Below are 72,089 nucleotides of genomic sequence, written 5' to 3' on the forward strand. Positions count from 1 at the left end.
TTTTCTACAATATTTCTAATAAAAAGACTATTCGTATGTGATGTCAAAACAGGAGCAATTGCATGATCGTCAGTTGGAAAAAATACCATTCAAAGTCGAAGGATCTTTATAGCATTGAAATAGTGTTATCATAATAATATTTTAAGCTCAATTTACTGATATTGACTTTGAATAGCTTGATGAATTGCTATTCTTCATCGTGTCGTTAGGGAATAGCATTTATTGTGTTATGAGTAAAACTGAGTGGATTGCAATCTTGACATCGTTATATCAATGGAAAAAAAATTCTTCTCTCAAGATAGAATCCAAAGAAAATAACCTTCGTTATTTTCAGTTTAATATCTGCAAAAGCACACTATTATCAGATTTAATGAAACGTTTAAATGATTTAAATCTCTTAAAGGAACTAATGAGAATTGCTTAAAAATTTATTTAAAGCTGGTGTATAAGTAATATTATGCGGTAATATGCTCTGCAGTTATTCATGGAAAAGCATGGACATTCCTATTAATCAATATCGAAATTCAGCTAAAGTTTTGAAAGAATTTTTCAACGAACACTTAATAATTCCGAATCAGAAGCCTTTTGAATATGATAGACAAAACTTTAACAATATTCATTGTAAAACGTTGCATGTTATTGGCTTTGTACTTTGTTTTACGAGTTTTGATTGTTCAATTTATTGAATACATGTCAGTATGAAAACATAATGAAGATAACAATATTAAAATTGTATGGATTCTGATAGCAATGAAGAAGCTTAGTTAAAAATTTAAAACTTATTTCAGTTCTTAAAGGAAGATGTAGTAACATCCTGACAATATGGTGTAAGGTATAGAAACTGAATTAATGTTTCCATTATCATCTTATAAACAGCATGAAAATATCCTGCGATTGGTTGTCTTATATAAAGTATTGTGTAAAATGGCTTTAAATTTTAAAAGTTTGTTTGTACTTCAAAGAAAGATGTAGTAAGCCTCCCAAAAATATGTACAAAAGTATAAAAAAAATGAATTAATGTCTTCATTATTAATGCTTCATTATCAATTAATAAACGAAACAGAACAAATCAAAATTACAATGACAATATTACATCAGCAGTTATAAGCGATTGTTTAATAGGAAAGCGGATAATTAAGCAATTAACAACTTTGTTCGGAAGCTCCAGCGGAAGTTATCCGACCGTCTAACCGCAGGCACCGGCTGATGCTTCTTCCAAGACACAGTCGGATCTTCTGCCTGCACATTTAATTAAAACCTCGGAGGATGCGTCTATAAAAGTCATTGTTCCTTGACCCCGAAGACATAACTCCCGGAGAAAGAAAGCGCAAGAAACTGAAATTATCTCCATGAGTGAAACGGATGCCGTGATCTTTCTCCGAATTTTAATTAATTATCAAACTTATTTATAAGTGTTAAATTCTTTTCCTAAATCTTGAAAAGCTTCGGCTAGAAGGCAGCCACGATTGCGGTTAAATTAATTTCTAAAAGTTTATTTTCGTTTGCAATTTTTAATTTTTTTTCGATTGGAATCGATTGTTTACTAAATAGGGATTTATAAGAAAACAATATTTGACTGAATCCGAAGAGAATATAATCGATTTCATGAGTGCAGGTTTTCAATGTGTGATTCCAAAACTGACCCCTTCTGATAGAAATTGCGAGTTATTTTGTGTTTTAATACATTCTTTTATTTCATTTTTTTAAATTTTTTTATCAGAACAAGAAGAAGTTAAATGAAGTCTGTATTTCCATAGCGCTTGACGATATGACGCTTAACAGACTTGAAACAATTTCAATATATTTAAATACTTAAAAAGCAATACGCAAGATTAAATTAAGGCATATGTGGTTGTTAGATATCCCTAACCCAAGGATCATGACTCTTCATCTGCAATAACTTGAACAAAACAATTCATTTCTTCACAATTATTGAGGCTTTTTGTAAATATTGACTGATATTATAATTCGATAAAGCACAATGGTATGATATACAAGTCTGTGCTCCTCAAACTGGACAAATAGAATGTATTAAGTTTTGTTTTAATTAATTTTTGCTTATATTTATTCTGTGAAAACTAGAATTAATGTTCAGTTCTAAGTTTCTCATGATGTTCCCGTACATTCAGAGCACTGGTACACAATCAGTGTTTGCAAGGCTTATAGTATATAAATAGATATGTCTACAACATGTGAAAAAACCCAAAAAAGTGTATTGTATTAAAAAATAGAAATTTATCCATTTATGAATGTATAAAAACAAAACATTTGTGATAAGAAGGATTTTAATAATATTAATTATCTAGCTACTTTAAGTAATAACAAGTATATTAACTCAAACAAAAAGATTGACTATCAAGAGTTCGGACATAATGTTTGTTCTTTCGGCAAAACCTCCGTCGAAAATAAGATTCAATAATATAATAATTTATGCTTCAAAAGTTTCTTTTACAAAGAGGGTAGTACTTATTTTTTCAAACATAGTTTAAATTTATTTATTTAAAAAAAACCATTTTTCATATCGATGAAGGGAGCCATCTACACAATGTTCTGATGTTCTGAATTCTTGCATGTAATAAATTTATGCTGCCATTGCAATGATAAATGTTGGAATATCCGCGAAAACCCAAATACTAATCTCTTCTGCCAACTCTCCATTTGGAGATAAAGTCTTAAACTTTAAAAAAAAGTAACTCAATCCGCACGTACTCTTCTTATTTTTCTTTGTTAACTTCGTGATCCAATCTATCTATGCAGATGATTTTTATGGACCTCTGAAGAAACTACCCGAGGAAAGTAAACTAGGGGGCATTAGAGCTCTCCTTGATTATCAAAGGTTTCCCTTTTAGGTTCCTTTGAGAGTAATAAATGCTGGCATAAAATCCAAAAGGACCGAGGAACATCATCGACAGGGATCTGTTATGCTCTGATATGATGCGACTTTGATCCCCATGTCTTGAATCCTTGTGATTCTTTTTGCCTGGTGAGAATAAGCAAAAATTTAAAGAATTCTCAGCCATCCTCCAAATATTACATTAAAAACAAAAATCAAAAATTAATGGTGACAACAGTTATGGATTACACTGGAAGTCAGGATTTCTGAGGTATAAAAATAAATATGGTTTGAAAATTTAAGTTGGCAACAGTTAAAAAAATGAGAGCTGAGAGAATTACCTAAAACTTTGAAATGAGACAGAGAAACAATTTAGTAATTAAAAACAGATAAAATCCGTAAATGTTTGAAAAATTATTACAAATATATATATGCATGATTCATATAATAAAAAAAATTCACCATCGGCAATAGTGCTTACTGATAATATGATGGAATAAAATGAGGCATCAAAACAGAGTTGACTTGTGATAAAATTGAATAAAATGCTGTTTGATTAGTAAAATGAATGAAAGCGGAATGCACAAACACTTAATCAAAGTTAAACTCTATTAGAATGAAGATACTTAAAGATACAAGTACAACTGAAAAGGAAATTTATTCATTGATGATGTCTGTACTGAATGAACATGGTTCTTCCATGGTGATAGTTGTGGATACCTAATTTTAAAAAGATCTTCCTTCAACTAAGAGATGAATTAAACTTTAATTGATAAAATGGAAAATAATTAAAAATGACATAGAATTTGCTGTGAATGTGAAATGAACGTATCTGATACATGTGATATCATATTATTTTTTTTAAGTCAGATATTATACTACGACTTTTTAAATTAAAAGTAATAATTAAAAGTCAATTAGGAGTTCGCAGTATTTTATATTTAATTTTTTTTTAAAATTAAATTTAAATGTAACATTAATTAAAAACTCATTTAAAATTTGGCAATGGAGTTTGTAGAATTAAAATTTAAGAATAGAAGATCTTATTAGTTAATTAGGATGAAACTTTCAATCACATTAATCAGTTTGAGATAACACTAACAATAACTAATGGTTCAACAACAAGCAATTATTTGCAAAAAAAAAAGAAAGAAAAGAAAAGAAAGAAATGATGAATTTTATAGACTGTCCTTTCTTTCTACAAAATTTTTTGTTCCTATAAAAAAATTCTTCCATTTTTTTTTAAGAAAAAAAAATCATCCATTTTTTTTTAGAAAAAAAATCCATTTTTTTTTTTTTTTAGAAAAAAATCATCTATTTTCAGATCAGTGTTTATAATAATATTTGTCTTTTTTTACTTTGTGTAGCATGTTGTTCTGTTAATTATGCTATGACATTAAATTAGGCTTTGCTACTAAAAAAAAAAAACTGCTATTGTTTTTACATTAATTTTTTGAAAACCTGAACTCGTGTTTTGTTATGTTCATTCAGGGTTTTTTTTTTGGGGGGGGGAGTGTTCATTTTACTTCTTGATATATGAACACAGCATCACGAGTTTATTACATTTATTTATATGTCACGAAACAAAACCCTCATCATCTTGTACCAAAAAAACTATCTTTTTAGAACGCTGCTCTAATATAATAATAAAAAAGAAAATCCGAGATCTTCAAGAATTAAAATTAGGAAAAATAATGTATATATATTAAGTCTTCAAAGAGAGTAAAAACCCATTGATACATTTATTTATCCGTTCAAAAGATTTCAATGCAGTGCTCTAATAAAGAAAAATGAATTGTAAGTGAAAAAAATGACTTTCTGCTTTTCCATTCCTAACATATATATTTTATTTTTATAATCGTAATAATGAACAGGAAGATGCAGAATCGCTTAAAATGACAAGATATTTAAAATTCATGGAGTTTCACTCGCTTCACTGATCGAAGACATTTTTATTCTCTCGTCTGCATGAATTATGCAGAATGTCGGCTTCACAGTTGAACCAAGCTGCCTGCACGATCCAACAAATCTTTAAGACGATAGTTCCTCCCCTCTTGTACATGAATACTTGATCTTTGATTCATGTATTTTTACATATTTGGCAATTCAGCGGATGGTTTTGTTCTAATATTAAGGAATGCTTCTTGAATCAAATTAAGATGATGAAGTTCTTCCTTCGGAAAAGAATGAAATAAATTTCACATATTTTTCCATTTTCAAATATTTTGCAATGACAACGACTGTATGATTACTTGCAGACTGAAATGAATCGTGCATATTTACAAATTTTATTTATTCATTCGATGAAAGGAATATTTTGATTATATTTAATAAATCAAAAATAAATATCGTATGCCAACATTTTCTCTCAACTGTAATGCAAAGCTGATTGTTATATATTGCCATATTTCATTAACAATTTCAGCTATTACATCAAGACTTTGAAAATTTTGCAAAGCGTAACATTTGACATTCTGCTGTAAGAAGTCCGATTTCCTATTCTAGTTTCTTTTATGAATATCTTCTTTAGAGGAACGTAAGTCAGGATGTATAACAAAAACTTTTTTATTAGGGAATCCGCCTGGTTTTATATTAAATCTATTATATTTAATATCATTATTCTATCCAAGATACAAAATCAGTAGGAAAGAAAAAAATGTCAAATCACATTTTAAGTTGATTTTTCAAATTTTTAACATTTATTCATCATAAAATACACAATCGTCAATTTCAAAATTGTATTTCATTCTTCGATAATTCAAACATGATTTGAATAAAACTTTAAATATGCTTCATTTTTTTGAAATATTTAAAAACATTCGGTTATTTGCCGATTCAATGATTTACGTATTAATATCCATTGATTTAATGACGACTGAAACATTTTTAATAAAATATATTTAAAGGTTTTCTGTACTTTTAAAATAAAGTTTTATCTCTTTTTAATTCTATCCTTTGTTAAATTGAAAAAGTTTCATTTTTTTCATATTTTCATATTTTTCATTTACCTTACAAGCATATTAAATTAAAATTATGTTATATTCAAATTTATTCATGAGAATTTCATGCAATCATTCAACGTGCTTTTGAAACGAATTTTTAAACTTTAAAAATGCTTCAATTATTAATTAATTAAAAGTGGTAATGCTGAATACTATGAATAATTCATCACTCCAGGAAATTTTTAACGCGAAGAGACAAGCGTTTTTCACGAACAGTACGATCTAAAACCATCGCGTTATTGTAAAATACAAATGCTGAATTCATGCAGTCTTAGACCTCTTTTAGAGCTATAAATAGATCATCAAACGAGTTATAAATGAATTGATAGGCGTAATGAATCACCTTGTCAACGGTGTTTGATACCGGCCATCTATAATCATGGCATTGGCTAGAAATATCCTCACCGTTTAGATAAAAATAAAAATATGTTCGTTAAATAGTTATTGCAGTAGAATTTAGTCTTTTTGGAATTGTAGCTAATTAAGTAAATTATTTCTAATTTATAGCTTCCTTTTTGTTGTGGAATTTTTTTAGAGAGATTATTCGAATTTATTTACTTGTATTTTTTAGCACTTTTAAGACTGTCGTGTAAGGAAAAGTCGCACATAATTTAAAGTGTTTTCTTATGACACGGAAATTAAGTTGATGAAACAGGAATATTTTAAAAACCGACCCACAATAATATTAGGAGTTCAAGAATTATTTTCATTTCTTTGTATTTAATGGAGTGTCTGGTTCATTGGGTTGATTCGCAATAATTTTGTTATTTAAATATGTAATAAGTAGTTTCGAAATTAATTCAAAAATCAAAAAAAGTATTTTTACATTCTTTATTATACCTAGTACCCATTAGCTCCAATATAAATGGGAATAAAATAAAAATATCCTGATAAAGATGTGTAAACTTAAGAAAGACTTTGAAGTCGAATCTATCTTCAAAAGAATATTTTGACTTTCTAAAATTCCTATGCAACTCTTCATAAGCGAGAATAATTTTAAATTATTATACAATATTGCATTTCTTATCTTAAATTAACCATAATATATCAAATAGTGATTAAAGAAACCAAGAAGGGAATTAAATCAATTAAAAGTATAGTTTAAAAACTCCATATTAAGTTATACCGTTGAATTCCTCCTGACAGAGTAGCTCATTCTCCGTCAAAGTAATGGAATCTTCTGAAAAATTATTTTTAAAAAATGAAGGATAATTTCCTTTGGTCAAAGATATATCATTCCATAAAATTAGAATGTAAGAAATAAAATGATATATTTAGTGAAGCGAATGTTTGCATATTCCTTGTCACTTTAATTAATGACTGAAAGTTTTCTAAGTTATAAAATGAAAGAATGCAATAGTGGTTACAAGTGAATCAATTTCTGAAGATTTATTTCAAAAAAGGTCATTTTTTATGTTATTATAGCTAGAACAGGCTATAAGCTAAAATGTATTCTAAAAATAAAATATGAAAATAAAATTATAATATCTTTAATTAATTTTTTGGTGTTTCTCTTCCAATTGGCTTTCAAGTAGCTGTATTGAAAAAACTAAAAATATTTTTTTTAATTGTATAGGGTGTTATTTGTTTCTTCATATTTTTTAAAAGAAATAATTTCTCATAAATAAGTGAAATATTTGTAAAAAGGCGCAAAAATTTTATCACGAAAACAAATTTTTTTAAAAATACTAAAAACAAAAGGATTAAAATATGAAAGAAGAAGAGTAAGAAATTCATAAAAAAATCTAAATACTTTGCAAAAGGAAAATATTTATGTAGAAAGGAATAAGTTTATTAAGGCGATATTCCATGGACACTTCTGAAATTTCTTCAATAATCAAAAATGAAGATTTTTTAAATTTAAATTAATTATTTTTCTTCATCGCACTTTTTGAATAAGAAAATTTTGTAAAAAGCAAGTGCCAAATCATATAAGAAATATTCATTAAGAAAGAAAGATTTCTGATAATTCAATTTCTTAATAATTGCATCGAAAAAATTAACGGAATGATGCAAGCCTATGTTAGCGCTGTATTTTAAAATTATACTTTGCTTTAAAAATACCAAAAAATAATCTTTCAAACGTACGTTTTTCTTGTGTTTTTCCAATAGCGCCAAAATTGATCTTAAATTTTTGGAAAAACTAGCTCATTTGTGATCGTTAGATAAAATCCCCCCTCCGCATTCCTGCTCGTTTTTTAATACTTAAATCCTGCTAATTAATGATCGAATAATATTTAATTACTTTATGTCTGTACTCATTAGTCCCTTAAAAATAAGATAATGAAATTCAAATCTTTGAGACAATGATTTTTGTGAAGAAATATTTTCTTTTTTTATCCCGTCTTTTCGAATTTTATCCCGTCTTTTTTATTTAAAATATTTTATTTACAAAACGCTAAATATAATTCTGCATGTCTGTTTCAAATGAAAATTATAGAAATGTAAGCTTTAACTTTCGATATACTTAGGAATTAAAACTTATATTTGCAGACGATATTGATCTTAATTAATTAATTTCGTTTTGATGGTAATTTTAAGTAGAAACACATTAAAAAAGTCTTTTTTCCTAATTGTATTTCTGTTTTTTAGCATTTCACATTCTCTAGATAAATAATATATAATTTCTCGTTTAACATTTTTTTTCTAATCATGTAAAAAAAGGCTTTTCATAAATTTCATAAAAACTGTTGGGATTTTGAAATAATTTTTAAAAACATTAATGGATATTTCTTTAAATGTTCAATGCGCTGGGAATAATAAATTTAATATAGGAAACAAAGTTACTTATTTCATGTGATAAATCACATTTTCAGCAGTTTAAGACAACTCTCTTACTAATTAGATGTGAAAAATAAGTGTTCCTTATTACTTGATGATTATGTTAATATTTTGAGCATATTCAGAGGTATAAAAACCACATTGAAAAGAAGTGCTATTAACCAAAAGATAATGTGAATGTGTATTACTAAGGTGTCTTCTTCTCATATGCGAAATAATATGGCTCATATATATGGCAAATAGATATTTTTATCCCGGTTTGCAGCCAAAACTTCAGCAAATGAGATTCCTTAAATTCACATAACCACAAAAAGAATGCTATTTTGAACTATTATCTAATTGGCACATTTAGATAAAGGCAAGTAGGGACAACTTTGATCAAGAGATTAAGTCTCATTCATTTACACGGCATCAAATTAGATGTGTCTTATGGAATACTTCTAATAAAAAAACTATACATATGCCGTGGAGATTAAGTAGAATGACCATCGGTAGAGAATGAATACATTTACAATTGAAAGAACCTTAGACCGTATAAAATTGTTATCATAATAATATTTAAGACTCTATTTATTGATATTGTATTTGACTGGCTTAGCGAATTTTTATTCTCCATCATGGCGTTGGAAAATAACAATTTTCTGCACCACAGTTTTTACTGAGGGGTTGCAATCCGAACATTATTATATCAAGGAAAATGAAAGAAAAAAATCTTGAATGAGAATTGTTTTAAAAATTCATTTGAAATCAATTATAATATTTCTGAAAAAAATATTTAGAATTTTAAGATGGTGTAAGAAGAAATATGTTCAATGATAATATGCTCAATAATTATTTTTAAAAATAGTTAAATTTCGATTAATCGGTTTCAATACTTCGATAAAATTTTGAAAGAACGTTTCAGCTATCATTTAATATTTCAGTATTAGAAGCATGTTGAATATTGTAAATAGAGATTTAACTATGTTCCCTGTAAAACGCATTATGTTGATTTGGGCGAGTTTTTGATTCAACCAATTTACAGAAAATATTATCAGCAAGGAAATATAATGCTGTTCTAATGATATCATTGAGGAAGCTTAGTTAACAATTTAAAATTGATTTCAATCCTCAAAGGAAAATGCAGTAAACTTTCCGACAATAAAGTTAGAAATTGAAATAATATCTTAATTATTACTTTATAAATAACATTAATATAACATGAGATTGGTGATTTTATATAAAGTATTAAGGAAAATTATTTAAACTAATAAAATTATGATCATTATTTAAAGGAACACATAGAAGATATTCCGGAACTATGTAGCATACTATAAAAATTGAATTCATGTCTTCATTATCACCTAATAAACGAAACAGAACAAATCAAAATTACAATGAAGAAGTTACACCAACAGTCATGATAATTTGATAGATATGAAAGCTGATAATTAAGCAATTAACAAGTTTGTCCGGAAGCTCCGGAAGAATTATCCGGTAGTCTAACAGCAGGTACCGGCTGATGCTTCTTCCAAAAAAAAGCCGGATCTTCAGGCAGCGCATTTAATTAAACGCTGGGAGGACGCGTCTGGAAAATTCATTGTTCCTTGACCCCGAAGACATAACTTCCGGAGAAAGAAAGCGTAAGAAACTGAAATTATCTCCTGAGCGAAACGGATGCTATGATCTTTCTCCGAATTTTAATTAATTATCAAACTTATTTCGAAGCATTAAATTCTTTTCCAAAATCTTGAAAAGGATGGTGTTGAAGTTAGCTGAGGATTACGTTAAAATTAATTTCTGGAAATTTATATTCGCTTGCAACTTTTCACTCTTTTTTTGGATTGGAATCGGTTGTTCGTAAATACGGATTAGTAAGAAAATAATACTTCATTGTCTAAGCTCACAATACCATAGATTTCATGCGAGAAGAATTTTTCTGCTTTCATAAAGAACTGACCATATCCGATAGAATTTGTCAGATTAGAGTGTTTTAGTTCTATTCGTTGATTTCAAAGAGTTCTTTGATTTTATATCTGAACAAGAAGAAGTTAAATTAAGCCTTAGTTTCCATGAAATACTCAACAATTTCAGTATTTTTTAAAATTATAAAAAACAACAACACGCAAATCAAAATGGTGTACATTGTTATAGATCAATGGGTGTACATTGTTATAGATCTCATCATGACTCTTTATCTCTATTAACTAGAGCAAAATAATGCATTTCTTCACTATTTTTAAGGCATTTTGTAAATATAGAATGTTATAGAATAATTTGATAAAGCAGATAAATGCAAAGATGATTTGATATACAAGTTTGTGTTCATTAAATTGGGAAATTAAATTTGATTATAATTAATTTTTACTGATATTTTACCTGTGGAAATTAGAATTAATGTTCAGTTCTCAGTTCCTCAGAAAGTTCCCTTATATTAAGAGCAATAGTACAGAATCTATGTTTGCAAAACTGAGGTATATAAAAAGACATATCTACAACAAAGGAAAAAAACACACAAAAAAGGTATGTTTCATTAAAAGTAGGAAATATATTTCATTTAGAAATGTTAGGAAACAAATCATCTGCGTTATCAGCAATGTAAATAATATTTATAATCTTGACATTTTAAGTAATAACATGTAAAATATCTTAAACATTATCAGTAGTTCGATCATGATGATTGTGGTTATCGCAAGACCTATGTCACGAATAAGTTTCACCAATATAAAGGTTAATTTTTCATAAAACTAAAATTTCCTTTCTGGTGACTTATTTTTTTGAAGCGTTTTTAAATTTATTTATTCTGAAAAACCATTGTTCATAACTATGAAAGAAGCCACCCATTCAATATTATGATTTTTCTATTCTTTTCTGTAATAAATGTGAACCAGAAGCATTCGCAATGTGGTGTCACTTCAGTGATAAATGCTTTAATATTTGCGAGCAACCAAGCACTATTCTTCTCTGTCAATAGTCCAATCAGAGATAATTTCTTCAAAGTTAAAACAATAACTCTACCCGCACGCACTCTTCTTAACATTTTTCTTTGTTAACAATCTTTCTATACAAAGAAATCTTTATGGACCTTTAAAGATACTCCCTGAGTAATGTGAACTAGGAGCATTGGAGCTATGTATCTATATCAAAGTTTCCTTGCTAGGGCAATTGGAAAGTAATAAATGCTGCCATAAAATCAAAAAACAACGAGGGACATCATCGACAGGATATGTTATGCTCTGACATGATGTGATTCTGTTTCTCTTGCCTTGAACCATTGTGCTCTTTTTAGACTTTCAAGAGTGAGCAAAAAGTTGAAGTATTCCAAGCCAGTAATTTAATTTTAAATATAAACCTACCGAAAACTCATTTAAAATGCATGAATGGAATTTTTAAAATGTAAAATACAAGAACAGAAGATGATATCCGTTAATTGGGCTGAAAGTTTTAGTCATGTTAACCAATTTGAGATAATGTCAACAATAATGAATGGTTTAAAAACGAACAATGATTTTGAGAAAGTCTATGAGCACCTATTTGAACGATCATTTCTTACTAAAATGCGTTTTCTTTTAGAGAAAAAAAAATTGCTTTCTTCTCGGCGAAGTATTTAAGCTATCACAATATTTAACTCATCTTACTTCATGCAAAATGTCATCATTTTAATCATGTTATAACATTAGAAATGACTTTGTGGCTTAAAGAAACAGCTGCTGCATTTAAAATACTTTCTTAAATGCTTTATTTTGGAAAGCCTAATCTCAAATTATACAATGTTTATAAATGTATTTTTTTTATTTGTTAGTATCCTATAATATCAGTAAGACAAATATTTAATGCAATGTTCGCTTGACAGTTGTTTTTTTTTTCTTTCGTAAAATAGAGTTTCATATTACAATGTTTTTTTCTGAAGGAAATATTTAGATACTAGTTACATACTGATTACATTTGAATATTTTTTAATATTACCGACGTATGGACTGGTCATTTAAATAAAAAATCGTGAATGCACTTAGTTTAACATGCTATTCGCAACACTATATTTATATTTTTCCACTTGCACTCAGTTTTACCCTTGTGAAATCGGGTTCGAGAAGGCGCTATATGACATTGTCCGCATGAAAGCTGATAAAAAAGGCCCAAATAGTTAGTTACGAAAAAAAAAAATTGAGCGTGTGTGTAAAATCTCGTTTTTTCATGAAAGATATCTATATAGGTAAACCTAAAAAAGCTTAATGTTAAATATAAAATACAAAAAGTACAAAAATGTTACAAAAAATACAAAAATGTTAAATACCAAAAATGTTAAATATAAATCAATAAGAAAATAAACAATGCAAGAAGTGCGCAAAAAAACCGAGAAACCGTAACACACGCGTCATTCATGTTGTTCTGACCTCTATACTGCATTGCCCACACTCTGGACCTGATGTTCAATATGTTTATCCTAATATTTAGCTATAAAAAAAAAGATTTTGTGTTTTTTTTTGTGTGCAAAATTGTGTTTTATCTATATCTATATAGATGAACTTAATAAGAAAAATCTTATCTAAATATAAAATTTGATTCAAATCGTTAGAGAAGTTTCCGAGCCACACGAAATAAATATATATATATATTTACAAAAAAAAAAAAAAAAGATAGCATATTATAATTTTGTGGTTACTTTTATTAATTTCCCATTAAACAGAAAAATCATGAACTTGTGATAAATAAAAACGATAATAAATATAAAGAAAATATTTCTAATATATTAAAAATAATTATTCTAATATATTAAAATGACTCCAAATTCATTTAGAATCAATATTAAAGAAATAATTGACATATTTTAAGTCATTAAAAACGAGAAACGCATTAATACGTTTAATTGCTCTTTTTGAGCAGATTTTTACGGTCGTACTCTGATAAAGAAAAATAAATTTTAAGGCAAAAATGGTTGTCTGCTTTTCCATTCCTTACATGTATATTTTATTTTTATAATCGTAATAATGAACAGGAAGATGCAGAATCGCTTAAAATGACAAGATATTTAAAATTCATGGAGTTTCACTCGCTTCACTGATCGAAGACATTTTTATTCTCTCGTCTGCGTGAATTATGCAGAATTATGCTCCCAGTCGAGACAGGCTGCCTGTGCGATCCAACAAATCTTTAAGACGATAGTTCTTCCTCTCTTGCACATGAATACTTGATATTTGATTCTTGTATTTTTACATATTTGGCAAATGAAATTCAAGCGGATTGATTCACTGCAGGAAAATCAGAGGATGGTCTTCCGCCAATATTGGGGGATGGCTCTTGAATCAAATTAAGATGATGGACTTCTTTCAGAAAAGAATGAAAGAAGAATTCATATATTTTGTCATTTTCAAATATTTTGCGATAAAAATGCTTTTATGATTGCCAGCAGCTGAAATAAATCGTGTATATCTACAAATCTGATTTATTCATATAATGAAAAAAAATTTCAATTATATTTTATATTTTATCAAAATATTGCACGCTAAAATATTCAAAATATTTTATTGATTAAAGGTGTCTGTATAGATAATTAGATCTGACCTTGACTTTTCGTTGGGCTGTATAATTCATATATGTTGTCATATTTAATTAACAGATGATACAATTCTGCATGTTTTGCATAACGTGATATTTAATATTTTCATATCACAAGGACGATTCGCAATTCTAAATTCTTTTGTAAACATCTCTAGTACAGGAACGCAATTCAGGAAACATAACTTTTTTATTAGGAATTCCCCACATTTTTATTTTAAATCTGTTATCATTATCATTATTCTATTGAAGAAATAAAGTAAACATGAAAGAAAAAATGTTAAATCACATTTTAAAGGAAGCTCCCATAAATTTGTCCCATAAATTTGTAAATACTTTAAAAATACATAAAAATTGAAGGAATGAGTATATTTTAATGCGGTTTGAGAAACTATTATTCTCATGAAGGTGGATTTTTTTCATATAAAAAAAAAAGAAATAGTTCAAAAATTTGTCGATAGAGGGCGTTAAACACAAGCAAAACATACAATTCTACGGGAAAAATACTTTTATTTGCATGCAAGCAATTGTTTACATGCGTATCACACCAGTACTACAAGACTTATTCTATGTGTCCGCCATCTCCACAAATAACAGTTTGGAAGCGGGAGACAACAGTGGTAACTGCATCATACAGCATATCCAGATGAATGCATGGGATTTTGTAGCGAATGGCTTCCTTTAGCTGCACTAACGAAGTTGGCCTATGGCGGTACACCCGAGACTTCAGGTAACCCCATAGCCAAAAATCAAGGGGTGTTAAATCTGGTGAGCGTGGGGGCCCTTCATGTGTAAAGTGACAGCTGATTATCCGTTCTTCAGTAAAAGTTCTTCTCAAAAATGCCTTTACGATGTCGTCACGGTGACGATGTGAGGAGGTGCCCCGTCTTGCATGAATGTCACTGTGTCAAGGACATCGTGTTCCAATAAGGACGGTATCACTTCCTTCTGTAACATTTCCAAGTAACTTGTGATCGGACCAGAATCTTTCTTCAATCTTTTCTGGGTCCTAAACTTTCGTAAGGCTTCAGCCGCCGATTCGTTGCTGTCATAAAACATCTTTACCAATAGTGCTTTATCCACCAGTGTCAAGATCTTAATACAAACCTTATGCAAACCTTTAGAAATGATTTGTCAATCGCTCACTCTGCCTTTCATAAGACTTTAATTTGCATATTTCCACTGATTTACTTGTGTGCATTGCACTCTATTGACAATTTTTTGAATTATTTTTTTCTGTATCAAAAAAAAATCCCCCTTCGTGAGAATAATAGTTTCGCAAAAAGCATTCAAATATACCCAGTCCTTCATTTTTTATGAATTTTTAAAGTATTTACAAATTTATGGGACAATCGGTACATTCAATTTCAAAATCGTATTTTATTCATCGATAATTCAAACATAATTTGAATAAAACTATAAAAACGCTTTCTTTTATTGAAATATTCAAAATCGTTTGGTCATCTGAGGATTTAATGAATTACATATAAAAATCTATTAATTTAACTGTGCTACGAAATTTTTAAATAAAATAAAATTAAATATTCCCTGTACCTTCAAGACAATGTTTTCTCTTCCTCAATTTCATCAATTGTTGAATCGAAAATATTTCCTTATTTTTCATTCTTCGAAACTATTTTCCTTACAAGCATATTAAGCTAAATTTATGTTAAATTTAATTTTATTCATGCGACTTTGATACAATAATTCAATGCAGTTTTGATACGATTTTTTAAACTTTACAAGTGCTTCGACTATCAATTAATTAAAAGATTTGAGGCTCAATTTCATGAATTATTCATCACTTCAGGAAACTTTTAAAGTGAAGAGACGTTTGTTTTCCAAGATCAATACCATTTTAAACTATCGGTTTAATGCAAGAGACAAATGTTGCCTTCATTCATGCTTGGACCACTTTCAGAGCTATAAATAGAGCATCAAACGAGCTACAAATGATTAGATACATGTAACAATTCGCGTTGTCAGCTGCGTTTGATATCAGCATCTACAAAGATGACATTGGCGAGAAATATTCTCAGAGCTTTGATAGGAATTAAAATACCTTCATTAAATAATTAATGATGTAGAATTTCGTCTTTTGGGTAATTATTTGTAATGGATTTCCTTTTTACATGTCGAAACTTTTTTGAAACGTTGTTTTAATTAATCGTCTTGTATTTTGTTGCACCTTTATGCTGTTTTGTAACGAAATGCTGAAAATAACTTAATTGGTTTTTCTTATCACATGGAAAGTCAGTTAGTGAAACAGAAATATTTTAAATATCAAAATTTAATGATTTGTATAGTTCAAAAAATATCGAAACCATTAAATTTTTATTCTTAAATTTCTTCATGTTTGAAAATGCATCTCATTCCTTGCGTTAGTTTACAATATTTTTTATATTCAGAATTTTACTAAATAAATTGGAAGTTTATTTAAAAATCAAAAAATTCTTTTGCATTCTTAATTATATTTGGTATCCTTTATTTTTAATGTCACCTGAATCGAAATAAATATGCCATAATAAAGATGTTTGAACTATTAAGGAAGCTAATAAGTTCGCAAATAAATTCATAGAGTTTATTATTGAAAGCTTCTGAAATCATATGATCCGCCTATGCTTTTCCATATATTTATTGGATTTATTGTATCTTGACTCCTTATTTCATGTCTATTGCTAATAATTTCGACATAATATATATTTTTTTTATAAAAACCTACTGATAAAGGAAATTTATTTCAATGAGAAAAAATTTTCCATGAAACTTTTGTTTTCATTCTTACACAAAAATTTACGAATACGAATTTACGCAATTCGTATTTTGCATACGTATGAGTTACGTAATCTATCTATGTATATTTATAATAAAGCTCAGTGTGTGTGTGTGTGTGTATTGGCGCTCTATAAACCATAACATTATACCCGCAGCAACCAAATTTGGCATGTGTATGTCTTGAAGGCCAGAAATACGCACCTCCGAGTGATTTTTTAATTTTTAATTAGAATTTTAATTTATTAAAAATTAAGAGAAAGTTCAGGGTTTTTTCGATATAACTTCCGAAAATTTCATAGTACAAAATGATTTTTACATCACATTGCTATTCAAAAAAATAATCTTTTCAATGATAGGTCTTTGATGTCAATGACATGATATGTCTTTCAATGTTTTAACTAACAAATAAAATTTGTATTTTTAAAGATTTAAAAAAAAATAATTGAATCATATTTTGCTATAATTTATTTCGCACAAAATAAAAGTAAAATTTAAGCTACACAAACAAGTTGCACGTCAATGGGAAAAAAATTAACTTTTATCAAAGCGTTGCCAAAATATTGACAAAAGTTGAAATTAAAAAGTAAGTTAACTATCATTGCAATTTAAACATATAAAAGTGTAATTATGAGCATATGTGTGTATAAAATGAAATAAATATGAATTATGATATTTTTTGAAAAGTAAATGAGAGGAAACGTATTCTATGATCTTTTACAATGCCTTTACTAATTTAATTAAAGCTTCATTTAAGGCAAATATGTTTTAATATGTACAAGATATCTACTCTAATCGTAGTTCAACAGCTAATTTGTGTACCTTTAGTAATGGATATATATCTGCTAACAAATGGTCTAAAAGAAATAAACAATTACATTTTATGTAAATTGATTCAATAAATGCTGTTGAATTATAAATTTTAAATTTTCGCATATATCTTCTGCCCTGTAAATCATATTTAAAAAAATATTCTTGAGACGCTAATATCTTAAATAAAAAGAATTGTATAAATCAATCATTAAAACTGACCGATTTATGAAAATTTCAATATCACTATTCTATAAAATCGGACAATTTAAGATCACTTCGTCGATCGTCTCAAAAAAGCCAAACATCTCCCAAACTGTCTCAAGAATTATAGGTCTATATTATAAAAATGTTGATTGTTTTAATATTACAATATTCAAAACTTAACAAATCTGTCAGATTTGACAGCAGAAAATAAACACGTTTATTTATTTATTTAAAAGTTGGGATGTCAAGAATATTTTGCAGAAAATTATTTCTTAGGAACCAAGGGCTGTCTAAAATGTTAACTTCATAATTTTTTGAAGTATATTTATAAACTAAAAAAATATCATATTATTATTGACAGTATTTATATCCTTTTAAAATTAAAACTAAAAACTGAATTTTAAGATGAATCCGCGAAATTTTTGTTCAATAATTCTTTGAAAAATTATAAATTATGAAAAAAATTCTGTGGTGCACGTAAGATTTTAATGCCGAACAACTTTGTTTTCAGTTCACATATTTTTTTTTTTAAATCCTTCATTGGATTAAGTAAAAAACGTCTTTATATTAATTATAGTTTCATGATTTTCAATTTAATTTAAAATTGAATTTTATGGGCGTTGATAGAGAGAAATACGTAGTACAATGAACGTAATGGCTTAAAGCTTTGAAAGTGAATTATATGACTATTAAAATTCGAAACTTAAAGATATTTTACTAAAACTCTTACTATGAGATCGAGTTACATAAAATATTAATTGAACCTTTTAGCGAGCATTAATAATGCCGAACCTGCTGGTCGCCAAAGGCACTAGTTTATAATATGTTCGATCAAATTTCTCATTGAAATTCCTATGAAGCAGATTTGTGTTAGATATGAATGTGTTCAAGCAAGCTTATTGCAATTTTTTTCAAACATGTTTATAGAAATATGACTGCGTTCAAACAAACTTCTCACTGCAATTCCTATCAAAAATATTTTTGATAAATATAACTTGCAAGGTGGCTTTATTTTCAGGTTTTGTTGATTTGATGAATGTGTGAATTTTACTAATTGTGCAAGAACACCCTTCTTGAATTTATACGTATTTGGAATTTTATTTTGTTTTCGTTATTATTGATAAATTACCAACAAAGCATCGGAATAAATATAAATATATTGCACGTTTAACGTTTGCTACTTTTTTTACAATTACAAAAATGATATTTACTCGTACAGAAGAATAATTCGAACATTCGAAAACAGAAGAATAGTTGATGTTATTATATATATTCTTATAGCGTGTAACTACTACTAATGTTATACTTAGATGTTCTAGAAATTAAGTAAATGTAGCCAGACTATAAATGAAAAATTACATTACTGATTGTTTTATTTTATAACTTAGCTTTATAAACTATCACACAAATAGCAGATTTTGCTTATAAGTGCCTCATATTTCTAAATATTCAAAGTATTCATGTGTATTTCATATATATTCAAACAAAATTCCAAAATACTTATAAAAAATTCTTTCCAATTTGATTCTTTCTCTTTATTATTAACAGATGAGCCAGAGTTATTTGTCTTTCTACTTAGTAAATAATTGTCGATAAAAAGAACTGAAATATCTATACGAATTTATACTTGATATTGCTTATTTCATATTGAATCAAATTACAATATATTTAGAATTTTTAAATTTAATTCTACTTCAGATATTTGTTTCAATTTCTTGCAAGAGCATAGATAGTCGATGGTAAATTGTTAGCTTAATTTTCCTTTAAGTTTTTAATTAATTTGAAATTAACTTTTTAATAAAATTATATTTGAAGAAAGATTATCCTTTTTACCACAAAACTAAAATGTACTTGTATCTTTATGTAATATTTTTATTGTTATATCAAATATTCAATATTTCTTCTTTTACGTCAGTATAGTAATTCTAAAACGATTAATATATTTAAGTAACTAATTAATGAATATTAAAAAAAAACATGTTTTTACCAATCAAAGCCACAGTAAACATGCTTAAGAATATATAACCTAAAACATTTCTGGCATTACATTTTCATTATATCTGTTGAATACTCAAATTATCGTATTTTGGCTTAGATAAAATCTTCAAAATTCTCAGTTACATGGATTCTACCAATTACTCTTATTCTCGAAATTATGTAGAGGTGTAAAATTATTAAGGTGGATACTCTATCACTTTGCTTTAATTAGACTTAATTGGTAATTATGAAGAGGTATTAAATGAAACTGTTTAACATTAAATTGCGATGTAAATGTAAAATTTATTATGAAGATTAATGTTATGGAATGTATAAGATCTGTTGTAAGACAAAATTATTTCTGAGTTAAAAGATATATTATGTATTAAAATCAAAGTTGTTACCATAACAATTAAAATATTACATTGTTGTAGAACATGGATGAGAGGAAGAAGGTAATGGGTACTAGATGGGTCTAGATGCAATTTAAAATTTTATTTTAAGAACTCTGCCAGATTGAAAACAATTATTTGAGATTAACATGGCTCGAGGGACGTGAGCAAGCATGCGAAGTGTTTCTCCAGGGAGAGACATTTCTCACGGCTACTTCAGGCTTCTAAATGTTTTGTACTGTTACGGTTATTTATTAACGAATTTCAACTTGTGTTCTGCCATTGAAAGTTTTTATGTACGCTTTGACTGAACTTGTTTGTATCTTCATTTGTTCAATTATACTGAATCTGTTCGACAATTTTACCATACAACAATTTTAATAAATTTGCACAAGAATGAATTTTTCAATATAGGTTATGATATTTGCAAGTGCTTAAGTCCAATTACAATTACTATGGATATGAAATAATAGAAGAAATATACAGAACATAAAATTGCATCTCAAATACTTCTTACAGTAGATAATCATATAGTCCAGTATCTATTTCAGTAAAAAAAAAAAAAAAACACTAAGCAATCAAATTTAGAAGATATCAAAATAAAAATAATATAAAAATTATTTGGTTCAGAATAAGTACAGATAGTTTATATCAAGCATTGGATGAGTTTTGCCAGAATACTAAATACTGAATGGAACATCTGTACAAAACATAAATTTTAGTTACTTTATAAGAAACTTATAATTATTTTAATATTGCTCATCATCACTTCCCCCTCCCCTTCTTCCCTCCAGGGAAAGCACTTCAAAAATGGGGATGAGAATCTTCCGGAATAGTGGATGGTTCCCGCTTACATGTTTGATACAAAATAGTTTGTGGTTGGCTTTTTCCTATCAAGGACGGAACCTGCCTCCTAATGTAGGAGTTGCACTGCGACCGATGATGACTTTTATGATTCAAACTGAATTACTGCCAATGCTATTGCAGCGGTCCAGTTATTCAGATTTTTCCATGTGCCTTAGAAGAGGGTCGGAGTAGTAATTTAGTGATTACCACCACCTGTAAAATACTGAAACAAGAACCAGAAAATAAAAGTATCTATAGAGAAACTATAGATACTTCTTATAAGATAATAAGATTAAGTTCAAAAGATAAGAATATTTTCTCATTGTTTACCTAATTTATTCAAAGCAGAAGTAATCAGATTTTAGTAACAGTATTTCTTTTAAGACAAATGTTAAAATACTTTCTAACACACAAAATAGTTTCAAATATCTTAGCGATAAAAAATTGATTTAATATTTTAATTAAATTACTTAGTTTTATCAAAATTACTCTTTTTTTAGTTAAAAATCTTGTTTATATGTTTACATGAATTAATTATTTATAAGTAATAACCATAACTTTATTTAAGGAGTTTTGTATTATTCAAGCTAAAACTTTTTCCATACTTTGGTTCAAAAATTAAACTATTCTAGTATAATTCAGTCAAAATCGTAGTTTCATTGAGGTAGCATCTGCAAAATGACTTAATGTAACGAAATGAAAAAATTCAGAACTGAAATATCTTTAGATTTAATGGGAATAGAATATTACTTAGCATATTTAATATTATTTATCATAGAATATACTTTATTTTATTTAAAAAATGTCCTCTGGGTGTCCTCTTTTGCATTTTACACGATAACTATGCAACAGGAATTCTTATGAACTTTTTGAATGACAATTCAAACATTAAAGGGAAAAAAGATTCGCTCACCTATGTAATAATACGCAAATTGTAACACGCACTTTTTAAACCACGCTTCATACTTCCCCCATTACATACATTTAACATTTCCTGAAGTCTACGGATGATTAAATTTTAGTTTTGTAAATTATTCCCATTATTTCCAGTAGCGAAAAGTTTCCATGCTGCTCTAATTCCCTTATTAAGCTTCGAAGAACAATTAAGATAGCATGTTCTGTCATTACATCTAGAGTTGGTGGGGGGAGGGAGGTGTAATCATCCATAATTGGCAATTGCTCAGGTGTTAATAAACGGCACGCTGTAATAAAACACGGGTATCATTAGGTTTCGAAACTGCCTATGAGACATAATGAAAGATTATCATTATGTAATGAAAGAGTTCTCTTTCAGTAGTAAAAGATCTCTAACATAAATGAATTAATGACTAATTCTAAGTGAGCATTTACTTTTTATGATGTATTTATTGTTCTAAAAACAATTAAAATATACAAATGTTTGAATATTTTAAAGAACAATGTATATTTATGATATATTTTAAAGAAATAAAGATACATATACTATAAAGATACATAGATATTACATACGAGTTATCAAACATTAACAATATGTAACCTTTTTATTATCATTCATTTTATAATGAATTTTTTTTCTTCTGTATTCGAAAGAAGTCACAATATATTTTCACAATACTTGTGAATTTAATTTTATCCCAACTATTCATAATAAACAATAGAATATAAATATCATACTATCTCCCATTAAATTTTTTATTAAGCAGTTAAAAGAGAGAATCGCTTGCCCATTTTAATGTATATGTTAAAGGGAGAATTAATAAATGGAATTAATTTGTATTATAAAATTTTCAGATATCTTTTTTTCATCAAACTATTCGGATTTCAGGCAATCTAAGCTAATATTTAATTAAATTAATTTATTTTTTGGTTTTTAGACTTTTGCCTCAAAATATATGCTTTTTCACTTTGGATTAGAATTTCAAATATTTTCTGATAGTTAAATAAATAGAATGCTAATGAAAAATAGAGATTTTTATTAGGTTTCTTTCAATTATTTCTGAACACGCAGGAGTTTTATCTGAAAAGAAATAAAAATTGAAATTTGTGTACATTTAGCTCAGTTACGCTTATATTACTTCTTCTAAATTAGAATGTACTATTTTTAGAACTAATATTTTTCGTGATGTAAAATGTTTGAAGAAACTATACATTTTCTGTAATTTTCATTACTGACATATGTTTTGCAAACGAATGAATCGTAGCCTTAACATGATGATTACTTAAATTGAAATAACCATTCAATAATAATAATAATAATAAATATGCCATACAGTAGAATTTAGGAGAAACACTACATTTAGAAAAAATCAGAGAGAAAAAAAGCAGGAATGAAATATTGGCGACCAAGATAAAAGCGACTTAAATTTCGTTTTAATGATGTTACATATAACTGCCAAATGTACCAAAGATATTAAAAAAAATATTTAAAAAATGTATATAGTGAACTTTATTGATATATATATATTTTTTTAATTTTTCAGATGATATGAAATTTATTTTTGTTTTATATTTAAGAATTTTATTGAAGAATTTGTATTTAAATTTTTATTAGTAAAGATTTAATTACATTTTCAAGAAAGGTGCCTTGTACAATGCCATGTGTGCTAGCTCCAAATCAAATGATCTGGATTGTAGAGTGCCGACGCACACATATTAATCTTTATTATTAGTAGATGCAGAGACAATCCTATGAATGTAAAAAAAGATGAATAGGAAACGAGTGGTTCTTCATTAAGGTGTATGTACACACTTGAAACATCGAAAATCGTTCAAAATATCGAATATTTTTTTATTGCTTAGTAATGTTTTCTGATTCTTTAGCTTTCAAACGATACCAAGATGTTGCCAATATTCCAAATATTTCTCGAGTTATAATTATTTTTCTTGAGGTGCTTTCATTGAAAACTCTAGTTACGGTGTTTTTAAAACTCATTTTATGAAGAATGATATTTTTCCACTATGTTGCTTCCTTCAAACAATTATAACTCAACAAGAAATGAACCAAATACAGTTATTTATATATCAAAATAATCTGTAGGAAATAGCGGATGTTTGGTGTCTCAATCAAATATATATTTATAGAAATAAATTTTTAATAGCTGCTTAAAAGTAAAAATCACAGAAAAAATCTCGCTTTTTCTATTCATCGTTAATGAAAAAATTGTAAAAAAAAACTATACATTTTTATAACTTGTTTGAGGCAGACAACATGAAGACTAATATTAGGCATCATTTCCAACTAGAATTGTAAGTCTGTACAAATTAGAATGTAAGATATCATGTTTCAAAAAATAGGCTAATTAGCTCATTAAATATTGTTTAATTAATTAATAATTAGTGTAATATGGCTTTTTATCACTGAAATGAGTTTAAACATATATTAATAACCTACTGTGAAAAAACTGGATTTTTAAAGTTAAAATTTTAAAAAAAGTCTTCAAGTGTGTACGTACACCTTAAATAATGCGAATTACTTATCAAGTACTTCAAGAACTTTTCAAGAGCATTGTTCCTTTATATTAATTACAGTTTTCAGCATGAATTTTCCCAATCATGTGCATTTTTATTAATAAAATGTTTTTTATTTAATTTTATTTATTTATTTATTGTTGATGAAGCTATTGCAGGAAACAAGGAATTTTCCTGTGTTTCGTTTCATTTCATATCCATATGTTCTTCTTAAATTTCTTCGTTTTTATATTTGGGCACCTTATATACAAATAGTTATATACTTTGAATCATGTTTGTCATTTATAACTTTAGTAAAAATAAATTTCTATCAAATTCTGAGTGCTGTCGGATTTAGAAACAATTTTCATTAACTAAACCGATTCTTCAATATAAAATTAATCAATGGAATGAGAACACTTGAACTCCATGCATTATGCGAGTGCACTTTTTTTTCTCAGATAATGACCCAAATAAGTCGATGCCCTCCTTCATTTCTCTCCGAATCTTTCAACGCCCCGGCTTGTTCCAGCGGTCATTTGGACAAGGGGGAATCAATCATTCGCTTATTCAATTATTCAGGGTCAATAAAGTTGTTGACGATGCATGCAGAATGCTGGATATTTATCATCGTACTTAACTGCTGCCCATGACAACCAATATCGTGATATCTTTATCTAACTTCTGATGTTTTTACCCAATAAGGATTTTTTTTTTTTTGCAGCTGCTTTTTTTTAGCTTTCGAATTGAATACTCTTTGAATGTTCTCGAATTTTTCCGAATTCATTACTAGTTATTCAATGAATGAAAAAAAATATATAATGTATCTATTCTGCCTTTATTTACTATATAATATGGAATTTTATTTTTGTATAATTGTACAGACCAAACACTTTCAATTTAAATCTAAAAAAGTAAAAAAGTATTTGAAAAATGATTGCAAATATTGTATTGATCAATATTTAAATGATCAAATTTCAAGAAAACATCAGCAACGTATTATTCAAATAGTTTATCAATTTCATAAAAGACTTATCATCAACATTCATCAGAAAAAACAGTCGTGATAAAACTATTACGTTAAATTCATAATATTTGATGGCAACAGTATGACTTCCCATTATCCCATCTAAGATATAAGGAACCAAATAAAAATGATTGCAAATTTGATTCTATGAAGGAATTCAGTTCAATCAAATAAAGGGTGATCAAGAAATAATAGGAGGTTTATAATAGGAAATAATAGGAGGATCAAGAAATAATAGGAGGTTAGAACCATACACATAAAAGTATGCGGTTTCGATTTGTCAAGAAAAATAAAAAAACAAAAATTAGTGCCATATAAACGTCGATAGGGGAAATCCTGGTACTGCAAACACATAATGTGTGGTAAAATAATACATAACTGTCAATGGAAACAGTAAATAGCAACACACTATAACCAATGAAAAACGTTTATTATAGAAACTTACAAATTTGGCTCAAGGTGACTATACACTAGATGTTCCAATAATTGCATGCGGTACACGAGGCTTTCGACTGTGGCTCGTAGCATATCGGCATTTATTCGTCTGACATGACACATTATTTGATCTTTTAAAGTAGGAATGTCAGGAGCATGTCCTTGATACACAACGCCTTTCAAATGAACCAGGGCTGCCTCACAACCAAATTGGCAATGTTCAGAATAGTGCCATCAGTAAACGGGTGTTAACTTATACAGATAACATTTTAGGATCTTGTGATATCTTCTGCATCATAAAGAACTGCATATCTGTCGTGATATTGAACGTGCACTGCTAGTACCTTGCGTATTAGCTATCGCCTGTTTCATAACGGCATTTGCAACTTCTACCTGCTTGATAACTTTATGTCCTCGGCCTGGTTGCACACCAAGAATTCCTGTTGTTTCGAATTTTTCAACCATTTTTCGTAAGTTAGTTATGGTCATCGGTGCTCTACGTAACTATTTTAACCGTCGATATTCACGAAGAGCAGCATTGGCATTTTCATTCCGCTGATAAAACAGCTTGAATAATAAGGCACGTTCACGTAGGGACAAAGCCATTGACTGACAAATTCTTGTAGAATTACTTGAATTCCCGTAATCCTTCCTTTTATCCTTGATATCGAGTCACAAATATGCAAAATATATTATAAAGTTTTCGATCGCAGTGGCAGGATTTCCCCTATTGGCGTTTATGGTACTATTTTTTTCCTTGATAAATTGAAACCGCATACATTAATGTGTATGGTGGTCAAATTTTGTTATATTTCGTCCAGTTCATAACGCGCCACGGGGCTCCGAACACATCCTGTTATTTCTTGGCCACCCTGTATGTGGCAATCTACAGAAAATTATTTTTTTAAACCTCTTGTTTACTGATATCTATTTTATTTGTTACGTTATGAAATAGGACCCATTTGATTCTTCAGTACCAAGGATTTAGTAATAAGCTAAAAGGCGATCTTAAATAATAAATACTAAGATGAAGCCTTTCGAGATGACTGAGTACTGGTCAAGAGTCAAATACAAATATAAAGCCTCATCCGAATCGTCGTAGGTTCCTTGCAAAATTATGCCACAACCATGCTTGTGTTATGTTCTTCGAAACTAAAAATATTTCCAATTTGTTCTTTTAATTCCAATAATATGGTGTGTAATGTTCTCAATTTCCTTCAGCTTGATAGCTTAAAACTTACAATATTGCATTATATTCGTTCTAAACACAAGTGGTTAAATTCAACTATAGTTTCAGATTTAAGAAGTAAAAGAATTGCTTTCGTATGGGAATTATCGTCTTTGCGCCTACGAATAGTCTTGCGCCTAGATTATTTGAAATTATCATTATCCACGACTTCATTTCCCATCATCTTCGGAAAATATAGCAACATTTACATTGATAAGTTCTCTTAATACTTATTATATCTCTTAATTATTTTGCATTAATTTGTATAATCTTGATATAGACATCGTTTTGAAATTCTTGATCCGAATTAATACTTTTATTGGATTATAATGAAAACTATCAGTAAAGCTAGATTGTTTTAAAAATAATATGGATTTAATAACCAGACTGTTTATCAACGTTTACGTTGTTAACCCTTAACTGGAGAGGTGAAATTTTAGGACTTAAAGGGGGTGGTGCGGTCTACGAGACCGTATTTCATTTACACTCAAATGAAATCTTCTAGTGAATGTATTAGTATGAAAAACTGCCAATATATTTTGCAGATATTTTTCTTGATATATAGATATGTTTTAGAAGTTTTCAAAATATATTGTCATTGAAAAATGTAAATGCATTGGAACATACATTTTCTTCTCAAATTACATGTTACAATAAATAATATTCTTGAAAAAGGGTATTACTTTTTACTTTTTAAATCATATTTAGTTTTACAGTATATGAAGGTGTATAGAAGACAATATAATCTAAAATTCAAAAATTATATGAAAAATAAAAAAAAAATGACAGTAGGTAAAATTGGCCTTTTTTATATCGGCTTGTGTGACTTTCATAGCAAGATTTACTATGGCATTTTAAACATACAGGTTAAGAACTAGTGTAAAAATTAACCTATAAATTTTGTACATATATCTCTTAGTATATTAATACTTTTTTATAAATTTTTCAAAATACATTATCACTAGAAAAATCGATTATGTTTGAAAATATATATCAAAATCATTTCAATGCGAACTTTCATCGAAAAACTCTTCTGTACAATTATACTTATCATTAAAATCACTTTCTGCTTCATTTAAAAGTATCTGGAGCACTGCTTCATAATGGGATCAGTAAAATGGATGATATTTCGGGCCCCAAGTTTTAACGAAATTTGCTAAGCCTTGTTCATCACTGGGACACTAATAGAGAGATGCGGTCTTAGAGACCGCTCTCGAAGGAATAACTGAATTATTTAAAAAAATATCAGCTGAAATCGGTTGGAAAAGTGCACGTGTATTTAAGATCAAAAAACCGGAAGCTACAGGATCAATCCATTCAATTGAGCTTAAAAATAGAATAGGGATGATAGAAAATCCATCGCCAGCTGTCTCACAGACCGCACGTCCTCAGTTACGGGTTAGATGCTTTGCTAAATGAAGAGGAATGAATTTAACTTAACTTAACCTTGGTAAACTTAACATGGTATCTTTAACATTGCCGTATAATTCCTAAAAAATTATCAAACCCATTTTTTTCAGTGGTGGTGCGTTTCAATTTAACGATCATGACATAAAGCATGGAAAATCATCAAAATTAGTCAAAGAGTAGTTCAAAAATGGTCAAAAATACCTTTAGAGACATTTTTTTAAATTCTATTTAACCCAAAATAAAATAACAGGAGCAATTTTTAAATGTTGTAAGATTTCTTTTTATTACTTTTCTCATGCATCTGGCGGCTTCATTTAATATAATTTTTTCTGTGAAACTCAGACAGATATTTATTAAAATGTCCATTGCAGCATGATAAAGTATAAGAGCTTTAATGTAATTAAGTAATACACGAATGGTCAAAGAAAATTCCTAATTTGTTCATGAAGGATCTGGAAATATTTTAGATCTAAGAATCTTATAAATAATTTATTAAATTATTAAATAAATCTGAAAATAGAAATTTAGTTTCTAAAGAAAGGTATCAGTCTCTAAATTATTATTAATGAGTTTTGAAACTGAAAAATTACTTGTATGAATAATTACTGAATATTTTAAATGCCCTAAATTGTTCTATATTACCAAAATAAAAACAAGTACCAACAATAGAATGTTCGTGCATTTTCTAAATAACACTTTAGGATAATAAAAGGGAAGAAAAAAAGATTCGTCTTAATATTCACATTTTCAATGTTAATTTCTCAGAAATTAAACAGTTTTAGAAGAAGCATTATTTATTAAGCGATCTTGTATCACGAATTAGGGAATGATGCATTCGTCAATGAAATGAAATCTCTTAAATGAACTGTAAAACTATTGTCCTGACAAATGAGTTCTTATATGATACAATTAGGCATTTTTTATTATATAGTGAAGATCATAAATCAATAACAGAATTCACTTCCCACCATATAATTTATCCGCACCTCTATTCAATGCTGAGGCCATCATAAACAGTCCACTCCGAGAGGGTAAATCAATCATACTGTTATTCAATTATGCTGGGCCAATAAGGTTGTTGGCGATGCATATAGAACTCATTAGAAGTATTTATCATTTAATCGTACAAACACTTGGTGAAGACAACTTATCACTTCACGTCATTTCTCGTTTGCTTGTTCATGATCGTTTTCCTGATGTTTTTACTAGTATCCAATCCTAGAATTTGTAAAGCAAATTAAAATGAATTTATTAAAATCCCTTTTATATATTTATTCTTGTATTTTGAAGACTATGAGGTAATTAACTTAGGAAAAATCTGAAAATAAACCACCATTTTAAGAAAAGAGATTATAATACGTATTTTTCAGATTTATCAGTAATTTTCTGATTAAAACGTGTTTCTAAGAATTAAAGAGAAAACTTGTAGAAATGCTGAAATTAACAAAATAAAAATTTAAAAGGAGTCATTAAATTTTTTTTGAGTCTGGAACTTATTTTCCTATCATGTTCTATTCTTATTTTCTAATTTTGGACATTTCCTCATTCCAGGTACATTTTTTATACACATTCTAAATACAGTTTCTCTTTTTCATTTTTTTATTCCTTTTTACTACTTTTTTACCACCTCCTGGCTTTTGCGAAATTTTATGTACTTGTCATGTGAAAATACGCCAGGCATTAATGACATTTATTTACCAACTTTTCAACATCATATGATATTGAAAATTGTTTTTTTTTAAATTTTTTTGTATTTATTTTTTTAAAAGTTTTATATTTAGTATGTTTTTATAAGTTTTATTTCTTCCACTTAAAAACTTCGATAGAAGTTTACTTCCATTAGTAGGTTGAGAATCATTGTTTTTATAGATTAATGTGAATATGTATAAGGTTAACTCGAATATGACCAATAGTGTATTGAATCATTCTAAAGTCCTCATGAATCGACAATCATACGAAGGTGAGTCATTTCTACTTAAGAAATGTGTTGGTAAATTAAAAATAAGACTATTATAGGAGTACTATAATAATGCAATGGTAAACGAAAACCATCGTTTACTGTGTATTCTAAATCTTGAATGCAATAAAGTTTTATATATAAAAAAATGTATGTGAAAGACCAACTACAATAAATCGAATATCTTCATATTGCATATTCTTCATCACCATACATGTATAAATTTCGAATAAGAGATTTTTACTGAATTTCCATTCCTATTTGGTCCAATATAAGAATCATCAACCTAAATATAAGCTTTTCAATGCTTTTGAGTGAATTGTTGTTTAATGTAAACAGAAACTGTCTCCCAATAATGTGTTACAATAATTTCTACAAAACTTGCTAGAATGACCCTCCAGAAACGTCTTAGAATATTCTCCAATAAAGATCTTATTCTCCACCTGCGTCTTACAAAGTGTTGTGATGGACATTGTATGGCCGCAAACACCTTACAAGGAATGATGAAAAAGATATATAGATTTTTGGCATGTAACTAGCATTTTCGCTGAATCTATCGCTAGAATATGTGTTTTGGAAGCATTTTTAACAGCCAATTGACACCATAATTTGACAGGACATTCAGTTGCAGCTACAAAATAGCATACTGAAATCCAATGATTTAAGTCATTCCTTTTATGAGTGATTACGTTTACATGTATGCGAAAGTACAGAACTATAAACAGTCAATCCTTTGATAAATTTGTTTCAAAATTTGATATGACACTATTTTGGAGATACTAAACTTGCTTACCAAATTTTATGCACCTAATTCATTATGTTTTGCAGTTATCGAGTTCACTTGTAATCGTATAGTCAGACAGCCATACTTCGTATAGAGATGTTTGGTATGTAACTAGCATTTTTGCTGAATCTATCGCTAGAATATGTGTTTTGGAAGCATTCTTCACAGCCAATGACACCATAATTTGACAGGACATGCAGTTGTAGCTGCAATATAGAATACTGAAATCCAATGATTTAAGTCATTTCTTTTATGAGTGATTACGTTTACATGCATGCGAAAGTACATAACTATAAACAGTCACTCCTTTGATAAATTTCCTCAAAATTTGATATGACACTTTTTGGAGATGCTAAACTTGCTTACCAAATTTCATTCACCTAGTTCATTATGTTTTGCAGCTATTGAGTTCACTTGTAATCGTACAGTCAGACAGCCATACTTCGTGTGGAACAATTTGGTTCGAATAGAAATCTGAAAATCTAAACGTTATTCCATACGCCAAATTTCAACAGTTTAACACAACCGTTTTTCAATTCATGCTCTCACAGAAAGGCAGGGAGACAGATTCACTGATAGACAGATATTAATAATGACAAAAAAAAAATGTTTTTCGTGCTTATCGAGGTCTGAAATATGGAAATTTCGTTAAAATTTGGCGTTCTAATATTTTGACGATTTTTGACAATTTTATTTTCATTACATGAGCGGGAAAAAAAGAGCTTTTTTTTACATGTCTTTCAAATACATTTCTTCACGAATTATCAAAGTTGTAGCGGATGGTATGCGCGAGGATATAATCTGGGACCTTGTGGTTCGCAGTCCAGTAACATGACCATGATACAAAACCAATTGCTCGGGTAGCGTAGTTGTTAACTCGCTTATATGCTATTCACCACAGACTCGCCCTCTAGTGAGTTAGAGGTGAGACGAACGATATGGCTGTTGAGTGGTGATGTATTAGCTGCTGATTCTAATGCGCCTGTACCCATTTGAGTAGCGCCAAGCGTTATGGCGAGCATGTGAGGATGAGTAATTGCTGATGCTATGTCAAGTGAGTTTGACGACTTTTGGGTTGATGTGGGTAGATGGCGCCACAACAGCTGTATGAAGGTTCATCGTCCGAGGTCACCAATGTGGCGAATTGAATTGAGCGAGGATAGAACCTGGGAGCTTGTGGTTCGCAGTGCAGTAACATGACCAGGATACAAAACCAATTGCTCGGGTAGCGTAGTTGTTAACTCGCTTATATGCTATTCACCACAGACTCGCCCTCCAGTGAGTTAGAGGTGAGACGAACGATATGGCTGTTGAGTGGTGATGTATTAGCTGCTGATTCTAATGCGCCTGTACCCATTTGAGTAGCGCCAAGCGTTATGGCGAGCATGTGAGGATGAGTAATTGCTGATGCTATGTCAAGTGAGTTTGACGACTTTTGGGTTGATGTGGGTAGATGGCGCCACAACAGCTGTATGAAGGTTCATCGTCCGAGGTCACCAATGTGGCGAATTGAATTGAGCGAGGATAGAACCTGGGAGCTTGTGGTTCGTAGTGCAGTAACATGACCAGGATACAAAACCAATTGCTCGGGTAGCGTAGTTGTTAACTCGCTTATATGCTATTCACCACAGACTCGCCCTCCAGTGAGTTAGAGGTGAGACGAACGATATGGCTGTTGAGTGGTGATGTATTAGCTGCTGATTCTAATGCGCCTGTACCCATTTGAGTAGCGCCAAGCGTTATGGCGAGCATGTGAGGATGAGTAATTGCTGATGCTATGTCAAGTGAGTTTGACGACTTTTGGGTTGATGTGGGTAGATGGCGCCACAACAGCTGTATGAAGGTTCATCGTCCGAGGTCACCAATGTGGCGAATTGAATTGAGCGAGGATAGAACCTGGGAGCTTGTGGTTCGCAGTGCAGTAACATGACCAGGATACAAAATCAATTGCTAGGGTAGCGTAGTTGTTAACTGGCTTATATGCTATTCACCACAAAGTAAAAATTCCAGAGAAAATGTTGAAGTACATTGATAGGCATAATTCACCATTGCATATGATCTCAAGGTGACAAACACCAAATAGTATTTTTATTATCTCTTATCTATTTTAGTATCTGTATTATTTTTAATCAACAATTGATTTATCTTGAAAAAAAATAGAAACTTTTATGGTAGAACCAATATCGGACATTAAAAGTTAATTTGCTGTCACAAAATATGTGGCAATCTTATCGTCGAAAGACGTTAAACTTAACAAAGTTTAAGTTACTTTTACTAATTAGAAGCGGGCGAAGCGTATTTTTCAAAATCATGAATTATCTGACACTAATCCATTAAATCATTTAAACAGAAAAAGAATAAATCTTTTGTTGAAGACTTTTGAATAAGTCTTTTGTATAGACCTTTGTTTTAAGTGATGAGAATATTTGTAAAACTATCATCTTTGAAGGTAACTGGAAGTCTGTCACACTGAGAAAATTATTAGTTAGCTTTATCTATTTAAAAGTAATATTTATTTTGCATTATTAGTTTCATATAAGGTTTTATCTAATAAAATAGACAGTTACAAACTCATTATTCTCAGCTGCTTAGCGAAGAATAATTTAAGTAAAGTTGTTTGTCCCAAAATAATAGTTTATTACTTTTTGGGACATATTCACTCATGAGTAATTCATAATATTGAATTTCAGAAATTTAAATTTATTATGAATGATATCAGTTTTGGAAATTGAAAAATGTTCTGTAAATAGCATCAAAATCAGTTTTGAAATTGAGAATGCTTTTCCATGCATTACCTACAGTCTGTATTGCCTTGTTACATTAAAAGCTCTATAATCTCTGAACTTAAAGCACCCAAGATCTAAATTAATTGTATTTATTGTCAGAAAAATGTAGTACAACATAACAAAAGGTATCATTTTTAATTTATAATGTAGCAAAACTGTGTTAATTAAATTCTCATTTAATCAAATGCCCTTCAGTGTATTTGACTAATTAAAGTTTTATATCGCATCTAAGAAGAATCTGCTCCAATAATTCTCCGAGTTTTAAAATTATTATGCTGTAATACCTGTATTAGTTTTAAATATGTATGAAGATCGTGAATGAGATACCTTACACAACGAATTATGGTATGAATGGCCTGACTGTTGAACATACGACTGAAGAAAAAGCTCAAAACCTGACATATTCTAAAATTGGCAGATTATTATCACTTTGGTGAAGAAATATTCATATTTCTGAGTGTCAATATAATTTGAGATGTTTAAGATGATACATTCCTGATTCAACAAATCGAGAAAGCAAACGACATCTATATAAAGGGAATGTTTAAGGTGTTAAAATTGTGAAAAAAGCCCCCTTTGTCTTAAAATAGAAAGAAAAATATCTTTTAATAAAAAACGTACATAAGAAACGACTTATTGCACTGAAATATTCAATATATTTTTTTCAATATATTGTAAAAAAATACTGAAAAATATCAATTGTAGATTACATGGCCATTATTATTTGTGATATGTATAAATACTTAATTATCATATATATATATATATATATGTGTGTGTGTGTGTGTGTGTGTGTGTGTGTGTGTGTGTATGTGTGTGTAATGATATTTTAATTCTAATTTCAATTGAATTAATTTCAAATATTTTACCTTAATATAGCATATAGTAACTTCATTCTACAAATATTCACTTATTTCGTGATACAATTCCACTTTCTGTTTAATTAATTCTTCTGTAAAACTAATGCGCCATACTACGTATCATATGAAAGTGATACCTTCGGTGCCCTTTAAAAGGTGTCAAAGGTCACCACGTGTATTAAATTGGCTCGTGGCCGGAAATCCTATATTATATAATGATAGTGATTATTTGTTTCGAGCTCTTTTTTCTGACTTCTGCTTTTGTGCCGGCTGTGGCGGACGTGCTTTGCCTGCATATCTGCTTGTAAATAATTATGCTTTCATGAAATGGATATTAAAATTAATTAAAAAATATAACATGTCTCTTCGACGTCTTCTTCTTCTCTCTCTCTCTGTATATATGTATATATATATATATATATATATATATATATATATATTACACGTAAACTCGAAGCAGGATTTATTACTATAATTGATTTTCCTTTTTACAATACTATAAGGAAATAATTAAGAAAGAAATGAAGGAGAAAAAAATTACTCGATCTCAGTATTCGAAAGAGATTCCACATCTGTAAACCTTTTGATTCGTAATGCGCAATATGGACATGTATAATTATAATTATATTTGTCTGGCTCTATCTTTGCACACGTTGACTCAATAAGGCTTAAAACCAGAAGAATGAAATTTAGTAAGTAGTTTTATAATAAATTTATAGTTTCTTTTTTGCTAAATTTTAAATAAAATTTTCTCAAACAGACGCTTATCTATCTGTCTGAGACGTATAAACACAATACCTTAGAAACATTGAGAGTTAAATGCATAATATCTACTAAATACTTTATCATCAGTAAATATGCATCGAATTTCGAGCCGAATCCTTCAACCTTTTTGACTTTTATCATCTTCAATTCTTAATATTCAAGTAAATATAAAAATGATAATTTTCACGATTTATTTAAATAAAACCATATATACGAATCTATCTTTTAATTAGAATTATAGTTCCGCAATTTCAACATGTTTGAATGGTAATGCCTTTATTAGGAAGCAAATTGAAAATTTTATTTATTATTGAAAATTTTGGGAAACAATTTCCTCCGATTTTTTTTTTCCAATTTTATTTTCTCTTTCATAAATTAGGAAAAAATAAGGAAATTGGAAAAGTGCATCTTTCTAAATATTATAAGTCTGGATATTCAGTATATTTAATTAATTACAGAACTATGACAATTATTCAAATTTAAACTGATTATTATTTCCAGTAAAACAATAAATAGTTTTATATATCTCAAATAGTTGTTAACTGTCTATAGTTCATTGAAAAGAAAAAAAATAATACGTCCTAGATTATTGGAATAACTACAAGCAAAATCAATAAAGACATCAACTCTGAGGGTGAAAGCAATCTATCACACTTTGTCCTCAAATGAGTCATGCAAATATCCTGACTTTCAACAAAATAAGGAATTACTTCTTATACACCAAATTATTTAAAAGATATAAATAAATATTATAAGGACAAATCTCTATGTCCGATAATGTAAAGAGAATCTTCCTCAGTCTTGCCATCTTTGTAAATTGCTACTATTAAACTACACTGACTAGCGATCAGTTACCGCATACTCTATTCATTTATAATGCATATTGATGCGTTATTTATATCTCAAAGAATATCTTATCCTGAATGAAAGTAGAATTTCACCTTCGCAACAGTCAACTTATGTATTCAGAATGCTGGTTGAAGGCAGTATTGTGCTTCACGGAATTCCTAGCTTTCACCTTTAAAGTTCCCTTAAATGATGAATTATTCATGATGTTGAGCTTTAAATCTTTAAATTAATTGATAGCGGTGTCACTTTTAAAGCTCAAAAATAGTTCTTTCCCAAACTGTATTAAGTTCGCTTTTGAAAGTTCTGGGGACAAAATGTCAGTTTTCAGAGCTAAGATTGAACTGAATCGAGATGCTGTTTGACATTGCTTTATTCAAACAATTTTCTGTATTATAGGTATTTGTTCACAAGTCTCTACTATTGCATGATTTCCAATTATATAATTTATAAATTATCGTTTTGATTTGAAAATTAAATAACTAAATTATTGACATTTTGTTATTTATTTTCTAATGATTTTATTAGTTTAATAATAGTGGGATATTTATGATTTATTCATCAAAAATCACTAGCCATTTTGGAATGTCAGAAAACATATGTTTTCAATATCAAAAGAAATATTAAAATATGCTTTATTACAAGGAATAATTCATTTTTATTTCAATTATTTTCTGCTTTTCAGTCATTAATTTTAATTATAAATAATATTAATATTGGAAATAAATTTTCCCTCACATTTACTGTCAAAAGAAACTAATTGGATGGATGGAATTGTTATTTTATTAAATGAATCAATTAGCCGATAGCTAAATCCTAAAAATGTTAAGATATTTTAGTATCCTCGAGAGTACACTGATATTCAAATTCTCACACTTTTAGCACATCAAAAAGTGGATTAAAACTTTCCATTTTTAAAGAAGAATAAATAATAAGAAGAAGCTAAATAAAAGTGTCTATTAATAATAAACTAATTGAATGAGTTTATGGTGAAATATTGATTTTAATGAAATGATGCCTCTGAACTGACAAAAATTAATATTGAAAAGGTGAAGGAATAATAAAATGAAGATATAGGATGCTTTAACAATCTTATGGATAAAACAAATACAGCTTTTTCTTCGCTCAGATTTCCTACGTTAAACATACAAATAAAAAAATGGATAATTCAGACATTTTTGATTTACTTGTTTAGAATTGAATTTAATGAAAGAATATATAATAAGAAATACTGGGAAAATGTTTTTACTATTATTTACGGCATTATAGTCAAATGAAAAGATTTTAATAATAAAAATAACCATGCATCTTTTCTTCTTTCATTTAACTTTAATTTTTGCTGTAAAATATATGATATAAAACAAAGACAGACCATAAAAGAGAAATTCAGGAATATTCGCTCATAAATTTATTTGTTATATTATTATAAAACTATATCACTTATTACGTATGATCATAAATTATTATAAAGTGCATTATACAAACAAATATTCCTAATGGACACTCGTATATTCTAACTAGAAATATCGGTAGCAACTAAGGGAACATTTACTGCTTTTCAAACTCGAGAGATTTAAGTTTTCTGGTAATCTTCACGAAACCTTTCATCTGGGTAATCCAGTTTTATCCCATCCTTAAACAACCAAATGAAGAAATACCTTAATTGCTGTTTCTCTAATATATAAACTTTCTTACTGATTTTAGTTCATGGACATGTTTCTAGTTGTTGTAGCAAAATTCTGACTTTTTATATTGATTTGTAAATTTTAATTGAGCAATTTTTTTCTTCTCTTAACAATGAACCATACTTTTTAATCTTGACAATATTAAAAAATAATATATTTAAGCAAGCAACACATAAATAAGTAATGTTGGCAGTACAATTATATAGATGTTCTGTTCGCGTATGCATTCCCAATGATACTACATAAATACCAGTGCATGGCTCAAAAACATATAAAATTACGGATAGACACTCTAGGCTGTTACAGTATAATGGCATACTACTCATTCTCCGAGTCTTACTCATGATGCTTAAGTTTGGACCGATGTTTTTTTTACACACTAATGGGAATTATGATCATTGACTCCACGAGATGTCTCATGGAAACGAAAAAAAAAAAAAAAAAAAAAAAAAAAAACTGGATCAAAATTATTAGTTAGAGACAGATTCGTCAATGAATGGAAAGGGCTGAAATTTGTAACTTAAGTTTATCTTACTCTTCTTACACCTTAAGAGTCATAAAGAAATTAATATAGAAGTAGGCGACGAAAATGTTTTGCTACCCAGATTAATTTCAAAACGTTTCGATCTGTGATAAAAATAATAAAAAAAATTATATTACCCAATAAGTGGTATTTAAGCCTTCTCTTAAAAGAAAAAAAATGTTTTGTTCTACTTCAGAGAAACATTTCAATAACAATGGAGCCTTTGGCATTTTTATAGTGCTTTAACTAGTATAATTGTTTCTTGCGTTTATGCAAAATTTCTATTTACATAAAAGGTTATGATTTTATTTTTGCTTGTTTTTTTGGTAAAACACAAAAATCTATTATCATTATTAAAATTAGGTAATAAGAAGCTACTGACTTTAGATTCGAATCAATATATTCTCTCTTATATATAAGATGGACACTCGGTTTGCTAAAATTTGATATTAGGAAAAGGAAATTCAATTTTGAGACCATAGATTTCAAATACTTTCAATAATGTTTACAATATTATCACTTATGTGTGTATAGAAAAAGCTAACTTTTTCATCAAAAATTTCGGATTTTTTTTTTTTTTTTTCCATAACAAGAACCATATTATCCTGTTACATGTCACCAGTTTAAACAAAAGATAAATACTTTCTAATTATCTGGACTCTTCTTTATCTTCATTATTATATATAAAAATTCGTATTCGTAATTACGTATTCGTAAATTACAACTCAAAGAATTTTATTAATGATATTAAAGTGTAAAGCTTGCACAATTTGCACTTTGTAGGCATTCAGCTGAAGGCAATTATGTATTCGTAAATTACAACTCAAAGAATTTTATTAATGATATTAAAAAGATTAATGAATTTGCACATAGCTGCCCTTCGTGGCTCGTAACACATCGAGACGAAATTCGATTTCCCTCCAAGTGTTCTCCAGCATTTGTGGAGTAACATTTTGGATCGCAGTAACAATTCTGCGCTTCAGTTCAGCAAGAGAGGACACAGGGATCTTGTACACAATGTTCTTGACAAACCCCCATAGAAGAAGTCCAGCGGTGTTATATCAGGTGATCTCGGAGGCCATGGAATTGCTCCACCTCTTCCACACCATATGTCGGGAAAGTTCTCGTCTAAAAAGTCACGCACAATTATAACTCAATGTGGGGGTGCACCGCCCTGTTGAAATATCACATCTGGCTGATGTTGCTGAATCTGAGGAAATTCATACATCTCCAGCATGTCAAGGTATGTCACGGAGTTTATTGTTGTTTCAGCAAAGAAGAAAGGTCTAGTAACTTCAGCATGTGATAAAGCGCACTAAACATTCACCTTTGGGCTATCTCTTTCCAATTTTCGATAATCGTGCGGGTTCTCCGAGCCCCATATTCTACAGATATGTTTATTCACTTTTTCTGGCACATGAAAACTGGATTCGTCACTGAAGAACCATTTCCGAAGGTAATTTTCATCATTCTCAATTCTAGTCAAAATTTGTTCAGCAAACTGAAAACGGCGCGGTTTATCACTCGGGTGTAAAGCTTGCACAATTTGCAATTTGTAGGCATTCAGATGAATGTGGTTATGGATAACTTTCCATATCGTCGTATGCGGCATATGTAACTACACAGCTGCTTGTCTCGTTGATTTTCGTGGACTGCGAATAAACGTTTCTAGGATGCGATCAACATTTTCCTGCGAAGTGCTCGGTCTTCCCGCTCCCTTTCGGTGTACAACGCTACCAGTTTCCTGAAATTGTGTTAACCAGCTTCTGATAGAATTATCCGAAGGAGGATCTTTCTTGTATGTGGTCCTGAAGCGACGTTGAGTAGTTATGACTGATTTAGTTTCGAAAAACCACAATATACACATTGCTTTTTCTTGCACGATCGCCATTTTTATTTATGACGTCATAATTACCCAGACTGCAAATGCGCTAAGATCGCATTGTTGCCACGTAAAATTCTTTGAGTTGTAATTTACGAATACGTAATCGGTTTTTGCGTAATATTTTTTATTCGAAAGTTATGAGTTACGGAAAGCCCGACAATAATTAATGAACACCCTGTATTACATTAGGGCATATTATGTAAGTTAAATATTTTGAAATATACATCTACCTCTAACAGCATTCCATTATTCTTTTTAATCTTAGAGATTAACTATGAATAAACGAAACTTCAGAACTAAGTTTGAATATAAACGATAACTTATATATTTGAAAGTCAATTATGATTTAAAAACATAATAGAGATGAATATTTGTCTTCATATGACTTAATCAAGAAATAAAAGTTGTCAGTGAATTCATGAAAAAATATATATGATGGTATTTAGAAGACACGACTTAATTCTATTGGATCAGTTAAAAGACTGATATATTTTAAAAGTTGAATAACTAGAATATATTTTAAGAATTATTTTTTTAAAAGATTGATAGATTTTAAAAGTTGAATAACTGGGATATTTTTTAAGAATTATTTTTTTTAATTAAAAGGAACACTCCTGCCACGAGAAATCGATACATTTCCTGAAAGAGAGAAAAAATAGAAAATAAATAAACAATGGAGAATACTTTTTTTGCATTTCCACATTCGACACTTTTTTACAGGATGACTTAAACTCAATGAAGATCTCAAGCAATATATTTATATTATCTCTATCAATTACAAAAAAAATGAATACCTTTAAAACAATAATTGAATCAGGAAAATTCGATTTGCTGTAACAACAAAGTTGTCGTTATCGATAACTACAAAGATTTCAATAATACTACATTTTCTCACTTAGACTTCTAAGTGATAACATTGCCTCTCAAATGAAGCTTATTATTGATAAGATGATACTAAGACCAAGTAAAAGTTAACAGAACCCCTTTATTGTCAGAGGAAGTTAAGCAGATATTAAGAATCGTTATTTATAGACTTATTTAAATATTTTTAAACATTTCGTTCCTGCTTCCATAAAAGTTATATATTGTCACAAATTATATTTTTATAAGAGTGTTTGTATTAGTACAGTACGAATAAGCTTTTTAGAAGGAAATAATATTCGAAGAATAATTACAGTCCTTTAAATATGTTGATATCTAAATATCTTTTTAAAATTGATTAGGTTTTCTGTAAATATGTTTAAGAATATTCATATATAAAAATAGAAAATTCAGATATTCATTTATAAAAATGAAAATCACAGAAAAATTTCGGCAAAACTTAACTTTCTAAAATAGCTAAAAGGTGTACCTAAATCAACGCAAGATTTTAATTTGACACCATTCTTACAATAAAGTATTGGCAACTCTATTAATAAACTATTTGGCAACTCTTAAATTAAGGTTAGTAAAACTGAAGTGTGACACGGTATAACAACGTGTTTACCTAAAATTTGATTTAAATAAAAAACACAGTTTTTTCTTTAAATTACAATATTTTTATTGAATCTTAAAGTACAAAGTTATATATGGAATAACAGATAGGGCAATTGGCCTCCATGGCTTTATGGCACATAAGCAATCTTTTGTCTAATTTTAACAAGACCATTTTCCATAAATGTGACTGAATTTCATTGATGCAGCATTGAATTTCCTTCCTCAATGCACGTGTGCTCGTGAGCGTGTTGGCGGAGTCCTTTGACTAACCTCATGAAAAGAAACCCAATGGTGTTAAATCACACGATCTGGGGGGAGGGTTGATTCTCAAATTTTTGAACTATGGTTGCCAGCTTTTTATTATTTTTGAAATATTGTTCAACAATGAAAACAGTTTGTTCTATCAAGTAACGATCCATTTTTTACCAACCCTAAACTATCATATGTCAGATGGTTTTTTAATTGGGTTGCCAACACTTTGCTGCACGAATAGTTTTCAAACTCAAATTTTGCGTTAACTTTGTGACACTTTTTAATTTCTTTCAATAAGTTAAGTTAAATCAAAAATTTTTCTGTGATTTTTCTTTTTATAAATGAATATTTGAATTTTCAATTCTTATGCAGGGATATTCTTTAACATACTTGCAGAAGTTAATATTGGGATTCAATTCCAAGTTTTTAAACTTTTACAAATTGTCTTCTTTTAATCATAGGAAATTCTAGTTTCTACATATTCCTGAAACTTAGCTCTTATTTGATACAATTTCATTGTTGATATCTTTTATTGAGAATCTAACTTTAAAATAAACACAAATTAAATTATTGATTGGTATGTCATACAATTATAAAGATATAAAACTTATAAGATAAGCATAATCTTATAAAGCATAAAGATTATAAAGCTGTATCATCCAAAAAACTCAGACAATAGAAAAAATGCAATCCATCACTCTTAATTCCTAATTAGTACCCCAATTGATCTGCTGAAATATACCTAATTATTTAAAGGATATTCAGAAATATTAAAAAGAAAGATTTCCATTTCCTTTTAGGTGATGAAAATAATTTTGGGCCATGTCATCTTTGTAGATAACCAGCGTTAAACTGAAATGACAAGGCAATTAATTTCCTCTCATTCTACTCGTACGCAACTTATTGAGACGCTATTTATATCTTATGAAAGATTCTGGTCTGTTCGAAGGGCGAATTTTGCGTTTTCTGCCTTTGGATGGTAAGTTTAGATGGCGGAATTTATTGTTTATGTATTTAGGTGAATGTGTACTTTTCAAATCTGTAGTTTTCTTTAGAGATGAATTATTTATGAGGTTGAATTGTAAGTCTTTAACTTAATTGATGAGGTTAAAATTATTTATATTATGTATTTTGTATTTATTTGTAATTATTTGTATATATGTATTTCGATGAATGTGTACTCTTCAAATATATAACCTTTGGTGAGGTGAATTATTCATGAGGCTGAATTGTAAATTTTTAAATTAATTGATGATGTCAAAGTTATTTGTATTATGTATTTTTTTATTTGTTTGCAATTATTTGTATTTATGCATTTTGATGAATGTGTACCCTTCAAACATATAGTTGCCTATAAAGATGAATTATTTATGTGGTTGAATTGTAAGTCTTTAACTTAATTGATGAGGTCAAAATTATTTGTATTATGTATTTTGTATTTATTTGTAATTATTTGCATTTCTGCATTTTGATGAATGTGTACTCTTCAAATATATAGTTGCCTTTAGAGATGAATTATTTATGAGGTTGAATTGTAAGTCTTTAAATTAATTGATGAGGTCAAAGTTATTTGTATTATGTATTTTTTAATTTGTTTGCAATTATTTGTATTTATGCATTTTGATGAATGTGTACCCTTCAAATATATAGTTGCCTTTAAAGATGAATTATTCATGAGGCTGAATTGTAAGTCTTTTAATCAGTTATTGGGGCCAAAATTTGAAGGTGATAGATTCTTTCCTGAAATATGTAACCTCTTTTTTATAAAATTCTATTCAATTAAATGCAAACACAGGCATTGAAGACCGATTTGCAAAATCGCATATTAAATTTCTTTGCTTAAAAAAAATTTGCTTAGTTCTAAATTGTTTGTAATGAAATATTAATCGTCATTTCCTTTCATGTAAGTTTTTGGATAGCTATATTGGATAATAATTATTATACTATTGTTGAATATAATCCAGTTTAATATAATCCAGCAATTAGAACTACTTTTTGAAAACATGTAAAACTTCTGAAACGATGGCTGTCAAAAGTCATAAAATTAAAAGTAAATGCGATCAAAACAGTGGGAAAAAATCCTCAATTTTCTTTGTAATAGAGCGCATTAAACCTCTCTTTCACCACCGGAAAATTATCTTTTAACTATTATAAAAAATCATTGTTTCAACTAGAAAACTTGAACTTAACAATAAAGTCCTTCCCTTTTTTACTGTTCTTTAACTAGCATAATTGTTTCTCCTTTTATTAAGATCTCTCTTGTTTCACAAATTTTCTATTAGCCAGAGAGTTCATGGAGGGATTTTGTTAACCTTTTATGTGCAGTTTCAAAACAAAATAACTGCTCATTATTTTCAAGGATGAAAAAAGTTATTGAAGTGATTGCAGAATAATGCATTCACTCTTTGAAAAGAAGAGTATTCACTCTTTGAAAAGAAGAGTGATCTCTTTGATGATATTTGCTTTAAATAAAGATTAGGACTCTTTTTATGTGCTCTTAAAATTAAAAATACTCAGAGGTTGCTATTGAGTTTTATTCTTCATGTGCATATTTAGAAAGCTAACGATTACTTGATTTAAAAATAACTGAAAATAAACTTATTAAAAGAAAAGTAAGTTTATTAATTATGGATTAAGAAGTTTTATAATGGGTTCATATTGCTTTGACTTTTTTTCCCAATTAGTATGTTTTTGATAATCATTATAAATTCCTTTTAATTATTGATTTTTATTGGTTTTTTTTTTGGATAATTTCGTTTAATCGCATACCAAAAAAAAAAAAAAAAAAAAACACCCGAAAGTGATTTATTTTAAAGAACCTATTGCTTTTTATCCCCAATTTTGCATCATTTTTTAAAAAACGATTTAATTTGTAAATCATGACTAAATGCAGTGCCTAAAGCAAGTCGTTCAGACATTATTTTTTTGCAGAGGAATAAAAATCTAATCTGGTGAAAGTCAGCAAATTTAAAGCTGTGTTCCCTTCTCATTGCATTACCGTTCATTATCTAGTTATTTTGAGTTTCATTATTAAATTCACTGATTTAGAGAACAAATTTTTTTTTCATTTGTGCAGGAGGCTCTGAAATCTTGAAGGATTAAAAAACTGATTAACAAATAATTCTGAAAAATAAAATGTAGAGATTATTTTAAATTTTAAAAAAAATGTTTTTGAAATCGTACTTTTATAAATGCGAATTGAGTCCGTTTCACATTTATTATTTTTTATCTATTTTATATATTGTATGATTCATCGTCTTAAATAATTTATTCCCTTATTCAAGTAATTTGTTTCCCTAAATTCTGTAAACTTTTCCTAATTTCTTTTTTAAATTAATTAGATTAATTGATAAAAAATTATAAAAAAATTAACTTAATGATATCCAGAATATCAAAAGTGTAGGAAATATTAAAACATCATCATATCGAGAAGCAAGTAAACATTCTTATACAAAATTTAATTTTTTTAAAAAAATGAGTCAAGTCAATTTAAATAAAATCTTATTTCCAAAAATCAGATTAAATTTATAAGTTTAAAAAAAAATTTCTAAAATTTCAAAATTATCTCTGATATTGAATATTAAATTTCGCATAATAAATGTGAGCACTGAATATAATACATGCTTTTAAATACATTGTTTTAAAGCTGTATGCTGTTGTTTCTTCAATATTATGTTTTTTTTTTTTTTTTTTTTTTTTTTTTTTTTTTTGCTATGAGAGAAATTGTTATACTTTGGCTAATTATTTGATTTAAAATTTTATATCTAAGACGTTGCATTTCTCTGTATTAAGATTCAAAATAATATGAATACAATCCGAAATTTTTTAACATACTCTGGAAATTTAGGAGATATCGGACTTTATTATGTACCGATTAAGGTATATTATATGAAGCATGGAATATGAAATTTGCATATAGGATTAGATTCCTATATTATAAAATATATATATATACATATAGTAAATTGAATCATAAAACATTTTGAAAAAATGAAAAAGAAATGCAAGAAATTAATATTTACACGCAAATATCAAAATTCCGGACAATTCTCTTAACTCAAAGAAACAATTAAAAAAAAGAAAACAATTTCTGGGTTTTTGTTGTTTCTCTTGCACTTGTCATAGACAAGCCTGCTGACTAAGTCAACGATTTTAAGACGATATTTTTAGGCCTCTTGTTTTAATAGCGCCATCTAGGGCCGATGACGACTTAGCTACTCATGCGTCAGAACCCTTTTTAAGGGGCGGACTTCATTCATACATTTCATTGTTGGATTGTAATTTAGACCTGAATCAGAGAACGATCACTTCTGAACCAGTACCCTCAGGGGTATTGTGTCGAATTGGAGGACTTTGTGACCAGGAAAGATTTATAATTCGTCCCGTGGAGTTCGGACTCAGTACTCAAGGGATGCGAGTTCAAATCCCTACCAAGAAGTCTATCCAGGCCTAAGCCATTTCTTTCTTTTTATTACCTTCAATATCATTAAAAACGTACATCCCTTTCGAGTTTTGCAAAGTTCTATTTATTTTTCTAGTCAGTTTCCAATACTTGCACTATAAAGTAAACGTTTATCACTGTTCTATTGGTTTTTTTAAATTTATTCATTATATTTGAAGAAGAAATCGGTTAAAATTTGAAACTGAAAATTCTGGGTCACTTTATTGGGTCATCTATCTGAGTGAACGTATTTCTTCCAATCAGAGACTAAAATATATTTAAAAAAATTGACAAGTATGAAATCCAAATAAATCAGATTGGAATTCTAATAACTATATTATTATAGTACATAATATATGAAAGTAGATATCGTATAATAGTAGATATCTATATAATCTATACTTATAATAAAGCTCAATGTGTGTGTGTGTGTGTTGGCGCTCTACAGGCCAGGTCATTTGACATGCAGCTATTAAATTTGGTACATGTATACCTTAGAGGTCGAGAATGTGCACCTGGGGTCCCTTTTTTTGAAATTTTAATTAGAATTTTAATTATTAATTAAAAACTAACTTTAACGCCAAAAAAATCTTCAATTTTCCCCACCGCCAAATGAGTAAGGCTTCAGTTTTTTTTTCTCCCAACAGTAATGAGGCTAGGGTTAACGTTTTTCGGCGGATTATTTCAAACGATTATGTTTATTTTCTTAATGTTTGATGCATTTAAAATTAAACATTGTTAATTAATCCATGTTTCAGATTCATTCTGAAGTACTTTTGAATTAAAATAACACAGAATAAAGGAAATTAAAAATTTCTAATCTACATAGCGTTACCCCAACTGGCGTAGAAAAATTCACGCATTTGCGTTACCTAACTAGCGAAGAAAATTCACGCATGCGCATTGTTCTGATTGTTGTCATGACAACCACTTTCAACGGATGATTTAAATTCTTTTTAGGTTAGTTGCATGCTTTTGTAAGTAAATTGTATTTATGTTATATATTTTTTGTATATGCTTATAGTTTTAAGTACATCGTTTTTTAAGTAGTTTTTTTTAACCTGTTTTCAATGATTTAAATTATTTTTAGGTTAGTTGCATGCTTTTGTAATTAAATTGTATTTATGTTAGTTATATATTTTTTTGTATATGCTTATAGTTTTAAGTACATCGTTTTTTAAATAATTTTTTTAAACCTGTTTTAGACCGATTATTTTAAACGATTCATTTTATTTTCTTAGTGTTTGATGCATTTAAAATGAAACATTGTTAATGAATCGATCTGTTCATGATGAATCTGAGAAAATTTTGTTGACAAATTCTTGAGATATTACATAAATTAAGAAATATATTCTTTAGTGCCCATAAAGTTTAAAAGCTCAGTGACTATATTATCAGTAATCATATTATTAAAAAAATGCTTTGTTTCAGTAAAAAATATTATTATATTAATTGCAGATTAATCATTTACACTTTAATTTAAAGCATAAATTCTACGAGGGGTAATAGAAAATTAGAGAGATACATATCACGTTATGACTGAAGGCCTTCATAATATTATGAGTGAATTATATGACTATCGAAATTTGAAGTTTTAAAATATTTTGCTGAAGTATCTATTAAAGCTTTAAATGCATAAAATATTTAATTATTAAAATTTTAACGAACATTAAGATTGGCGGACCGGCTGGTCGCCAAAGGCGGCTAGTAGTAAATAATTTTAATAATGACCTCTGAAAAGACATTATAGATTTTGACAAATAATAATATATGAAAGAAGGTAATATTTAGCTATTAGCAGTAGAAACGTATGCATTCTCCGTATCAGCTGTTGTGATATCCCCAGCTCTTGTGATATCGTTTTAATAAATGCGTCAGCCTCGTAAATGAGTTATCGCAAAATACATACAATATTTTGAGATATTAATATATGCTGTATTTTACGATATAGTATAATGTACTTTCACGGAAGTCTCATTTCCTAGACGTCCACTAAAATATAATGTTGTATTTACGATGGTAGTTTAAACAGGTTATATTCTCAAATAAGATGTTATTCGAATAAATTACAGATTTCATTAACATTTGGACAGCTCAAAAGCAAATGCAATTATGTCAGGAAGACAAAAATTTAGAGAAATAATGTTTTTAATATATTTATAACAATTACTGATCTATAATAATTATAAATAAAACCTATAGTCGTCGAAAAAATGATAGAACTTCTGAATATATTTATAATTAAAAGGAATATTATTTATACACTAAAAATTAAAAACCATACAGAAAGGATAAAAATTTGGATTTGTTCGCACTGAATTCTAAATGATTAATTTCGCAAAAAAAAAAAATTATATAAATTTGACAGCAATTATATTTTTTCTGCTTTACCTTTTTTTACTTTATATTGTTACAAAAATTTTTCTACAGCAAAATACCGTCGATCAATCGTAATGACGCAGAACATTTAATTGCTAGTTGAGCAGCTTGCTTGCTGTCTAATCCTCCAGTTTCTTTACTCCGACTCCTCTCACACACTTCCGACGATCCACACAAATTTTTTGCAGCTTCAGAGTGCCTGTCTTTTATAGTTACGGAAGGCGGGGCTAGAATCTTCCAGACCAATCAGGACGTATCTGTGTGTATCTCGGTTCTTACTGGATGGATCGTGAAACTTCTCGAACTTTCCAGTATGATCCATTTAGTCGCCAAACTCACCAAATTCGTCACCAAATGGTCGCCAAGCTCAGCACGCACAGGACAGATCTTACAACGGTTTTACCGGTTTTTCCAGGATGACACTATTCGTGCCGGGTAGCAAAATTACAGATTTGTAACAATATGTTCTTATTTTCCCAGAAATCGGAAGCCTTTATATGTTATTATATCAATTTAAATACCTACAATAATTTTTTAATTAAATTTTTTTAACTCCCAATTAACATTTAAACATTTAAACATTTTTAACATTTTTACAGTTTAAAACATTTTTTTATTAAATGGTGGTTATATACGTAAATTTCCATACTTCCTAATGATTTAATTTATTTATATTGCCCAGAGAAAATCTTAAATCTGATTTTGCTTCAACTAATTGCGATTATACAATTTTTATTTCTTCTTTGCATCCCTGCAGAATTTCTTTTAATGCTTTGCATCCATAAAAATCTGCATCAAGGATGTTTAAAACCGAAAGTTTGAAAGTGTGTTGCTCCTAAAACTCTAAACCAAAATGATAGGCGTTGCTTTATTAATTAAAAATTAATTCAACACATTAGCTGTTATTATGCGAAGATAGCATTTTTATTGGAATTTCTTCATTTCAAAAGTTTTCTTAAGAAGTTTTTTTCATCAACGCATTTCGCCTAACTTCATTTCGCATGCATTTAAGCTTTTTCAACATTTAGACATACATGAGCAATTGATAGTTAAATAACTGAAAATAAAGCATTCTCCTTTTCATTAAATAAAGCTGGTTAACGCATAACAATTGAAATGAAATGTACTTTAATGGAAAGACAGCACTTTTGTGCTAAAAACTCGATTCAGTTCTGAGAATCAGCAAAAGTAAAATGCAGCTTGTGCTGATTCATTGGGTTTATTACTATTCTTAACATCGATGATGTTCTTTAGTCCCGAGGTAATTTCTGCCGGATCAATCAACATTGAATGCAATTATTTCTTGCTTAGTTTCCAGGACACTTTTTCCAAAGTATGCAGTATTTGCAAACGTAGGTCAAGATATATATGTGGGCTGCAATTTTCATATATAATCTAAATTTGAATTTAATTTTATTTTTATGTATTTCATTTCTTAAGAAATACCGCTTTTAATTTTAATTCGAGTAAAACATCTAGTCTATTGAGACTGCATTATGTTACCTCAAGCTGCAAATGCAATTTCAAGCTTGAATTAAGCTAAGAAGAATGAGATTTAAGCTAACGATGGGATTTAAAGTTAAACATTAAAATTCCATTATTGGAAAAATTATTTAAATAGGTCCCGAATGCATATGTCCCAAAATATTTTTAAATCATTAATTGGCTTTCGAGAGTACATATTTTTTTGTGACAGAAAAAGGACAAATGTATTTTTTTAGTAAAAAATTAGAACTTTGTTTTTTCTTTTCTAAAATATGTGAAGGTAAAACTCACCACACAGAAGCATTTTGATGTTATTATTAATTTATAATTTTACAACATAGTCCAGCGTTTCTCAACTTTTAAGTATTCGTGGCCCAGTGTTCAATCATAGTTTTTATCTCGCCTCCCTCCCCGATTACAATAAAAATTATACAACAATAATGTATATAGAATATTTTGTACTCTGTTTTTAAATTATTTTTTACTAACTCCCAATAATAATTGGCGATAAAGCACATCTGGCATTTTGCAAAGCGGGCAGTGAATAGATGAAGCGAATGAAAGCGAGGAAAATTTAAATATTATATTTGAAATGAAAGCCAAATAGGGAGATAACGTTAAAAGAATATGGAAGTCGAAAAATTATTTAATGAAAGTTAACCTAGACGGGGTGAGCTAAATTTAGAAACTGATAATACATTTTTTCGAATAATAAAAGAAATAAAACAGAAGCATGACTAAACAAAAGTGAAAATAAGTAATGTTTGTGGAAGAGAATCCACAGGACCGATGCCGTCTCGAGCATGCGCAGATGTTTTCTCATAGGAAGAAGGAAAATGTTTGATAACGCAACAAGTTTCAATTCCAGTCAGTCTCATTCGAGTCGATCCTTCTATCGCTATCGAATATATCGTGAATGTGTATGTTATATATGTGTTCATGTTAATTGCAATTCACCATATTAAATATTTACGGCAACAGATTTATGCAGATTCATGGATAAACTTTTAAGCGGAAGTAAGCGAGCATTAGACGACAGTCAAGCATCAACAAGTACACAGACGAGCGTGGTTCCGAAAATAGAATATTCTCAAGAATGCTTAAATTTTGAGTTTACCAGTACTGAAGTAAATGAGGAAGAAATGCTCCTGTGTATCATTTGCTCAAAAATGCTGTCCTATTGGCAGCATGAAACCTAATAAACGACATTTGGAAACGCTTCATAGTGAGTACATTAACAAACCCAGATAATTCTTCGAATTAAAATTAAAATCATATAAAAACCAAAAATCATTTTTTAAAAAAAATTTGTATGTGAAAAAAAAAGCTTTAATTGAATCTTACCAAGTTTCATATAAAATAGCCAGATGTAAAAAACCTCACACCATTGGTGAAGAACTTATTTTGCCAGCAGCAGTTGAAATTGTAGAAACTATGTTTGGAGATAATTTTTCAAAATAATTGCAGTCTGCACCTGTTTCAAATGATACTGTTGCTCGTCGAATTGGTGATATAGCTGAAGATGTACAATGTCAATGTTTTTCGAAGTTGCGTGACAAATTGTTTTCAATACAGCTTGATGAAGCAACCGATAGTAATAAAGATGCTCATTTAATTGTCTATGTTCGATTTTGTGATAATATGTCAGTAGTAGAAGAACGACTTTTCTGCAAACCAATAGAACTCAAAACAACGGCCCTCGCATTATTTTCTATTTTAAATAATTTTATGAACTAGGCAAACATAGAATGGAAAAATGGCGCCGGAATATGCACCGATGGTGCTCGTTCAATGTCCGGAAGATTCCAAGGTATAAAAGCACTTGCAAAACAAAAATCGCCTCAGTGCGTCTGGACACATTGCATGATCCACAGAGAAGCTTTGGCTTCGAAAGAAATGAGTCCTGGCTTGAATATTGTGTTAACTACGGTTGTAACCGTGGTAAATTATATAAAAATGAGACCCCTGAAATCGAGAATCTTTTCCGCACTTTGTAAAGACAAGAGTTCAGTACATTCAGCCTTACTATTTTATTGTGAGGCAAGATGGTTATCAAGTGGGAAATTTTTGCAATGTGTTTATGAATTAAGAGAAGAAATCGCCATTTTCCTAGAAGAAGAAAACAGACCGAAGGTAGAAACTTTTGGCGATGGTTTATTTGTGATGAAATCTAGCTACTTGGTCGACATATTCGAGAAATTAAATAACTTGAATCTTCAACTCCGAGGAGCAAATACACATATGCTGGATACGAGTGATAAAGTTAATGCTCTTTTTGTGGAAAATTGGAATTGTGGAGCAGAAATTTAAAGCAAAGAAATATAACAATGTTTGCAAATGTGGATGATTGTACTAAAACTTACAAGGCTGATGAAGAACATGTAAAAGTTGTTTTTGTAACCATTGAAAATCCTTTAGCCATGCTGGCAAAGAATTTTAAAAAGTATTTTCTTGCTGACGACAAACTGATAGCAAGTTACGAGTGAGTTAGGGATCCATTTCATAAGGCTCTTGAAGGGCTCTCAATTGATGAGGAAGAAAAATTCATAGACTTCATGACAAGTGGCGAAACTAGAAGACAATTTAGTAATAAATCACTATTTGAATTTTGGGCGGGAGTAGAGGACGATTTTAATTGCTCTAAAAACAAGGGCATTTCGCATTCTATTACCATTTTCAACATCCTACTTTTGAGAAACTTGATTTTCTGCTGTGGCTACTTTGAAGATAAATATAGATCTCGGCAGAACTGAGAGTAGCTATTTCTAATATTAAGCCTTCCTTCGAAAAACTTTGCTCTGCAAGACAGGCCCCAGAAAGTCAGTAATAATTATTAAATTTGTTTTTAGTTTAGTATGTTTTAATTAAGTAAGTTTTGATTTAGTACGTTGATTTACTTTAATAAGTTATTAAATATGTCGAAATGTATTTTGTTTTCTATGTGCATGTGTGCTTTCCTTCCAGTCAGTAAATAATATTCTCTCTTGGATATTCCCGTGCCCCCCTTCTAATGTGCTAGCGCCCCCCTAGGGGGGCGCGCCACACAGGTTGAGAATCGCTGACATAATCAATAAAAAATATCTATTTATTTACCTATAGAGACCATTGTAAGAGTTAATATCTTTGAAGTTAATATATATATATATATATATATATATATATATATATATATATATATATATATATAACATTTTTTTTGTTTGCAGCAGAATGCAGGTTTGAAGACATAGACGAGACGCTTTATTTTTAATTACGTTTTATTCTCTTTTTAATATCCATCTTGGGAAAGAAATTTATTTACAAGAAGGCGCAGCGCGCACAAAAGCAGAAGTAAGAAAGAAGAGAAGAAGGACAAAACAAATTATCACTAGCTTTATATAATATGGGATTTCCGGCCACACGCCAATTCAATACACGTGGTGACCTTTGATAACTTTTCAAGGGCACCGAAGTGATCACTTTCATTTGATACGTAGTACTGATGGCGCATTTTTTTTACATTAATTAAACCGAAAGTGGAATTGGATCAAGGAATAATAATTTTTAGAATGAAGCTACTATGGGCTAAATTAAGATAAAATCTTGGAAATTAATTAAATTGAAATTAGAATTAAAATATCATTATATATATATATATATATATATATATATATATATATATATATATATATATATATATATATATTATTCATATTTATTTATATTTTATTATTTTCATTTAATGCTATAAAATGTGATACATCGAAGTTTAAGACTATACTTTATGAATGCCATAAATATCTTGGACGAACAATTGATTGTCGCAGGAAATAGTTATTTAAAATTTGGAATTAAATATAATATTTCGCATTGTAATAATTAATGATATTAGACAGTGAAAAGTGTTTTAAGTGTTCAAAGCGAATGGTTGTATTTTATGAATTATTATTATTAAACAATTTCTGAATAAAACTCCATGGAATCATAATTTTAATTAATATTTTCCATTCATCTGAAATGCGATTCCAAATTTCAAAACTGTAGAAACATAAAGTATAATTGTTAATCAAATGCAAATACTCAAGGAAATAAATAGTAATGCAAGACTTTATTAAAATAAGAATCCCTATGATATCGGAAAAACATAATTTTCCTGAAACTGTATGAATAGGTGCTTCAAAAAGTGTACTATTTTTATTAAGAAAACGCTAATCTAATTCCTTATACTGGAGAAATTAAAAATTAAGTAGAATATTTGTAGTAAAATTGTAGTCACTTGTATTTTGTAGTATATCTTTGAAGTTTCTAATTATTTTTTTATAGTAGAGAAAAATAGTTTCGATTACTTCAGACATTAGTGGACCATCAGCAGGATAAAATTGGATGAGTATTTGCTTGCAGTGCAAAAAAATTCCTTACATGCTGACGGTGAGAATTATTTCCAGCTCTTACTACTAGTTCTTTTACTTCTTTATTTTTTGCTTTCTGGGGTAGTATTTAATCAACAGCAAACTTCTAGAAAATTTTCACAATTCGACGATTTTCTAGAAAAGTACTATTAGGGAATTCTATTGTATTAATTTCTTATTATTTCCTCGCAATCATAGTATAAAAAGACAAAATTTCGCAATTGAATTCAAGATTTTGATATATTTACAAGTTTTAAACATTTCAGAACTCGGGAAAAAGCATTTTTGAAATTATGTCTTAAGTCATTTTGTCTATCTGTCTTCATAATCGAAACGCTTTAAGCTTGAACGGGTAAAATTTATTATATAAGTCATACTTCTGGCTCTCCGAACCACCACGGAGGCACTGGATTTAAACCATAAAAGTGAATGACGCATCAATAGCAACACTGGCGGGATGTGGTTGAATCCTAAGGGCCGTCACCGGTTAGGGTACAACCCTTCCCGAAGGAAGTAAGTCCCGTCATCGATGGGAGGAGTCAGATCCCCCACCAATTTGTGTACCCTCCAGGATGGCGAGATCCAACCACCATGCTGGAAGCATATCATCCTCATTCCGAGGTGCCCCCCGGGGGTTAAAATTTGGTATACAAATAAATGTGCAAATTTAGACCAAGATTTCAACAAATCCAATTAGTCGAAGTCTGCTTATATGACTGTCCAAATGCTTGTTAGCCCAACAACTACAAAATGATAAAAGCTAAATAAATAAAATTTAGTACAATGATTTAGTACCTATATTTAGATCTGCATCAAATGTAAAACCAAATTGATTAAAAGTTGGAAAGTCTGTAAATCTGTAATTTCACAAGCATATGAACGCAATGACTTAAATATATGAAATTTGGTATGGGATTTTGTGTTACAATTATCGTTCTGCATCAAAATTCAATTTCAGTCGCCGGGAAAAAAATCTTCAAAACTCATGCTTGATTTTCGAATAATATTAATAACATGATAGGGATTAATGGTCAAAATATCAAGGGTTCGCATTAGAGAATCAGTAAATCTCTAGTATAATTCCAAAAATCTATATTTCGAAACTAATATCTACCAAAGTCACACACGGCCTTACCCGAGACCCACAATATTTTGCAGAACAAATGAAAACAAAACGAAACAAATGAAAACAAAACGAAACAAAATGAAAACAAAACGAAACAAAATGAAAACAAAACGAAAGGGATAACATCTTTATTAGAGAGCATGCGTGAAAGATTTGGAAAAACTTATTTCTCTAACTTTTTTGTAACTCTCCTTGTATATTCGTGAAAATGCAGATTTCAGAGTTTTCATAATCGAGTTTTATTATTTTCGAGATCAATTTATTTTCTTTTATATAATTTTATTGATTTTATTGTTTCACTTAATCATATTTAATTTATTTTTGGTAGTTATGTTTGGAAATTATTTAATTATTTTATGAAGTTCAGCTTTTTATGTTCCAAGTCTGGTTTCTTTTTGTTAGTACTGCTTATTTCAAACCTATATGATAGTTAACTTGGATTTGCATGTTCATGAACATTACGAAATAAGAAGATATTACTAAAAGAAAACAAATTAAACAATTCTAAAAGGTGAAGATCTCACTATAAGTAAACGAAATATTTCTAAAAAGATAAAATGTCGTTGTAAGAAAACCAAACATTTCTTAAAAGATAACTATTTTTTTTTCACTGTAAGAAATAAAACTTTTTTTAAATATTTATATATATTTCATTTAAAGAATACTTCGAAGCTTCTTTTTCAATGACAATTGTAGACAATTTATATACTTTTTTATTGAGAATTGACACTCTGGCAATTGCTGTAGAAAATACTATGCCTGAGTGCATGGTATTTTGTACCACAACTGTCGTTAATGACTCAGTAACAATCACATATGCAATGTTGTTGAAAGGATATGAACCTGAAAATGATGACATTTCTGTAATTGTAATAACAATCTAGCTACGTACTATTATTAAATTCATTTTTTCATAATTGATTTGATTTTATATTCACAGACTTTACTCATATGCATTAATCAATATAGTACAGAAATTCGAAAATACCATACAAACATTAACCGATCAAATTTATATATTATGCATTCAGCCTTTTTTTCCCCAGCAATTGACACAATAAGTTTCCTACTTACGCCCTAAACTCGTCCATGCACCGAAATATGTGGTTTGATCAAGTGTTCCAAGAGGTTCGCTTAGAGAACGGAAATCAATCACTCAGTTATTCAATTATTCTGGGTCAATAGAGCTGTTGGCGACGCGTACAGAGGTTTGGTGTATTTATCATCGCGCCTAACTTGTGATGATGACAAGCTGCATCGCCAAGTCTCTTTGGGCTTGTTTATTTTCATTATTTCCACATTAAGAGTTAATAACAAAATATTCACTCCAAGTAAAAAGATAAATTTAAATTTCTGGTCTTTTTTTTTTACTTTTTCTTAAACAAAGTACACAAGTAGAAAATGTGGTATTTCTTTGAAAAAATTTAAAAGAGTTCAATGATTCTTCATTTTTCAATCTTCAGTAAAACTCGGAAGAAAACCCGTCTTCTTTTTTATGCCTCGTAAAAAAAAGTTAAATTTGAATATAAAAAAAAAGCACAAATAAAAATCCATGTGTTTATTACTTTCTAGTACATGGAAAAGTATGTAAACTAAGATATTTAATTTCAAGAGTTTCTACTTTTTATGTCTATATGAGTTTGTAAAACGCATTTTTGGAAATCGTGCCTGTGTATTTGTTACTCAGTGAACAAGATAAGCGATAATTGTAGATACCTTTCCGAATGAAATATGGTATACTGTTCATTTCAGTATTCTGGGACTAGAACTTTTCAGCCACTGTTCTTCGCAAAGAATTGCTATGCAGAAAGATAAGTCGTTGTTACGCCTCCTAAATCCGTAAAAAATCCAAATTCACCCTGTTTCTGTATGTAAATATATCCTCCTTTCATCTCTCCCTTTTTAAATTAAATGAAATCTTCCTGATGTCTGCTAAGGGAACATTTCACATATAAGAGTGAAAACACTAATTTTTTTTTTTTGTCTTTCATTTGATCTTATGGGAAACGATTGCTTAAAAGATGAGAACGCTAGATGCATTAAACTAATATTTATTTCTTAAAGTCGTAATTTTGATTAGAATTATAATCCAATTCGTTCGTAGTTGACTATCAGTCTGTTTTTATATTTGAGTAGAAGAAGGTACAGTAGTCGAAAAACTCAAATTCTTAAATGAATAAAATTGAGTATAAAACCTTGTTCTAACATTGCAATTTTGGATCTCATCCTTAAATATAAATAGCTACACATCTATATTTGAAAGGACTTGATTAAAATTGAATTACCAGACATCTTGATAACATAGACGGAAATAAAGGTTCAATCCAAAGGGCGATAACCGGTCAAGGCGTAACACCTCCCGCAAATGACATGTCATGTCATTGGTAGAAAGTAGTCGACCCCACATCATTTTTGCCTCCACCAGGGTAACGAGAACCTATTATCCTAATGGAAGCTGAAGTGTCCTCAAGAGGGAGAACGCCCATAATAAAAAAAGGCAATCCAGATGAATACTCAACTTTCTTCATGGTGCTTTGAAGCGCAATTCTACTAATATGTTTAGAAGAATAAAAATACAATAATCCCTTTGGTTTTATATGGAATTAGAAACATCAGTGTACATGAAAATATTTACACCATTGGGTAAAATCTTGTAGCATTTAGTTTTTTAATTAATTGCTCAATAACGCATGAATATAATTCAATTATGTTATTACTGATGAAATCACAAAAATTAAACTCAAAACTGTTTAAAACTTTGCTCAATGACTCACAGTTTTCTTACATGCATATCTTAATTTTCATGACAATTCTGTTATATTTCATTTCTACAAATTATTTTATATTCTAATAGTATTGCAATCGTTACAAACTTGGATCTCCAGTTTTTCAAAAAAAATTTCAAATTATTTTTCATTTTGTTTAATAACTGTTAGTGAAGCGATTTAATAGCAAGGAGAAGCAGAGGAATGAAATTCTTTGCCTGCTCTTTTCTCTAAAATTAAAGAATTTCGTCACATTTTGGGTAAAATCTCTCGACTCATTTTTCACGCTTATGAGCACGAAAAGTAAAATAAATGTAAATGAAAAATAATAATAATAATAATAAAACTTTCCGATCATAAATGGCAAATATGTTTGCATTTTTGAGTGAGTTAAATCCGCTAAAAAACTTATTATTTATCTATTTGTATATTTCAGAGTATATAAATGTGATTACATAAGAACAAATCTTGCTTACGGAATTGTAAATCTAAAAAGATATTAATTCAAACTAGCTTCAAATTCCCCTGAATTTTATAAAAAAAAAAGAGATGAAACATAACTATTCTATTCATGTTATTTAAATTATAATTTTAACATAAAATTTGATATGTTGAACAGTAATACTTAAAAAGCAAGTTTATTTTTTTTTCTTTTAAATCCCTGTCCGGCTATAATATTAAATTGCATTTTGCAGAATTAACTGATAACAATTGAACCTTTAAAGTTTAGTATTATGCAATATTTTCTAGCCTATATTTCAGTCTTTTCTTAAAGTACTTGAAACAATTTTTATTTTGCATGCATCATAAAAATTTAAATAGACTTAAATGATTAAATAATGTAAAAGAATGTTACTTTCTCTTATATTAATGATGCAATTATCTTCTAGCATAAGAGCAAGCTCCATAAAGTTTATAAATGCAGTTTATTGCTTAAAATAGAAAATATTATTAATTCATTTTATATTCTTAACATTTTTTTTAAAGTATTGGTGATAAAAATCTTTTTAATACAACATTAAAATAATGACTGAAATTTGAAAGCCCGAAAGTAATTTAACACATTTTATTTTCAATTCATTTATATACGCGTTTATTACCATCATTTCTGGATTAATTTTAAAAAATTCCTTAATTAAAACAAAATTACGAAGTTTGGAAAATTTACTTATACTAAAAAATCTTAATGCAATTTTTTAAAAATAAATATAATACTCATTTTTATTTACCGCGATGTTGAATTCTACATGTTTACTGAAATTTTATTTTTAAACGCTCCTGTTTCCTTGTTAACACAAATATATATAATCGTTGAATATATAATCTTAAAACAAACATAAACCCAATTCTTTGATGACATGTTTTGCAACCCATACATAAATGCTTATAAACCCATACATAACCCATACATAAATGCTTATAAACCCATACATAACCCATACATAAATGCTTATTAAAAAAAATTACGAAGTTTGGAAAATTTACTTATACTAAAAAATCTTAATGCAATTTTTTAAAAATAAATATAATACTCATTTTTATTTACCGCGATGTTGAATTCTACATATTTGCTGAAATTTTATTTTTAAACGCTCCTGTTTCCTTGTTAACTCAAATATATATAATCGTTGAATATATAATCTTAAAACAAACATAAACCCAATTCTTTGATGACATGTTTTGCAACCCATACATAAATGCTTATAAAATGAAGTTATCAAAATATATACATCAAAGAATGAAAGCAGAAGCAATCAATCACACTTATTTCCTAATTAATCTTGAAGATGATTTGCTTTCAGCAAAATAAAGATTCATCTTCCAGTGCATCAAATTATTTACAGGATAACCAAAAATATTCAAAAGAGGTTTTCATTTCCAGTTTAGTGTTGAGAATATTTCTGGATCCTGTCATCTTTATAGATAACTGGCATTAAGCTCAGATGACAAGGCTATTAGTTATCTCTTACCTTACCCATTCATAAATTATTGAGGCGCTATTTATATCTTAACGAAAATCCTGGCTTGATTGACGACAGAATTTTATCTTCAATAATCGGTTGCTATATTTAGAATACCAAAATTCAGGCATTTTGTTCTTCGCAAAATACTTACCTTTCGGTAATGAAATTCCTTTAAATGATGGATTACTCGTGATGTTGAGATTTAATTCTTTATATTAGTTGATGGCATAACCCTCTTTGTAGCTGAAATATAATTTTCTAACGTCTGAAAACTCACTTCTGCGGTTTCCTCGAATAAAATGTGAATTCGCCTAAGATTGAACGTCTAGCAAATCTCCATTGCAAGTTGTTTATTTAAAACTTCACCTTGGTAATCAAGTTTGTGACAAATAAAATATTATTTTTATTTTTTAAATTTTAATTTTAAGTTTATTTTTTAATTTAATTTTATTATTATTTCTTTAATTTTTAATTAATTTTATTACAATATTCTATTTTAAAAGAACATGAAATTAATCATACATGTTTTTTTAATATTTGTCAACTTGCATTTAATAGCGATTTTGTATCTATGATTCAAGGTTATCAAACATTCATAAATTCCATTCATATTTTTCAACTGAGCTATCTATGTTATAATTAGTTATAGCATAGATAGTCGATTGCACAATCCGAGCATTTTCAAAGTTCTCTTTAACAAAAATATAAGGAATTGTTAACTTGTAATTTCTTGATCAATATCTCTCAAGTTTTCTTAGCTCTGCTTGTTTAAGCCTTGGGTAGAACAGATAGCTATTCTGCCTTTTTTTGATTAAACATGCACAATTTCAAAAACTTTTTTTTTCGTCCTAGGAGACCTAATTCTTCAATATTATTTAAATTCACCAGGTTTGTATTCTTGTTGTCTTTATATTATTTTCTCTATATAAGCGTCGTATCAAATTTAGTGGGAAAAAAAAAACGTGATAGATTAATTTTTTTTCTTGTTCTGCTTTTTCATCCGTTTTTCAGTTGTTAAAAATAATATTCCTGAATATATCTTACAAAAGATATAAAAAGCGTCAAAGGATGACATTTACTGAAGTTAGAAAGAGAAAGAAAAACTGGCATCAAAACAATCTAAAATGTTATATTTTCTGTTATAATATGAAAACATTCTTTCAAAAAACTGGAAACTTTTCTTTGATCCATAATATAATAACTGTTATTATTTCCAAGAAGCAATTTTTGATTAACAATAGGGGCCTAGTCTTTTTATAGTTATTTAACTATCATAATTGTCCTTTGCTTTTATTCAAATTTTCTATTAGCTAGGGAGCTCATATAGTTTTTTCTTCCCTTTTGTGTGCTATTTAAAAACAAAATAATTGCTCATAACTTTGGCGTTGAAAAAAAATTCTATTGATATGAGATTCTAGACAATATATTCACTCTTGATTGAACAGAAGAATATTCTACAGAGTTCCATTTATTTTTTCAAAAATGCAAGGGCTTATATATCTTCAGAATATTAAAAAAAATAAATCCTGACACTCTCAAACGTTATTTTTTATGCGCAATTTTAAAACTCTTATAATTTATTTATTTAGAAATAATCAAATGTCAAACTATCAAATGCCACTTACGATAAACAAAATGCTAATTTTTTCTAAAATATCTTATCTTATTTTTAACATTTTTTTTTTTAATTTGGGAATTTCTTACACTATTTAAAATTATTGGAGCCCTTTCTTTTCTTTTCCTTTTTTTTTTGGTAAAATTTATTTTTGTTCTAAACATATAGAAATTAAAGAAAATAAAACGAAAAAATGCAATACTTCCAAGTACCGCTGATTCCTTTTATTTTAATTTTTAATTCAGAATAATTTTTTTTTAATTTGAAAATAACGGTGTCAGAAAAGAATGCACTGATCCATAGCATATAATTTCCTTATTTTCCGATGAATTCTTCATTTCCAAGATTCAAATTTGATTTTGGCCCCATTTTTTCAGCTTGAAGGTCTCAGATTTTTTATTAGATTATCCTTAAAAATCATTTATAAAATTTAAATATAAGTAAGACATACTGAAAGAAATACTTTTTACAATATAATCTCAAATCAGAAACAAACAAGAAAATAGTTTTTGAGTAAAAGAAAAAAATACTCTAAATATAATGTGTAAAATTATTTAATAAAATAAGAATTCAAAATATTTCGAATACAGAGAATGCTTAAAGAACAACATGCCAACCATTGAAGGCTTCCGACTGCAAGTCCTTTGAACAATTACTATTCCAATTATTTTCTGTTATTATTTCATCCTATTTGCCATGCTGTGTAAAGCAAATAATATAGTTGGCATGCAACTGAGATGCTAAGTCCAGTGTGAAATGCATGCATGCTGGTGTTCCGCTAAACATCTCAAATATGAGGATGTGAAACATCCGGAATGGTGATTGGTTCTCGCTTAATTGATGGTTAATGAAATGATGTAGGATCAGCTGCACCCTGCCGATGGTGATACGTGCCTCGTACCGGAGGTATTGTACCCTTACTGTGATATCCTTAGGATTCAACATTAGATCCCATCAATGCCTTTGCGACGTCCGATCAATCATATTTGTCCTTATCTCTCAAGCTGAGTTGGAGAAGCTATTTATGGATGAATTCTATTAAATCTGTCATATACAATTTGTTTGGTTATGGTTTTCCTTTATTTATAGCAAATTTGTTTCGTCACATTTTCTAATCCATGATAACTTATTTCCGTATGTCTTCTCTACATTTAAAACTTATGAATTATCTACCAAGGCACTCTGTATAATTTCCAGAAATAATTTGTTTAACCAAAAATGTTAATGTGAATTTAAAGTTGCCTTTGTTTAATAAAGAATTTAGAAGGGCATTTTATAATTTTTAGTTTCTGTATTGTTTGAATGAAATGAGAAATTTTTTTATGCGGTGATGTTTTTCTGGATTCTACTAAATGTTCTGAAATCCTGAAGGTTAGACATTGCTTCCGATGACAAAAATTAGGAGGAAATAATTTAGCTTTTTTACATTTAAAAACAATTCAAAGGATTTATTCTAAAATTAAATACGATAAACGCGTTTAATGTACATGCAATTTTATTAACATCATTAAAAGTATATTATTTGAAATTATTTCTCCTTGCATATATGATACTTTCACAGTGCATAATTAAGTTTTCAATGCATTTGATAAAGTTATCGAATATATTTAAGAGAAGGAAATATTGAAGTTGCGTCAAGGATGTTAATACAAAATTTATCATTAAGATCCATTTTTAAGAATAAAAAATCATGTAAATTTAATTTAAATTGTATAGAAAAGGATAAGTGTGAAGAATATGAGTGTGATAAATTTCATTTATAATTCCGAAATTTCTCCTGAGGTAGAATATTACGCTCCACATGGGTCATTTAAGTTTCACATATAATACGGTTTAATAAAAAACAGTTATTTTAAAAGAATTATACTAATTCTTATGAAATAATAAACTTTACGGAAATGACTTTTATATAAAATGCTTGCATTTCACTACATTAGAAATTCTAAAACACAGATACACACGCACACAGACACACACACACACACACACCTCAATTAAACATGCGCAATAGAAAGATAAGATTAATGTCAGATATTGGGTGAACATACAAATAATATTATGTTATGGGATAATCAAATTTCCTTGAATTTCTCAGATTTAAAGATTGTATAATATTCAGCAAAACGCACACACACACACCACACACACACACACACACACACACACACACTCACACACACACACACACGCACGCACACACACACACATATATATATATATACACGTGTTTGTGTGTGTTAACTTCAAACACTCGGATCCCGAATTGAGGAAATTAATGCGATTAGAGAAACTTCCGTAAGCATACTTCAGCCACTTCGAATCATTCGAATGCACACTATTAAAGTGAGTGATTAAAACTGTTTGATAGTATAATGGAAACTATCATTGAATCCCGATGACTATCACTGGATACGACGCAACCTCTCCCATAGGAAGCACGTCTCGTCTACGGCGATAGGTGATTCGGTCTATCACCATTACTATATACACCAGGATGATCGAAACCAATCACCATAGACGGAAACTTATCCACATTTTTAGATGTCCCCAGGTTGGAGCAGATGAATTCGGTGAGCAAAAATTAAATATTCAATATATATATATATATATATATATATCCTTTGTGCAGGAGCATGATGCGCTTGTTTGGATGGGTCATGTCAGAAATAAATACTTGATAAGATTTTCATAGGTCACTTTTCTGAAATTGTAATCAATCTTAAATATATTTTTATATTCCATTGCTCAGAAAAGGACTCTAAAGGATTAATTTTGCTCAAACAGTGGCATACTGCTCTAGTGGAATAATTTTCGACAAGCTCATGACAATCATGTTTATTTGTGGAATTTTTGTTAAAGCTTTACATTCATTTGCTTGTGCAACTAGATAGAACAATTTCAAATCATTAGGAAATGTTTGAGCATGCAGGGAGATTGATAAAACAGGATAAATGAGGTTTTCCCATTCACCCTCATTCTCTTTTGTTGTTTTTCATCACCTCTTAAGGCAAGAAAAAGTATAAAACCGATAGTTTGAAAAGTATTTAAAATTTGAAGAAAAATTTAAATTACAAAAAATTATGGCAGCATATTAGGTACAATTATCACACCATATTCGCTAAATCCAACATTTTATATTTTCAATTCAGTTTTGTTAATACCCCGTTTAAAAGTAGCACTAGGGTTATTTTGAGACGGACTTCGCAATTTTGAACCGTGGTCAGATGACGAGCATGATACCTGGAATCCTCCACCCCAAACTTCAGCACCACACCAGCAATAGGTTGTTTGGTCCCGACGGATTTAACTTGCACCAGACCCGCTTACACGAATGTTCTTCGATGGATTCGTAGTTGAGACCTAGCCACCAGGTAACCGCGATCCCACAATTTAATGGCATTTTTGTGTAACACAATAGCTCTAATAATGATAAGATAAAATTTCATAATTGTACGTTTTTTAAAATTTCACATTAAAGAAGATTATTAGTAAGTGCTGTAACCCATCATTATTTCATTAGACTTCTATCGGCAATTTTTAAACATTTTTTGCAGCATATTTAACTTATAAAATGCAAAAGTAAATGAAGTTGATGCGTTCTCTTTTGTATTAATTCTAGTGAGTTAGCGACTACTCCTGAAATTTATGGGAGCTCTAAATCAATGCAATGCACTCAAACCATAGAAAGGATTCTGGGCCAGGATCCAGATAAACGTAGCTTGTGCTGTTTCCCAGTAATTACTACCCCTATCAACATTAAGGGCGTCCTTCAGCCCCGGAGTAATTTCTGCCGGACCAATCAACATCTAATCCAATTATTTTCTGCCCAGTTGCCAGGACACGTTCTCCAAAGTATGCGATAATTGCCGATGCTGGTCTATTGGGTTTTCAAGATTTATCACTGAATTGCGATACTGAAATGGGATTTAAATCTGAATCATTTACTATTTCAGTCGCCTTACAATATAGAAAACATCACTTTTATTTTTGTATCTGAAAAAGTCTTAGAAAAAAATTAATAAGTTTTATAATTATTGAGAAATTTTATATTTTGTGGGAATCTTAGTAATGATCAAAATGGATGTATTATTTTGATATATTAGAAAATTATTTAATGCCATACATAAATTTCACTTAGTTTAATGTATTTCGGTAGTTTGTATTTCTTCAGTTTGCATATTTTATTTTAATTGATGATATTGAATGGACAGAAATTTCTTTATATTTCGTAAAAAAAGGAAATATAAAGAAAAGGATTTCATAATGACAATCTGAGAAATCAAACAGGTTTAAAATTTATTCATTTACCTGTACTATTTACATAGTTATTTTTCTGTTTTGACATGATACTCATCGCCAACAACAAGAATAATTCAATACATGTCAGAAATTGTTTCCAAATGTTTATAATTTACAAAACATATTTTGGAAATTCACAACCGGTAGATGATTTCTTATTTTTTTCTTCTGTATGTAATATGGTTCTTGATTTCCAATAGATAATATTATATTAACAATGACATAATTTTATCATCATAATATATAAAAAACCAGAAATGTCGAAGTGGCTTCTTGTTGAGGTTTCACCTGCGATGCATGAAGGCTCTAGGCTCGAAATCCGATTCCATTGAAGAAATGTCGTTCAAGGTTATCTGGTACAGGTTAAATCTGTCAGTGGCAAATAACATTTAACTGTTATAGCTTTAAAGATGGGATTGGAAGGAGCCAACCCCAATGAAGTACTCGTTATCTGACACTGTTGAAAATCACGCCCAGTCCTCATGTTGCTTCAATTTGAGACATAAAAATAAGTGAACTAACATGATTAAAAATTATTAACTTTAAAGAAGCAATCTTTTAACTCCAAAAATTAAATTATTTCTTCAAATTTAACTGTATATATATCTAAAATCGTCTTTAATCCTTTTAACTTTCTAATAAAAATAACAAAATAATTATGTGTTATGTATGAACTGGCATGTCCTTCAATGAAATCAAGTAGCATATGTTAGCAAAAATAGGATGCTCGTTTCATATTGGATTTTTCTTTCCATCCGAATGCGTGTACACAAACTGTTGATGATTCGAACCCCGTTCGCAGCGATTTATCACATGAAATGAAATGATGCTTCCAATTATTTATGCAAGATGTTATTTGACTGTTTTATGCAAATGTTTTTTCACTCTATATAAGAGCGGAAGCACTCGTGCGCGCATACTTAGACGTTAATTCAGATTTTCTTTTTTCACTTGTGTTCGTAGTCTGTGTCGGTGTGATATTTTATAATGTATTAAATGTTTGTTTGTCTCAAGAAATAAAATTCTGTTTTTAAGAAGTCTTCTCGACCTGCAACATTTTATAAACACCAGTCACATGCATTTTTCATTGCTATTATTAGAACATTTTACTCTGCGGGCCTTACACACGATTGATCTTGACAATTACAGGGTTTGAACCCGAATATCGTCTGACAGCATATTTAACCGAAATATTAATATTGCGGATAAACACTTCCTGCCTAATATTCGAAATGATATTCTTTCCAATACAATTAGTCTAAATCGAAACCAAGCCTCAATCCAAATACCATATCCAATGGAAAATATTTACACCCGCTGTTGAAATTGAAACCAAATCTATTTTAACAAAATTCATACCACTCACAGAATATCTCTTGCACAAGAGTTAAGATAAAAGTAACTTGCTGGTTTACAGTAATTGCTACCCCTTTCAAGATTAAAGGCGTACTCCATTTCCGAGATTATTTCTTCTGGATTATCCAAAAACTAATCGAAACAGTTTTTACACTGCCAATCAGAGCATCCTAAAGCATGTGATTTCTGTTTATGCCTCTATATTAGGTTATTAAAATTTATCAAAAGGAAGTGTTGGACAATGCTATTTAAAAATTGTATCTGTTTTTTTAATTGGCTTATTCTTCTGAAGTAATTTCTGAACTTTCAAGAAAAAGCAATCCAATTGTTTACTATCAAATAATTCGGGAATGTACTGTAAAATAAACGAATACTAACCATTCTTAATGTATCAACTTTTTTATTATTTATCCATAAACAAGGATTAATTTTATAAAATAATATATATATATATATATATATTCTATTTTTATGATTTGATGATAGAATATCAAACTTGGAACTTGAAATCATTTAATGGCCTTTAAACCGACGTATTTTTGTGTGCATGTGTGAGTGTGCGTGTAATAAGTCACGTACATTATATAAGTTTTGTTATTTTTTTTTCTATGTCTAATAAAAGAAAACAGTTGCGATAGAAATTTTCTTTACAAGTGAATATTTAATTTTACATGGATTGTTTGAAATCAAAATTGAATTAAGGGTGATACAAGGTTCATGCCTTATATTTTGGCTTTTCTTTATTGTTTTATCATCAACCGATTGTTTTATTTATCATACTGAGCATATTAGCTCAGAAATTATCTTGATTTTTCCTTCTAATAAATATCCGAAACAAATAATTTGCATATTTAATTTTTTTTCCTAATATATATATATATATATATATATATATATATATATATATATATATATATATATATATATATATATATATATATATATTACAATAAATTATATTCTGAAATAAAAAAAAAATTCTTCTTCATGCAGTCGCAATATAACCCACACATAAAATACATTCCATGTAAATAAAAAGAAATCAATAAAATTAGAATTTATCTAATATTCAGCCATTTATTACAGTCATTCTAATTTAATTCATCACAATATAAAATTTTAAATTACAGGTATAAATTAAAAAAATATTTTTTATATAAAACGTGTGAATAAAATTTGTTTTGATTTTCAAGAAATTTATAGGAAAATAAATGAATATACGATTTATGAAATTACTACCAGCGAGGAGGAAAACTGAAGGCATTTTCTTTTCCCTTTTACAAATACCGTAAAAGCCTCTTTCATTCCATTAAAGGTATCTAGAAAGTTCTATGATTTTATTAGTATAAAGTCACATGTTAATAATATATTTTTATACATATTTCAAAATGATATTTTCATTAAATCATTAATACTTTGATTTCGGTTGATATTTGATAACCTTAAACATAGAACAATATACATACTATGCCTTTCTTCAGAAAACGCGATTTTCAAGGGGCTTAAAAAAAACTCTTTTATTGACTGGGATCAGAAAATAAAAAAATCCTTCATAACCATATAATTAGATAAGGACTAACTTCATGGAATAAATTTGATTAACATATCTGATAAACTATCTTTCTCGTGATATTTTGTAATTATAACTACCTTTTTGTGTGAAGATATTTTATAATTATAAAGATAATGTGTAAAATTTTAAAGATAATTTGTTGTAAATGATATCATGTATTTGTTATTAATTTATAATTCATTGTAACGGATAATTTTCCATTTTTTTCAAGATACGGTATGTAAAATATTTCATATACTCTGAACATTTGTTATTTTTATAACTATTTAACTAATTATTTCTCTTTTCTTTCATAAAAACTTTTAACAATCGGAAATCAGTGTTCAGTTCTCGTGAAGTATTTAGCGTCTTAGCTAAATGTATCTTGGAGTTCATCACTAAACAGAGTTACGCATGAGGTTTTACAAAAAAATTAGTTTAGTTAGAGCTGAAAACATTTCTAGTTTCTTGAAGGTAATGAAGCTTAATATTAGGGCGTCCCATAAGTTTCTTTCCTATTTCTAATATGAAATGAATACACAATATTTGTTGTTTAAGATATTATTTATTTTGCCATATATGAAACCTTTTTCCCAATTATTTTCTACCATCTCTCAGGAAGCCTCATTATGCTTTCTTTCCGAAATTGTTGTGTTTTGAACAAGAAATAATCCTAGAGGTGCGCATTTATTTCGCTGATGGATTTAAAGCACTCATCGAGAAGAGAATTTTTTAAGGACAGAAAGAAGTAATAATCAGATGGAACTAGATCTGGAGAGTATGCTGGATGCGATAAAAAATCTGAATTAACCTGTAAAAGCTTTTCACTTACGACTAATGCAATAAATGGTCTAACGTTGTCGTGATGAAAAACAACAGTCGTTTATTAATTCTGCCCCTTTTTTTTGTTACAGCAGCTTTCAATTGATCCAGTTGATGACAGTATTTCGTAGAATTTATTGTTTCATATTGAAGAAAGGAGCTCGTAGAAAATCACGCCTTTCCAATCCCACCAAATGGACAAAGGAACTCTTTTGGGGGTGTACAAACGAACGTACTGTAAAAGAACTCTGGAACCATTTAAACAGATGACATTGACGGCTAATAGATAAGCCAGCATTATTGCACAAGCAGAGTCAAATAAAGCCATTCATAGAGTGACGAGAAAGAAACTTTTGGGAGACCCTTATAAGAACGGGATTCAAGACATTATAGAGTAGAGTGTTTAGTAGTAATTTTATATATTTATAACATACGAATCCATGTTATATACCTGCATATATATATTTCTAAAGAAGCATTTTAATACTGCAATTTGTCTGGAAATCTAGAGTACCAAGCCATTGTGCCCATATTTTAAAAAGCAATCTTAGTATATTTGTTTAATTAAATTGAACAAATCAGAAAGACATTAGAAAGATGTTTTTATCACCTTTGAAAAAAAGTAGACATATAACCAGAGCAATCGTCAGCCGAAGTTTAACCTATTTTCTTTCTAATCACGTTATAAGAAAGTCAATATTGTATCGACATTGAATTATAGACATAAGAGTATTATTTCTCAACAAATTCATTTGAGGTTTCGAAAGTCAAAAGATGTTGATCCGGAAATAAGCATATCACTCTTTGGTCTTATTCTTTAATTTAATAAGACTTGACAAGGAACTACATTTGCTGAAATAAATAATGCAGTTAATATATTCAAACAGGATTTTATTAAACTAATATCAAAATTAACAGATGAATACAGTTAACTGTAGGTGACAAATGTGTGATTCAATTACCCATATCAGGAGCGATTAACCATCTGTAGTTCTTAAAACGTTCTTCAAGTGAGTAAAAGTACAGGTTTTGTCTAGACATTTGAGATAGTTCTGTTAGAACAATCGTACTCTACCCAAACATCTTACAGTAATTTATATCAAGCGAAAGATATATAATGCAATAACGCCTTCTACATCTTTGACTTCTTTTTCTTTCATCCGCTAATCCCGGATGATATTTAAAAAATCGATACTCTATTAAATATATCAGGCTATCAAATTTGTTACTCCACTATTCTATTAGTCTATTTTATATTCTCTGGTTTCAACGCTTAGTAGTGCAGCGTTACCAACATTAAATTATACAGGGTGTTTATAAAGTCCTGGACCCATTTTGATGTTTAATAACTCATAAAATAATAAAGATAGATTTAAATTAATAACATAAATGGTTAA

This window comes from Argiope bruennichi, chromosome 1 (genome assembly GCF_947563725.1).
Source record: "Argiope bruennichi chromosome 1, qqArgBrue1.1, whole genome shotgun sequence".
In the NCBI taxonomy this organism is placed as follows: Eukaryota; Metazoa; Arthropoda; class Arachnida; order Araneae; family Araneidae; genus Argiope; species Argiope bruennichi.